At 35.0% G+C, this 72,089-nt stretch overlaps 4 protein-coding genes across 16 annotated transcripts; 3 read left to right on the top strand and 1 right to left on the bottom strand.

The window, feature by feature from the left end:
* Nucleotides 1-42,993: 42,993 nt before the first annotated feature.
* LOC139893761 (uncharacterized) lies at nt 42,994-47,558 on the top strand. Its single transcript, XM_071876948.1, has 6 exons — nt 42,994-44,466; nt 45,301-45,662; nt 45,884-46,019; nt 46,095-46,231; nt 46,326-46,449; nt 46,854-47,558. The coding sequence occupies exons 1-6, from the start codon at nt 43,290-43,292 to the stop codon at nt 47,471-47,473; spliced, it is 2,556 nt and encodes an 851-aa protein (XP_071733049.1). The 5' UTR covers nt 42,994-43,289; the 3' UTR covers nt 47,474-47,558.
* Nucleotides 47,559-48,441: 883 nt separating this feature from the next.
* On the top strand, nt 48,442-61,840 carry LOC139893760 (probable serine/threonine-protein kinase PIX13). 12 transcript variants are annotated; one of them, XM_071876941.1, is made up of 9 exons: nt 48,442-48,763; nt 48,899-48,951; nt 49,063-49,158; nt 49,507-49,568; nt 59,673-59,974; nt 60,319-60,448; nt 60,588-60,718; nt 60,928-61,048; nt 61,222-61,840. In XM_071876941.1, exons 6-9 carry the CDS (start codon nt 60,391-60,393, stop codon nt 61,533-61,535), a joined length of 624 nt encoding a protein of 207 aa, XP_071733042.1. In that variant the 5' UTR covers nt 48,442-48,763; nt 48,899-48,951; nt 49,063-49,158; nt 49,507-49,568; nt 59,673-59,974; nt 60,319-60,390; the 3' UTR covers nt 61,536-61,840. The 12 variants fall into 12 exon arrangements, with proteins under 12 accessions (XP_071733042.1, XP_071733043.1, XP_071733037.1 ...); XM_071876942.1 differs by having other exon boundaries at nt 49,060-49,158; nt 59,680-59,974; XM_071876936.1 differs by having other exon boundaries at nt 49,060-49,158.
* Nucleotides 56,733-58,947, top strand: LOC139890138 (uncharacterized). Its single transcript, XM_071873035.1, has 2 exons — nt 56,733-58,704; nt 58,811-58,947. The coding sequence occupies exons 1-2, from the start codon at nt 56,733-56,735 to the stop codon at nt 58,861-58,863; spliced, it is 2,025 nt and encodes a 674-aa protein (XP_071729136.1). The 3' UTR covers nt 58,864-58,947.
* Nucleotides 61,841-62,329: 489 nt separating the features above from the next.
* LOC139893759 (protein NLP5-like) lies at nt 62,330-66,823 on the bottom strand. 2 transcript variants are annotated; one of them, XM_071876934.1, is made up of 5 exons: nt 66,537-66,823; nt 64,884-65,731; nt 64,379-64,426; nt 63,537-64,299; nt 62,330-63,429 (listed from the first exon to the last, which is right to left on the bottom strand). In XM_071876934.1, the coding sequence occupies exons 2-5, from the start codon at nt 65,691-65,693 to the stop codon at nt 62,645-62,647; spliced, it is 2,406 nt and encodes an 801-aa protein (XP_071733035.1). In that variant the 5' UTR covers nt 65,694-65,731; nt 66,537-66,823; the 3' UTR covers nt 62,330-62,644. The 2 variants fall into 2 exon arrangements, with proteins under 2 accessions (XP_071733035.1, XP_071733036.1); XM_071876935.1 differs by having other exon boundaries at nt 66,608-66,823.
* Between the last annotated feature and the right edge of the window lie 5,266 nt (nt 66,824-72,089).

The raw sequence follows: 72,089 nt of genomic DNA, 5'->3' as shown, positions 1-72,089 counted from the left end.
GTCCCGAACTATTTTTCTGAGGTTTTTATTCATATATAAGCATATTAGAACAAGTTTCATGTGAATCGGAGGTCGGTAGCTAGTCAAACATTTCGCGTGAAATGTGACAAAGTGAGCAGAATCTGGCCAGGCGATTCTGCGCGCCGCGCGGGGATGTGGCGCGCCGCGCCACTACCTGGGCAGAGAATTCTGGTCAGTTTTTCCAAGTGTGCACGAACCAAAACCTTTTCCAACCCAATTCTTGACCCGCAAACACTTATAATGCCTATCATATATCGTCGAAAAGGTATTTTGACGAGGAATACAACTAACCATATATCATCAAACAAAAACATCATTTACAATAACCGAAAACTCGTCAATTGATCAAGAAAGGTTTATTTTCAAAGTTTCAAGTTCGTAAAACGTATTTTATGATTCGGGAACTTTTAACATACAAATGATATGCCGTTTTGAAGGTAATAACGCATACATTGCAACTAGACGCATATTCCAAGTTTCAATAAACATTTACTACGTCAAAATCACTAGCCACGTTATCGTTTCAAAATCAATTTCGACACAAATGAGACTTATGATTCACTAATCAAACGCTAGCATACATCACACCATTTCGAAGCTATTTACGCATACAATTTAACTAGTTAACTAGCATACATTCAAACAAGTGTCTCAACTAGCATTCAACCGCATCAAGTTCCTACCAAAACGATAATCGATTCACCAAAAACACATTTCATGTTATTGAGCTAGTTTTTCATCATCCAACATATCAAAACGAAGCTAAGGAAGTAACTAACACTTTTAACACATACACTTTATCTTATAACATCATTTGAGCAACCAAAACTCAAGATTAAGCTAGACCCATTTGGGTGTTCATGTCATATTTTCAAAACACGAAGAACGAGCATACAAATTACATACACGACATCCCTACGAGCCATAGACACTAACTAACACAATTTCAAGTCAAAAACACGAATTTATAGAAATCTAGAGTTTTAGAAATGTTACCCAAAATGGATGAAATTGGTACCAAATCGAAGAGGATGATGAGAGGATCACGAATATGTAATTTGTTTTGAAGTTTGCTTCCCGATCCGAATTTAGATGATGAATTATGTTTGTGTTCTTGAGAGAAAAAAAAGAAAGAAAGAGAGAGAGAGGGAGATGATGGAAATGGTGGAAAAATGGGTTGACTAGTTGACCTAGTCAACTAGTTTGCCCATTTGGCAACTCCGGTCCCTCGAGTTTCAAAGCGGGTGCGGGATTTAACCGATCGAATATTTTAAAAACGCTCGAGTAGACGAGTGATGTTATAATTAAATAACGAGAAGATTATAAACGTTAGTCAACGGAAATTGGGAATTTAAATAGCGAAATATATTATTTAAAAAAAAAAGACGGTGTTAAAAATAAATTTAACGGAAAAACGCGGGATGTTACAACCGTGTCCGATTAAGCGTATGTGGATATTTATAGATACATAAAATTATAACCTTTATATAAAATTAACGAGGTATCGTTAATTAAATATAAAGCCCATTAAAAGCCCATAGTCTAATTTCCACAAGTGTCGTTTTTTTGTCCAAACCCCAATTATGGTCCAAAGCCCAATTACCCCAATTTTAGTATTTAGCCTTACATCACGATTACTTCGGTATTAAATAAGCATAATAACGGCTTAGCTACTAGACATTAATGAAAATAATATAAACATAACTTACAGTGATTAATAATATAGAGTAATATTATACGGACAGAATTTCGACTTATACACTCAAACGATCTCTATCATAAATCTTATTATTATCATAATTTAAAATTAAAATTAAGATTATTGTTATATCTTATTAAGTTAACATTATGATAGAGATATAGAATATAGATATTGATAATATATTTTTAGGATAGAAAAGGGATGGATAAAGGATATATAGATAGATTTTAGATAGAAAAAGGGATGTCTCATATGAACGAAATACATCGCCTTTTATAGGCAAAATATGAAATTGAATTTTCACTTATGACCCCTGAACTATACTAAATTAACAACTTTTTATTATTTAATATTATTCTTATTATGAATTATTTAAATATTATATTTTATTCTTGTGCATAGTTGACTCATAATTTTTACACCGTTGCGTCGAGCGCTGAAAGTTGGTTCATGCCTCGGTTCCGGATTTTCGAACGCCTTTTCGTACAATTTTATATCGTGTACTTTGCGTTTTGTAACTTGTACTCTTGTCGTTTTTAGACGTTCCTCATCAATAATTTGAACCTTTTTAATTGTATGTTGTACTTTTGAGCTTTTTGGACCTTTTTGTCTTCAATTCGTCGTTTTCGCCTTTTGTCTTCGCACTTATTTAATATAAACGAATATTACTTGAAAATGGAACAATTGCAACTAAAATCTTGTATTTCTTGGGGAATAATGCTATAAAATATGAGTTCATTTTTGGCATTATCAGTATTCTTTTGATTACACAACAACTTTCATCATCAATCATTATTGTATATATATATAAAAAAAATTAAACGTCCCTTTGGTGTTTGCTTTTGGTTTTCCATGAAAGTCCCACTTTGCTCCACTTGCAACCCAATTGATATTATATTGTAAAGTAGTACACAAGTTGATAATACCTTTAAACTATCTTAATCATCGAGCATGATCTATTTCCCTAATTATCGTCATTATCTTCGAAACAAAACAGGAACTAGGAAGACGAGTAGCTGCAGTAGCTGCAGTAGTTCGATGGCCTGTGTGCATGTTCTCCTGCCTGTACACGTTTTAAGGCTTGCATTCACCTCATTGTTCCGGTTTGGGTGAGGGTAACCTATACCATTTCCTCGTTCTTCTTCGTGGTTTAATAGCATATAAACATGATAGTAAGTAGTATAGTGGGTGTAGCAGTGACATTTGTAGTTGCAGGTTGTTGGTTGTAAACGTGTGTAGCAGCAACAGTTTTGCTGTGGGATGACAAAGAAAAATTTAAAATGGGTCGATGGTTGGAGAGTGTGGTCATAGGAGATGGTCGGTGATGTGAGAGAGGTTCGGAGATGGTGGAAGTTGTGGTGGTTCACGGTGGTATAAGGTTGAGGGTGGTGATTTATGATTGTTTAAAAAATGGAAATTCAGTCGTAACAGTAGTAACAATAGAGTAGAAACACAATTTAGCAACATCAGAAGTGAGTTGCAGGTGGAGATGGAGTGGTGACTGTTTGGGCTGTGGTGGTTGACAGAATAGAAACAGAAAATAATAGGTTGTTCGATTGAGCTGTGGTGGTCATTATTAAGTTCAAAACGGTGGTGATCAAAGTGATAAAGGAAAGTTATGGGTGTGTAGTCGAATAAGAAAGGTAGCACAAGTGTTAACCAAATTCTCAGTAGTATGTTTGTATGATTTTAAGAAACTAAAATATATAACATCATATGTATCATTCATGTATGTGTAAATGTCAAGACATGTGGGTCCAAAATCAAAACAAGTCTCATCTATATTGCATTATATTACGTCCGTGATTTACAATTTGTATGTGCATGTGTGAATGATTTGAGTGGGGAACATAGAAGAACAATCACATAACTTTGAGTCATATTAATATAATAATGAATATTAGTACATCAATCGAAAACATGATAAAACTGTAAACACATTAGCCACCTCAGTTTTGTTATATGTGCCGACACTTTCCTTTGGATATTATTTCACACTCCGTTGCTTATCAGTGGCACTTCTGAAAAATCCCATATTTTTAAATTAAATGTCTTTATTTATTTTGGTCACTATAGTATAAAATTTTATCATTAACTTATTAAATAAGAATTACATCAATTGTCCCTCTCAATTCTGATTAAAATATAAACAGTTCTAAAATTTAACAAACAGCTCCTAAACACATTTTTAATAAGTCTATAATTTATAGAACTCGTTTTCGGATCACCGTTTATTTTAAAATCACATAAGTTCAAATTTAACTTGTTTATATGACCATCAGATGATGAACGAGTGCTACAATCGTTTACTAAATGAGTTCGAAATCAATATATATAATCAGTACACTTTATATATATATATATATATATATATATATATATATATATATATATATATATATATATATATATATATATATATATATATATATATAGATTTATTTTAATAATAAATTTTATTATATCTTATATTATTATATTTTACCAAAAATAAATTCTAATAACTAAATAATAAAATATTTCGAATTATATTTCGAATTAATATATATTTATATTTTTTAAATATATATGTATCTATTTACAAATAGTTGTTCTTGAATCGTCGAGAACAGTCGAAGGTCAATTGAATATATGAAACAGTTCAAGAATTTTGAGACTCAACATTACAGACTTTGTTTATCGTGTCGAAATCATATAAAGATTAAGTTTAAATTTGGTCGAAAATTTCCGGGTCATCACACTATTTTTCCCAACAATCTCCCCCTATCTGATGATGTCAAAACAACCTGTACTCCTAAACAAACATCTTTGCATACTCCCTTTCAATTAGCTTGCATTTGCTCTTCATATGAGAGATTTTCTTCAACATGCTCAGCTTGCTATGCAAGTGCTTTAACAACTGCATCTTGAAAGGAGTTGTTTGTTGTGTTTCACATCTGGACAGTAAACTAATCAACATTTCGATACCAGCTCCTTCAAACTGATCACACCTAATTAACATCTTTTGATTTCCAGTGGTCTTAATCATTAAACCATCCAAATATTCAACATACATATTATCCACAAATTCCATATGCTCAGGAACAGCATACCTTTCAACATTACCCTTAACTCTTCTTTCTTTCATCTCCAGATTAAAAGCTCCACAAAACACCTTATAATCTTTAGAGCTTATGAACCCCTCTTCAAACACTAAGTGAACCAACATAAATACCCTTTTTAAAACTTCATTCAAAATAACCTGATCCCCTGCACATTCCTTAATACAAAAAGCTATGCTTCTCCATTCACAAAAACCCAAACGAACTATTTGATTTATTTTTACCCTCAATCTTCTGTCTGTCAAATGAGTCATTGTTAGCAAGAGAATTACACCTTCAAACTCAGACTTTTCAACCTCAGCTTTCACAATGTCACCAGTATATCTTCTGAATCTGAACCTCTTGTTCATCTGAGCCCTAAGATCACCATCTGTTCTCTGTGTAGCAGCAACCAAAACACCACCAGAACTACCCTGTTTATCACCCTGTTTATCACCAGCACCCTTATCAGTAATATCCTCCCCCTCAATGTGAGTCTTCTTGGATTGCTCCCCCTCAATACCTGCAATACCTGAATCATCATCTGATCTTTTTCTTTTCTCCCCCTTTTTGACATCATCCAAAGGAAGAGTAGATAGGAACTTCCAAATTTCAATCTGTTCAGCCTTGAGGGAAGAAATATCAGATGCAAATCCAGTAAAATATTCTTTTATTTCATCAACATCAGCCATTCTTTTCTCCAGTTCTGACAACCTTTGATTAATCTCTGTTACAGACCCTGAACCACTTGAACCAGTCAACCCCTGCATATCCCCAACCAACCTCATCACCTCCATCAACTCATCTTTAGAAACAAAATTATTATTAAAGTTAAGATTATTAAATTTAGACTGCACAACAGAAAGCTTGTCATCAAACTCCTTAGTCAACCTGGTCAAAGCCTGATGCAGGCCAACCATGGTGACTTGTGCCTCAGTCTGAGAAGTAGTATCAATGGATGTAGATAGGGTTGGTATGTCCTCACAGCCATCCTGTTGTAAAGAAAGCTGATCTTTGGACATAGAAGGATTTGAGGCATGTATCTCACCTTGTGACATGAGTGTGACATTGGCAGCCTGTGCAAGAATGTGTAAGGATGGAACATTTTGGGTGGGTAGTGACAGACTTAAGTCTGGGGTAAAAGTAGGCTTGGTCATTTCAGCTGATTTTTGGATTTGGTTATTGGAGTCCAGGATTGGGACTTCTTCATGTAAGTCAACTGAGTGGGTTTCTTCAGTGACTGTAATGTGGGTATTCAAGTTCACTATCCTATCAGGTTTAGGTTGGGTCAAAGCACTGCTCTCACCAACCTCTAGCAGAGGTGATGGAGTAGTACTAGAAGCACCTTTCCTAGTGAATTTTATAGGGGAATCCACAGGTGCTGTATCATCTAAGGTTTCAAATATGGTGGTATTCTCTGTATGAACTAGTGAGTTCATAAGGTGGTTTGAGTAGGAAATTTGCTCAGTAGCAGTGGGTGAAGATGGGTTAGATTGAGGTGGGATTTCCTCATTCATGTCCTCAGTATGTGTAACATCATGGGGTGGAGAATGTGTGGGGGTAGAATCTGATTGCTCAGATTCTAAAGAGTGATGTTGACCATTTTTGTGACCCTCTCCAGACTCTGATTGCTCAGAACTCGATGAAGATGCCCCTTCAGACTCTGATTGCTCAGAATCTGCAGGTTGGTTTGCACAGCCAAGATTGACCCAATGCATCATAGCAGGAGTAAGAGCAACTTCTTGATCATCCACAATGTGCCTGTGAAACATTCTGACACTACATTCTGGCATATATGTATACTCATACACACCAAATACTCTAATCCCATCATACAAAACAGGAGTCATAGCTTGTTCAAACATAAGACTTAAAACTCTGGTAAATGGAACATTATGATCCCTTTGAGGTTTTTCAGTGAGCACCAAGAGTTCATTGAAATATAAACGTGCAAAATCTATATTCCTCCCTGTGACCATAGCATGAAACAGATATGTCCCAAAATCATTGACTTCAGTCAAACTTCCACACTTGAAACTCAGACTCCTAGTGATATTTGACAACAAAAACATCCATCTTGGAGAAAACATACTGATTTTAACAGTTGAATCAGTTAAGGGTTGACCAACTAAAGCAAAACTAGTTCTTGCAGTAGTTTTTGACACAGTTCTAACAAAATTATCTTGAAAAGGAAGATTTAAAGCAACCCTTAAATGATTTTCAGTAAGTGTTAAGGAATTGTTACCATCTCTGTAAGTACCAGTAATAGTCCTAGCTTCTCTGTTCCCAATGCAAGTGTACCAAAACTCTGCTAACATCTCCGAAAACATGATTGTAGTCTTGAAGAAAGCATCCTTCAAAGGATGATTCTTCATAAACAGTATCAGATCCTCATACCCTTCATTAGCAAAACCCTCAGGTACAGTACCACAAGCAACCCTATTATTAATCGAAACCTGTACATCCTTGCCTCCTCTGATTTCTTTAGCCCTAATCATGTTATCGGTAGGTTCAAGAACAAAAGGAATGAACTTCGTGTTTGCCACTAGATACAATTTTGAATCGAGAGAATTTTCAAGAAGATGATGATCGATTGAGAGAGTTTAGCAAGATACACAATTTTGAAGAGTAAAAATAGGAGAGATAAAAACAAATAAATACACCTGACACAAAGATTTTCAAAAAAGTTACCATTAACCCCCTTCATTAATAACAAATTTGACTCTTTTATATTAGGAAATAGAATAAAGAAAATAAAATTAACCTAAAAACAAAATTAAAAAAAAACTTTATTTGACTAAAGAAGGAAACAATTTTATACACAAAAATACACTCGAGTAAACTTTTCCAGACTCTGAATAATATTGCGTCATCCAGACTCTAAGAAAATAATTCAGACTCAAGGAATATCATCATTGGACAACATTTCAATAGATGGATTTAACATTCTAGTTGTCCAAGAAAATAGAAGTGCCTTTCCTCAGTAAGTGCCTTAGTGAAAATATCTGCCAGTTGATCCTTAGTACCAATATGCTTTAAAAATACTTTGCCCTTTTCAACACAATCCCTTATAAAGTGGTGCATGATTTCAATATGCTTGGTTCTCGAGTGAAACACTGGATTCTCGGTAATAGCAATTGCACTCTCATTATCACACATAATTGGAGTGTTGGTCAATGTTAACCCAAAATTCAAAAGTTGATGTTGCATCCAAAGTAACTGAGCACAATAACTTCCAGCAGCAACATACTCAGCTTCTGCTGTAGAAGTAGCCATAAAATTCTGCTTTTTACTAGACCAGCTAACCAACTTTCCACCTAGCAATTGACATCCACCAGAAGTGCTTTTCCTGTCTAACTTGCACCCTGTATAGTCTGCATCTGTGTAACTAATTAGATCAAACCCTGAGTCTTTAGAATACCAAAGACCCAGGTTAGAGGTACCTTTTAAGTACCTAAAAATTCTTTTCACAGCTTTATAATGAGACTCCCTAGGATCAGATTGGTAACGTGCACAAAGACATGTAGCAAACATTTGCAGTTAAGTATAGCAAAGATCCAATCATACCTCTATAGGTTGATTGACAAGTGGGTTTCTCAGACTCATTTTTATCAAGCTTTTCAGAAACACTCATTGGAGTTCTTAAAGAGGAACAGTTTTTAAAACCATATTTAGTTAACATGTCAGAAATGTAGTTACTCTGGTTAATAAAAATGCCCTCAAAACTCTGTTTTATTTGCAACCCAAGAAAATAGTTTAAAGTACATAAATTACTCATTTTATACTCTTCAGACATAATGTCAGAAAACCATTTTCTCAAGTGTGGATTTGTAGACCCAAAGATAATGTCATCAACATAAATTTGAACAAGTAACACAACACCTTTGTCATTTTTGATAAACAAAGTCTTGTCAATGACTCCTCTGGAAAAATTCTTTTCTAGAAGAAATGTTGACAAGGTATCATACCAGGCCCTGGGAGCTTGCTTCAGACCATACAATGCTTTCTTCAGTTTGTAGACATGCTTAGAAAATTGCTTATTTATAAAACCAGGAGGTTGTTTCACATAAACCTCTTCTTGCAATTTACCATTCAGGAAAGCACTCTTCACATCCATTTGAAACACCTTGAAATCTTTGTGAGCAGCATATGCCAGAAACAGTCTAATAGCTTCAATTCTAGCAACAGGAGCAAAAGTCTCATCATAGTCTATTCCTTCTTCTTGTCTGTACCCTTGAGTAACCAACCTTGCTTTATTTCTGATCACAATACCATCTTTATCAACCTTGTTTCTGAAAACCCATTTTATGCCAATTGCAGTTTTATCAGCAGGCTTTGGAACCAATTTCCGTACATCATTCCTTTCAAATTCTGTCAATTCTTCAGTCATAGCCTCAACCCAATCATTGTCAGCCAGTGCTTCATCTACTTCTTTAGGCTCAATTAGTGAGAGAAAATTAGAAAAGAATCAGTAATTTGCTATAGCAAAGTTAGACACAGGTGTCTGAGAAGAAGAACTAGGCTTAGGCAAACCTGTAGGATCCACAACATAGTCCTCAAGATGCTTTGGAGGAACTATATTTCTAGATGATTTTCTAGTAGGAACAATGAGATCCAAAGTGGTATTTGATGACTGATCACTTTCTTGATTGACAACAGATTCATCTTGCTGTGTAGGTTCTTCTGTATGAGTATTATCTGTAATTTCATTTCTCAATCCAGACAAGTTTGGTTCATCTGACTCAGACTCATTTCCAGAAATCAAATTTGACAATTCACCAAGTGCATATAGCTCAGTACTGAATGACTGATCCATTTCTAAAGAATTCCCATCAAAGGAAACATTAATGGATTCTTCAATCTTCATTCTCCTCTGATTATATGCTCTATAAGCTTTGAATACAGAAGAATATCCCATAAATATACCTTCATCAGACTTTGGCCTCATCTTATCAAACTAATATCTTTGATTTAAAATATAGCACTTACACCCAAATATATAGAAGTAATGAATAGTAGGCACCTTTCTATGATAAAACTCATAAGGAGTTTTGCCATGTTTCTTCACAATCAAGGACCTATTTTGAGTGTAACATGCTGTATTGACAGCTTCAGCCCAGAACCTTAGGGCAACATTTGATTGGCATAGCATGGTTCTGGCTGCTTCAATAAGTGTTCTATTTCTTCTTTCAGCAACTCCATTTTATTGTGGAGTACTAACAACGGAGAAATTTTGACCAATTCCAGACTCTATACAAAAATCAATTAATGTGATATTTTTAAACTCAGTACTATGATCACTTCTCAACTGTTTGACAAGAACACCCTTTTGCACCTGCTCTCTCTTGATCAAATTGATGATTTCTTCTGGAGCATCACTCTTTGCAGCTAAGAAAATAACCCATGTAAATCTAGAATACTCATCAACAATCACCAGAGTATATCTTTTTCCACCCAGACTACTTGTGTTCATTGGACCAAATAGATCCATGTGAAGCATGTGAAGTGGATCACTGATGGTAGCCAGGGTTTTTGAGGGAAACTTTGTTTTGGTCTGTTTACCCATAATACAAGTAGAACAAGGTTTATCTTTCTTAAAAGGTTGTTGTAGAAGACCTCTTACAAGCTTCTTTTTGGAAAGCTCATTAATATTTTTAAAATTAAAATGAGAAAGCCTTTTGTGCCAAAGCCAATTGAGCTCTGGGATAGTCTGAGAGTACAGACATGTCTCAATTCCAGCATCAACAGATTCTAGATCCAACATATACACATTTTGAAATCTCCAAGCCACAAGTGTTGGCCTTCCTTTAGGATCATAAATAATACCAGCTTTCTTCCTAATTCTGATTTCATAGTCTTCATCAGCAATTTGGCTCACACTCAGCAGATTATGTTTCAACCCTTCAACTAAAGCAACTTTCTTAAATGTAACACTTTCAACTTTAACAGTACTATAACCAATAGTCTTTACAATAGAATTATCCCCATATCTTACAGAAGGACCCTTTTCATCAACAAACCCTACTAGATGCTCTTTGCATCCAGTCATGTGTCTTGAGCATGTCATACCCCGTCCAAAATCTTCCTGAATGAATACAATAACATCTGGCACCATCGCAATGAACTGATGTCTATATGCCATGAACGACTCCATGTAATGTCTCTAGAATGAGTAAATGCACAGCGAAAGATTTCTTTCATACCTGAGAATAAACATGCTTTAAAGTGTCAACCAAAAGGTTGGTGAGTTCATAAGTTTATCATAAACAATAAAATTCATCATTTTGATAGACCACAAGATTTAAAATGCTGCATGGTACAAATGGGCCCTAATCCTATACCCACCTGTAATGTACATGCGATATCTTTTAAATACAGTATACCTTTCTCGTGTATGAAATCATCTTTCATAAATCTTAGTAACCATACACATATCTCGTACACAAAAATAACATACATATAACCTGTGTATAAAATCATTCTCTCGATACATAACATTCACATCAATTGGTGACAATTATCATGTCCACATAATTCAATAGTGGCAATTATCATGTCCACATAATTCAATGGTGACAATTATCATGTCCACATAATTCAATGGTGGCAATTATCATGTCCACATAATTCAATGGTGGCAATTATCATGTCCACATAATTCAATAATAATCCGCAGAACTTCTGTCTGCATAATAATTCATTCAAGGAATGTTTTGCTTGTGTCTATCTCGTCAAACATTTATAAAAGCATTTCATGTATTCGCAGTTCAAAATATATTTCAAAAGCATTTAATAAAGCAGTTATAAAAAGCATTTCATGTATTCTCAGTCCCAAAAATGTAAAGAGTAAAATGGAGCAAATGAACTCACAGTACGATATTTTGTAGTAAAAATATGCATACGACAGAACTGAACAATGCAGGGTTGACCTCGGATTCACGAACCTATATCAGTAATATATATTAAAATATATAATCACATAATTCCATTTATTAATTATGTGTTATTTATTTAAGTATTTTAATTATATCTTAATCATACTCAATTCTATTTAAGATATATATTATATCTTCAATTATGTGTTACATATATTTATTTTATAAAATAATTAATATTTATACATATAGTTATATTAATATATGTATACAAGTAGTTAGTATTATATCAAAAATCAATAATTTGTTATAGGTAATATTTATAAAATTAATGTCATTATTTTTCATTCTATAATCTTATGTAATGCTAATATAATTATATTATGTATCAAATATATATTTTTATGTATCTAATATTTATTTGATAAAATAATGTTAATAATAGTAATAATAATAATAATAATAATAATAATAATAATAATAATAATAATAATAATAATAATAATAATAATAATAATAATAATAATAATAATAAGTAGTAAGTAAACTACCTCAAAGAAGTAGCCTTTAAAAAAATGCTCAAGTTCGGGTTTGAACCCACGACGTCCCGCTAACCCAATAACAATCTAAACCATTCCTCTATCTGACTCTTTCTGTCTTAATACTGAATAAAAATCCATATATCCCATATCGAAACTTACTCATCCTACTCACATATCACCATATTATCATCATCAATTCTTATCCTAACCATCATCGAAGGATCATCATCATTGTTCCTCGTTTTCCCCATCATCATCATAGAACTATTTTAACAATATCATTATCAATTACCATTTTAACAATAATTAATAATGATAACTAATAACACTACCCAAATTATTTGCTTTGACCCAATCATACAAATCTAATTGAAGCCCAATACTAGCCCAATAAGAGAAGTAGATTAAAAGGCTTGTTAGCCATTTGCTGATCAGGAACCGAATACTAATGATCGCAACCTTACCACTTGTTCGATGGTGGGGTATTTTCCTTTAATCACTCATCATCATCAATCGGATTTCATCCTTTACGCTTGCTAAATCACAACAGAAACAACACAGGAAGGGTGCAGCAATCATTAAATTACGTTTCATTTTCTGTTTTGAATTATCATCATCACTCATACTAACATCATCGTTATTCTACTATCCCATTATTTTCATCTTCGCCACCTCAATGGAATCATCATCATCATTATCTTATTATTATAATCATCATCATTATTATCATTTATATTCAATTTGCGACAGTAAGGGCCCATCAACTAAATTACGGTTCCTTGCATTTGTTTTCAAAATTCGAACAGGCATAGGATCCCCATTGTTTAATTCATCATCATTCCATGTATTATTATTTTATGTAACAACATTATTATCATATCACTTTATAAACCGACCCTAGTACCCTTTCATACTTTATTAACCCACTAACCTACTAACTATAATCTAATTGAATATCACTTTAATTGTTTCTATCTTATTCTAATCCCGTTACCCAGCTTATTATTATGATCCTAGCCGTATCATCCTAGTCGGTATACATCATCCTTATCATAATATGTGTACTTACTCATCTACGTTTAATTATTAGCCTAACAGCAAGAATAGGAGTTGGGTCACGGACCACTAAGCAAATAAGAAAAAGAATCCCGTTTGATTTAACAGCATGCTACGTAACTAGTTGGCTATCTGGCCCTACTTGCATCACTCCATCACCGAAGGAGAAATAAAAGAAAAGTACCACTCGAGTAGGCAGAAATAGCAACACGGCATTTTTTCCTTCAAATCTTTTATTTAAACTATAATTATAATATAACAAAAGGGTGAAGTGGGGTTTGTTTGCTTAGTATTTGTCGGCCAAAGAGTTCGTTTAATGCTCAACTTAAATAAAATAACGTGATAGTGGAAGGGTTAGTGTGTGTCACCATTAGGAATCGCGTATAATAGCAGCCATCAATTTGTCTCAATTATTTCAAACGTATTCCATAACTTATTTCTTCTTTATTTCATCATCATCCTAACTTGTTCACAGCTTCGCAAACAGGAAGAATATGAGCTGTAGGTTTGTTTAATTAATTGCTATGGGTGGTGGAGCTTTGGTGATGGATGGGTTGATCATAACCGAAAAGCAGAAGAGGATAGAATATATCGATGATTATGGTGTTTGATAGTAGTTTCGGTTGAAATAGAAAACAAATTAATCGTAGCAGTAGGAGCTTCTAAATGAGTTTGGTTTTCATGTTGGTGGGTTTTGTTTTTCGAACATTAAAGCAAGTGTAGCAGCAATGGTTCTTAAAGAATTGTTGTAGGTGGAACTAGAACAACTATAAGGTGGTTTGGTTATTTCTAGGCCAGAAAAAATAGGAAACAACATTAAGTGGATTTAGTGATTAAAGTTGGCGACGGTTTTCAAGAGAAGAGAGGAGGATGGTGTCATGGTGGTGATTGGTTTCATATAACTCATGTAAGTGTATATGTACTTTTATAACTAGATAGAGAGCAAGAGAATAAGAATCACACTAAGTGATTTGTGGTGTCGACAGAGTTATTCGAGCCAGGAAGAAGAAAACAAAAAAATATATAAATCAGAAAGTGAAGTGTAACAGATTCGTACACTTATTTGATATTAATTTCCCAAAGTTTTGTTTTGATTCATTTTTTTCTTCCTCTTTAATTGCATTCAAGGTTTTTATATAATGTAATTGGGATTGAAACAGCCACCTGATTCGATTAAGTTTTGTTTGTAGCAGATTTGAGGTCCACATAAAATATTCTGTCAGATAAAGGTTTGAAAAATATAATCGACCTTAACTGATTTTGTTTGTTAATAGATTGATACTGTCAGATTTTAAGACACTTTTATTTTCATAAACTTTGGGTTTCCATTCCTTCTCAATTTTTTTAGGAAAACAAAATGTTCTTTTAACTGAAGGTTTTTCTTGACTTTTGATATTTTTATTGAGTTTTGAAATTTCCTTTTTGAGTTTATGAATAGTCTTAGCTTGATTTGACTTTGACCTTCTCTTAGTTGACCTTTTTGGATCTGAATAAATACAAGTGTCAGAGAATGATTCAGAGTTGTCATTGCAACTTGACTCTTGAGTCTCAGACTCTAGGTCAGAACACACACTTTTATTTTGAGAGACTAAACTGTTAGAGTATGAAGGTTTCAAAAGTTCAGACTCTAATGGATTTTTACTTTTAAGTATTATAGTCTCAGAAGGCTCAACAAGATCTAATGACCTTACAAAAGCATTGGTTAAAATCTTTTTGTCACCATCAAATTTTACAAATGTGTTTGGTAGAATGTCAGGTTTGAATACACTTGGATCAACTTCCACATTATTATTTAATATGTAGTTTTCACCTAGTATAGCTTTGACATCATTTGGAATTTGTTTGGCAATAGCATCAGAATTCTTTTTGAAAGATACACACCAAGATTTACAAATTGATTCATAGTGCTTTGACCTTTTAATTGATCTTTCTAATTCAATATTTAATCTTTTAGTTTCTTCTGTATATGCCATTTTATATGTGTCAAGTTAAACCTCACATTTTTTTAAGACTTTAATTTCAGCATCTTTGTCTTTGATAACATTTTTAAGATCAAAAATTTGTGTTCTTAACCTATCAATATCATCTAAACACCATTGAAAGTCAAGCAGCAAGTACTGAAACATTCTCACTTTTTCATTATCAAGATAGTTCACAAAGTTTTGTACCTTATAGGCAGAAACTTTATTACAAGTAGTGTCCTTATCCATCTTCTCAATAGCTTTCAGATCTTCCTCAAACTTGCTAGAACCAGCATCCTTTTCAATTATAGCCATAAGACACTTGTCCTCCTCCTCATCAGATGATGAGTCTTCATCTTCCCATGCTTCTGTGTACAAAGCTTTCTCTTGTTCTTTGTTCTTAGACTTTTCTGTTTCATTTTTCAACTTCATGTACTTCAGCTTGTACTTTCTTGCTTTGTCAACAGACTTGTTGAAGTTTGAACCTCCTTTACCCTTAGACCAGCAGTCAGCAGCTATGTGACCTAATTTTCCACACTTAAAACATTTAGCTTTCTTTGGATCAAAAGTACCCTTGCCTTTACCCTTCTTGAAACCAAACTTTTTCTGCTCAATTATTTAAGTAAAAGAGCCATCTGGACTTCCAGATCTTTAATCTCCTCATCAACATCAGATTCACTATCATCATCAGAAGTTTCATCACTCTCAGATTCAACCTTGCTAGAGTAACTAGAGAATAACTGCTTATTCTTCTTTGTGGTAGCCACCAATGCAGCTTCTGGATCTTTAGCAGTTTTCTTAGCATTGATCTTGTTCTTCAGTTGTATTTCCTCAAAGTTTGATAGTATACCAAATAACTCACTTAGTTCATAATCATCTATCTTCTCACTAATTATCATAGATGTAATCACAGATTCAAAGTTTGAAGGTAGCAGTTCAATGAACTTTTAACACAACACTTGTTGTGTTTTCTCTACACCAACACTTTCAAGATCATTTATCAGAACCTAAAATCTTGAATGAAGATCACTTAAAGATTCTTTAGGCTCAGCAGCAAAATTTTCATAGCATCTAATCAGATTCTTCTTCTTCTAAGTCTTAACAACAGTTCCCACATGGCTTTAGCAGTCTTGGCATGACTGATCTTTCTGAGAATTGGAACAGTAACAACATTTCCAATAATACTCCCCTATTTATACAGGTAAAAACTGTAGTGACCCGAACTTTTCCATGTTTATATATATTAATTGAGATTGATATTTACATGATTAAATGTTTCCAACATGTTAAGCAATCAAACTTGTTAAGACTTGATTAATTGAAATATGTTTCATATAGACAATTGACCACCCAAGTTGACCGGTGATTCACGAACGTTAAAACTTGTAAAAACTATATGATGACATATATATGGATATATATATAGTTAACATGATACTATGATAAGTAAACATATCATTAAGTATATTAACAATGAACTACATATGTAAAAACAAGACTACTAACTTAATGATTTTTAAACGAGACATATATGTAACGATTATCGTTGTAAAGACATTTAATGTATATATATCATATTAAGAGATATTCATACATGATAATATCATGATAATATAATAATTTAAAATCTCATTTGATATTATAAACATTGGGTTAACAACATTTAACAAGATCGTTAACCTAAAGGTTTCAAAACAACACTTACATGTAACGACTAACGATGACTTAACGACTCAGTTAAAATGTATATACATGTAGTGTTTTAATATGTATTTATACACTTTTGAAAGACTTCAATACACTTATCAAAATACTTCTACTTAACAAAAATGCTTACAATTACATCCTCGTTCAGTTTCATCAACAATTCTACTCGTATGCACCCGTATTCGTACTCGTACAATACACAGCTTTTAGATGTATGTACTATTGGTATATACACTCCAATGATCAGCTCTTAGCAGCCCATGTGAGTCACCTAACACATGTGGGAACCATCATTTGGCAACTAGCATGAAATATCTCATAAAATTACAAAAATATGAGTAATCATTCATGACTTATTTACATGAAAACAAAATTACATATCCTTTATATCTAATCCACACACCAACGACCAAAAATACCTACAAACACTTTCATTCTTCAATTTTCTTCATCTAATTGATCTCTCTCAAGTTCTATCTTCAAGTTCTAAGTGTTCTTCATAAATTCTACAAGTTCTAGTTCCATAAAATCAAGAATACTTTCAAGTTTGCTAGCTCACTTCCAATCTTGTAAGGTGATCATCCAACCTCAAGAAATCTTTATTTCTTACAGTAGGTTATCATTCTAATACAAGGTAATAATCATATTCAAACTTTGGTTCAATTTCTATAACTATAACAATCTTATTTCAAGTGATGATCTTACTTGAACTTGTTTTCGTGTCATGATTCTGCTTCAAGAACTTCGAGCCATCCAAGGATCCATTGAAGCTAGATCCATTTTTCTCTTTTCCAGTAGGTTTATTCAAGGAACTTAAGGTAGTAATGATGTTCATAATATCATTCGATTCATACATATAAAGCTATCTTATTCGAAGGTTTAAACTTGTAATCACTAGAACATAGTTTAGTTAATTCTAAACTTGTTCGCAAATAAAAGTTAATCCTTCTAACTTGAGTTTTAAAATCAACTAAACACATGCTCTATATCTATATGATATGCTAACTTAATGATTTAAAACCTGGAAACACGAAAAACACCGTAAAACCGGATTTACGCCGTCGTAGTAACACCGCGGGCTATTTTGGGTTAGTTAATTAAAAACTATTATAAACTTTGATTTAAAAGTTGTTATTCTGGGAAAATGATTTTTATTATGAACATGAAACTATATCCAAAAATTATGGTTAAACTTAAAGTGGAAGTATGTTTTCTAAAATGATCATCTAGACGTCGTTCTTTCGACTGAAATGGCTACCTTTACAAAAATGACTTGTAACTTATTTTTCCGACTATAAACCTATACATTTTCTGTTTATATTCATAAAATAGAGTTCAATATGAAACCATAGCAAGTTGATTCACTCAAAACGGATTTAAAATGAAGAAGTTATGGGTAAAACAAGATTGAATAATTTTTCTCATTTTAGCTACGTGAAAATTGGTAACAAATCTATTCCAACCATAACTTAATCAACTTGTATTGTATATTATGTAATCTTGAGATACCATAGACACGTATACAATGTTTCGACCAATCATGTCGACACATCTATATATATTTCGGAACAACCATAGACACTCTATATGTGAATGTTGGAGTTAGCTATACATGGTTGAGGTTGATTCCAAAATATATATAGTTTGAGTTGTGATCAATACTGAGATACGTATACACTGGGTCGTGGATTGATTCAAGATAATATTTATCGATTTATTTCTGTACATCTAACTGTGGACAACTAGTTGTAGGTTACTAACGAGGACAGCTGACTTAATAAACTTAAAACATCAAAATATATTAAAAGTGTTGTAAATATATTTTGAACATACTTTGATATATATATATATATATATATATATATATATATATATATATATATATATATATATATATATATATATATATATATATATATATATATTGTTATAGGTTCGTGAATCAACCAGTGGCCAAGTCTTACTTCCCGACGAAGTAAAAATCTATGAAAGTGAGTTATAGTCCCACTTTTAAAATCTAATATTTTTGGGATGAGAATACATGCAGGTTTTATAAATGATTTACAAAATAGACACAAGTACGTGAAACTACATTCTATGGTTGAATTATCGAAATCGAATATGCCCCTTTTTATTAAGTCTGGTAATCTAAGAATTATGGAACAGACACCCTAATTGACGCGAATCCTAAAGATAGATCTATTGGGCCTAACAAACCCCATCCAAAGTACCGGATGCTTTAGTACTTCGAAATTTATATCATATCCGAAGGGTGTCCCGGAATGATGGGGATATTCTTATATATGCATCTTGTTAATGTCGGTTACCAGGTGTTCACCATATGAATGATTTTTATCTCTATGTATGAGATGTGTATTGAAATATAAAATCTTGTGGTCTATTGTTACGATTTGATATATATAGGTTAAACCTATAATTCACCAACAATTTTGTTGACGTTTAAAGCATGTTTATTCTCAGGTGAATACTAAGAGCTTCCGCTGTTGCATACTAAAATAAGGACAAGATTTGGAGTCCATGTTTGTATGATATTGTGTAAAAACTGCATTCAAGAAACTGATTTCGATGTAACATATTTGTATTGTAAACCATTATGTAATGGTCGTGTGTAAACAGGATATTTTAGATTATCATTATTTGATAATCTACGTAAAGCTTTTTAAACCTTTATTTATGAAATAAAGGTTATGGTTTGTTTTAAAAATGAATGCAGTCTTTGAAAAATGTCTCATATAGAGGTCAAAACCTCGCAACGAAATCAATTAATATGGAACGTTTTTAATCAATAAGAACGGGACATTTCAGTTGGTATCCGAGCGTTGGTCTTAGAGAACCAGAATTTTGCATTAGTGTGTCTTATTGAGTTTGTTAGGATGCATTAGTGAGTCTGGACTTCGACCGTGTTTACTTGAAAAATGATTGTTTAACAAATTTTGTTGGAAACTATATATTTTTAACATGTGAATATTATGTGATATATTAATCTCTTAATGCGTTTGATATTATGTGATAGATGTCTACCTCTAGAACAAGTCCCATTGACTCACCTAATAATAATGAAGAGTCAAATGTAAATTGGAATGATTCGTGGACTGATTCACAAGTTCCCGAAGAGGAACCGGAAGAAGAGTCGGAACCGGAAGAAGAATCGGAACCGGAAGAAGAATCGGAACCGGATGAAGAAATAGAACCGGTGGGAGAAATAATAAAACGGTTAAGTAAAAGAAAATCCTCAACCAACCGACCAAGGTTAATTATGGTCAATGGTGTTTCCGCCAAGGAAGCAAAATATTGGGAGGATTACCAATTCTCCGATGAATCGGATTCCGACGAGAATTCCGATGATGTTATAGCCCAACTGAATTTAAAAAGGCAAAAGAAAATAATAAAGGAAAGGGCATAAAAAATGGAGAAATCTAATTCCAACCCTGATGAACTTTATATGTATCGTCAACCCCCGAAGTCCTTAAGTTGTAACAATGACCTGGGAACCTCTAAACCACCAGGTTTTTCTAAACCAATGTGGAAAACGACGGCTCGTATTAGGGGAACATCATATATCCCTAGAAACTTGGCAAAACGAACCAAAACCGAAGAAGAAGAAACAAGCGAGTCGGAATAAGATAGTTGTATTCGTGTGGTGTAATATATGTAATATAGTGTGCTTATGCTTTATGATATATGTAAAAATTGCTTGTATTAATAAGTATTTTTTTTATGAATCTAACTCTTGTCTATTTTACAGTATAAAAACACAAAATGGATAGACAACCCAATATTTTAAGAGACCTACCCGGAGACATGATTGATGAAATCTTGTCTAGAGTCGGTCAGAATTCTTCGGCACAACTATTTAAGGCGAGATCAGTTTGTAAGACATTCGAAGAATGTTCCAAGAAGGCCTTGGTTTATAAGAGACTTTCGTTTGAAAGATGGGGGATATCACATTGGGAAACCCATAAGTTACGATGTGTTTACTTTGACGCATATATTGCGGGGAACCCAAATGCTATTTTACGCAACGGGTTAAGAAATTATTTTGACTCAATGTATCCAAATATAGGACTTCATGATTTAGAAAAAGTGGCTAACATGCAACATAAAGAAGCATGCTATGCTTACGGGTTAGTAATGTTCGCTTCTCACCAAAGTGAGAAAAAGAATATCGGGCTACAACTATTAAACAAAACGTTCCCACAAGTGACGGAGTCAGTAATTGAGGTAAGAAATGAGGTTTTTAGGTTATTACGAGACTGTTGGTCATTACGTAACCCTCGTCCCTTTGACGACGTTACAACACGCTGTCTTATCAACGGCCATAACAGTTATGTTCCACAAGACCAAGGATGGGAAGTAGTCCTAGTAAAACCAGAATGCATGACTTGTTTCTGGACGTATGAATTACGTGACTTTATTGCCTTTGCTGAACGACTTGTGTACTAGCTAGAATTATCTTCATAACTATCTTGTATCAAAGTTATTGTGTGCTATATTTCATGCTTTATGTAAAATAAGCGGTATTGTAAGTTTGTAAAATATTGTATAAAAGTTTGAATGCGAAATATTATTATAATCAGTTTTTCATATAGAATTGTAGTAGTTGAATTGTATATTAGCTACTAAGTATGAACTTAACGGGTAGGTACTACCCGAATTTAAACTTATAAAACGCTAATATGAAGAAAAAGCTTTTATAAATGAGTTCATATTATGCTACGAAATACTATTAACTACTCTTAATATTCTGTATGATTAACTTGTTCCATTTGACTATTTTGAAGGAAATGACACCGACTACTCGACACACCGTGAATATGAATGAAGAGGAATTCCGTACTTTTCTAGCTTCAAATATAGCCGCAGTACAGGCTGCGCTACATACCAACAATAACCTTGGATCTAGCAGTACAGGAAATCGTGTAGAATGCACCTACAAAGAATTCACTGCCTGCAAACCTTTGGAATTTGATGGAACCGAAGGACCGATCAGATTGAAACGGCGAACCGAGAAGGTCGAATAGGTGTTTACCATAAGTAAGTGTACTGAAGAGGACAAAGTGAAGTATGCTACGCATACCTTCACAGGTTCTGCATTAACATGGTGGAATACCTATCTAGAGCAAGTGGGACAAGATGATGCGTACGCACTATCGTGGTCAGCATTCAAGCACTTGATGAACGAGAAGTACCGTCCCAGAACCGAGGTCAATAAGCTCAAGACAGAACTTAGAGGGTTACGAACCCAAGGATTTGATATTACCACGTACGAAAGACGATTCACAGAATTGTGCATATTGTGTCCGGGAGCGTTCGAAGATGAGGAAGAGAAGATCGACGCGTTTGTGAAAGGATTACCGGAAAGAATCCAAGAAGATATAAGTTCACATGAGCCCGCCTCCATACAATAGGCATGTAGAATGACTAACAAACTAGTGAACCAGATTGAGGAAAGAATTAAAGAACATACGGCTGAAGAGGCCAATGTGAAGCAAGTCAAAAGAAAGTGGGAGGAAAACGGTGATAAGAATCACCAATACAACAACAACAGCAATTACAATAATAATCGCAACAATTATCCCATCAATCGCAACTACAACAAATGGCCCAACAACAACAACAATAACAACAACAACAACAACAACAACAACAACAACAACAACAACAACAACAACAACAACAACAACAACAACAACAACTACAACAATCATCCCAACAACAATAACAACCGCAACAACAACAACAATCAGAATCAGCTATGCCAAAGGTGTGAAAAGTATCACTCGGGGTTCTGCACCAAATTTTGCAACAAGTGTAAAAGAAATGGTCATAGCGCGGCGAAGTGTGAGGTCTACGGACCAGGGGTTAACAGAACGAAAGGAACAAATGGTGTACAGAGAAAAGGGCAACATGAAGCTACATCTTATTAGTAATTTGAAGGCATAAAAACTAATAAGAAAAGGTTGCTATGCTGTTCTAGCACACATCGAGAAAGTACAAACCGAAGAAAAGAGCATCAATGATGTTCCCGTCGCAAAAGAATTTCCCGATGTATTTCCGAAAGAATTACCGGGACTACCTCCACATCGATCTGTTGAATTTCAAATAGATCTTGTACCAGGAGCTGCACCAATAGCTCGTGCTCCTTATAGACTCGCACCCAGCGAGATGAAAGAACTGCAAAGCCAACTGCAAGAACTATTAGAACGTGGTTTCATTCGACCAAGCACATCACCATGGGGAGCTCCTGTTTTGTTTGTCAAGAAGAAGGATGGTACATTTAGGTTGTGTATTGACTACAGAAAGTTGAACAAACTTACCATCAAAAACCGTTATCCACTGCCGAGAATTGATGACTTATTTGATCAACTACAAGGCTCGTCGATTTATTCGAAGATCGATTTACATTCTGGATATCATCAAATGCGAGTAAAGGAGGATGATATTCCAAAAACTGCTTTTAGGACGCGTTATGGTCATTACGAGTTTATGGTTATGCCGTTTGGATTGACTAACGCACCAGCTGTGTTCATGGACCTTATGAACCGAGTGTGTGGGCCATATCTTGACAAGTTTGTCATTGTTTTCATCGATGACATACTTATTTACTCAAAGAATGATCAAGAGCACGAAGAACATTTGAGAAAAGTGCTAGAAGTATTGAGAAAAGAAAAACTGTACGCTAAGTTTTCAAAGTGTGCATTTTGGTTGGAAGAAGTTCAATTCCTCGGTCACATAGTGAACAAAGAAGGTATTAAGGTGGATCCGGCAAAGATAGAAACTGTTGAAAAGTGGGAAACCCCGAAAACTCCGAAACACATACGCCAGTTTTTAGGACTAGCTGGTTACTACAGAAGGTTCATCCAAGACTTTTCCAGAATAGCAAAACCCTTGACTACATTAACGCATAAAGGGAAGAAATTTGAATGGAATGATGAACAAGAGAAAGCGTTTCAGTTATTGAAGAAAAAGCTAACTACGACACCTATATTGTCATTGCCTGAAGGGAATGATGATTTTGTGATTTATTGTGACGCATCAAAGCAAGGTCTCGGTTGTGTATTAATGCAACGAACGAAGGTGATTGCTTATGCGTCTAGACAATTGAAGATTCACGAACAAAATTATACGACGCATGATTTGGAATTAGGCGCGGTTGTTTTTGCATTAAAGACTTGGAGGCACTACTTATATGGGGTCAAAAGTATTATATATACCGACCACAAAAGTCTTCAACACATATTTAATCAGAAACAACTGAATATGAGGCAGCGTAGGTGGATTGAATTATTGAATGATTACGACTTTGAGATTCGTTACCACCCGGGGAAGGCCAATGTGGTAGTCGATGCCTTGAGCAGGAAGGACAGAGAACCCATTCGAGTAAAATCTATGAATATAATGATTCATAATAACCTTACTACTCAAATAAAGGAGGCGCAACAAGGAGTTTTAAAAGTGGGAAATTTAAAGGATGAAATACCCAAAGGATCGGAGAAGCATCTTAATATTCGGGAAGACGGAACCCGGTATAGGGCTGAAAGGATTTGGGTACCAAAATTTAGAGATATGAGAGAAATGGTACTTAGAGAAGCTCATAAAACCAGATACTCAATACATCCTGGAACGGGGAAGATGTACAAGGATCTCAAGAAACATTTTTGGTGGCCGGGTATGAAAGCCGATGTTGCTAAATATGTAGGAGAATGTTTGACGTGTTCTAAGGTCAAAGCTGAGCATCAGAAACCATCAGGTCTACTTCAACAACCCGAAATCCCGGAATGGAAATGGGAAAACATTACCATGGATTTCATCACTAAATTTCAAGGACTGCTAGTGGTTTTGATACTATTTAGGTAATAGTTGATCGTCTCACCAAATCAGCACACTTCCTGCCAATAAGAGAAGATGACAAGATGGAGAAGTTAGCACGACTGTATTTGAAGGAAGTCGTCTCCAGACATGGAATACCAATCTCTATTATCTCTAATAGGGATGGCAGATTTATTTCAAGATTCTGGCAGACATTACAGCAAGCATTGGGAACTCGTCTAGACATGAGTACTGCCTATCATCCACAAACTGATGGGCAGAGCGAAAGGATGATACAAACGCTTGAAGACATGCTACGAGCATGTGTTATTGATTTCGGAAACAGTTGGGATCGACATCTACCATTAGCAGAATTTTCCTACAACAACAGCTACCATTCAAGCATTGAGATGGCGCCGTTTGAAGCACTTTATGGTAGAAAGTGCAGGTCTCTGATTTGTTGGAGTGAAGTGGGGGATAGACAGATTACGGGTCCGGAGATTATACAAGAAACTACCGAGAAGATCATCCAAATTCAACAACGGTTGAAAACCGCCCAAAGTCGACAAAAGAGCTACGCTGACATTAAAAGAAAAGATATAGAATTTGAAATTGGAGAGATGGTCATGCTTAAAGTTGCACCTTGGAAAGGCGTTGTTCGATTTGGTAAACGATGGAAATTAAATCCAAGGTATATTGGACCATTCAAGATTATTGATCGTGTCGGACCAGTAGCTTACCGACTTGAGTTACCTCAACAACTCGCGGCTGTACATAACACTTTCCACGTCTCGAATTTGAAGAAATGTTTTGCTAAAGAAGATCTCACTATTCCGTTAGATGAAATCCAAATCAACGAAAAACTTCAATTCATAAAAGAACCCGTCGAAATAATGGATCGTGAGGTTAAAAGACTTAAGCAAAACAAGATACCAATTGTTAAGGTTCGATGGAATGCTCGTAGAGGACCTGAGTTCACCTGGAAGCGTGAAGATCAGATAAAGAAGAAATACCCGCATCTATTTCCAGAAGATTCGTCAACACCTTCAACAGCTTAAAATTTCGGGACGAAATTTATTTAACGGGTAGGTACTGTAGTGACCCGAACTTTTCCATGTTTATATATATTAATTGAGATTGATATTTACATGATTAAATGTTTCCAACATGTTAAGCAATCAAACTTGTTAAGACTTGATTAATTGAAATATGTTTCATATAGACAATTGACCACCCAAGTTGACCGGTGATTCACGAACGTTAAAACTTGTAAAAACTATATGATGACATATATATGGATATATATATAGTTAACATGATACTATGATAAGTAAACATATCATTAAGTATATTAACAATGAACTACATATGTAAAAACAAGACTACTAACTTAATAATTTTTAAACGAGACATATATGTAACGATTATCGTTGTAAAGACATTTAATGTATATATATCATATTAAGAGATATTCATACATGATAATATCATGATAATATAATAATTTAAAATCTCATTTGATATTATAAACATTGGGTTAACAACATTTAACAAGATCGTTAACCTAAAGGTTTCAAAACAACACTTACATGTAACGACTAACGATGACTTAACGACTCAGTTAAAATGTATATACATGTAGTTTTTTAATATGTATTTATACACTTTTGAAAGACTTCAATACACTTATCAAAATACTTCTACTTAACAAAAATTCTTACAATTACATCCTCGTTCAGTTTCATCAACAATTCTACTCGTATGCACCCGTATTCGTACTCGTACAATACACAGCTTTTAGATGTATGTACTATTGGTATATACACTCCAATGATTAGCTCTTAGCAGCCCATGTGAGTCACCTAACACATGTGGGAACCATTATTTGGCAACTAGCATGAAATATCTCATAAAATTACAAAAATATGAGTAATCATTCATGACTTATTTACATGAAAACAAAATTACATATCCTTATATATCTAATCCATACACCAACGACCAAAAACACCTACAAACACTTTCATTCTTCAATTTTCTTCATCTAATTGATCTCTATCAAGTTCTATCTTCAAGTTCTAAGTGTTCTTCATAAATTCTACAAGTTCTAGTTACATAAAATCAAGAATACTTTCAAGTTTGCTAACTCACTTTCAATCTTATAAGGTGATCATCCAACCTCAAGAAATCTTTGTTTCTTAAATTAGGTTATCATTCTAATACAAAGTAATAATCATATTCAAACTTTGGTTCAATTTCTATAACTATAACAATCTTATTTCAAGTGATGATCTTACTTGAACTTGTTTTCGTGTCATGATTCTGCTTCAAGAACTTCGAGCCATCCAAGGATCCGTTGAAGCTAGATCCATTTTTCTCTTTTCCAGTAGGTTTATCCAAGGAACTTAAGGTAGTAATGATGTTCATAACATCATTCGATTCATACATATAAAGCTATCTTATTCGAAGGTTTAAACTTGTAATCACTAGAACATAGTTTAGTTAATTCTAAACTTGTTCGCAAATAAAAGTTAATCCTTCTAACTTGACTTTTAAAATCAACTAAACACATGTTCTATATCTATATGATATGCTAACTTAATGATTTAAAACCTGGAAACACAAAAAACACCGTAAAACCGGATTTACGCCGTCGTAGTAACACCGCGGGCTATTTTGGGTTAGTTAATTAAAAACTATGATAAACTTTGATTTAAAAGTTGTTATTCTGGGAAAATGATTTTTATTATGAACATGAAACTATATCCAAAAATTATGGTTAAACTTAAAGTGGAAGTATGTTTTCTAAAATGGTCATCTAGACGTCGTTCTTTCGACTGAAATGACTACCTTTACAAAAATGACTTGTAACTTATTTTTCCAACTATAAACCTATACTTTTTCTGTTTATATTCATAAAATAGAGTTCAATATGAAACCATAGCAAGTTGATTCACTCAAAACGGATTTAAAATGAAGAAGTTATGGGTAAAACAAGATTGGATAATTTTTCTCATTTTAGCTACGTGAAAATTGGTAACAAATCTATTCCAACCATAACTTAATCAACTTGTATTGTATATTATGTAATCTTGAGATACCATAGACACGTATACAATGTTTCGACCTATCATGTCGACACATCTATATATATTTCGGAACAACCATAGACACTCTATATGTGAATGTTGGAGTTAGCTATACAGGGTTGAGGTTGATTCCAAAATATATATAGTTTGAGTTGTGATCAATACTGAGATACGTAAACACTGGGTCGTGGATTGATTCAAGATAATATTTATCGATTTATTTCTGTACATCTAACTGTGGACAACTAGTTGTAGGTTACTAACGAGGGCAGCTGACTTAATAAACTTAAAACATCAAAATATATTAAAAGTGTTGTAAATATATTTTGAACATACTTTGATATATATGTATATATTTTTATAGGTTCGTGAATCAACCAGTGGCCAAGTCTTACTTCTCGACGAAGTAAAAATCTGTGAAAGTGAGTTATAGTCCCACTTTTAAAATCTAATATTTTTGGGATGAGAATACATGCAGGTTTTATAAATGATTTACAAAATAGACACAAGTACGTGAAACTACATTCTATGGTTGAATTATCGAAATTGAATATGCCCTTTTTATTAAGTCTGGTAATCTAAGAATTAGGGAACAGACACCCTAATTGACGCGAATCCTAAAGATAGATCTATTGGACCTAACAAACCCCATCCAAAGTACCAGATGCTTTAGTACTTCGAAATTTATATCATATCCGAAGGGTGTCCCGAAATGATGGGGATATTCTTATATATGCATCTTGTTAATGTCGGTTACCAGGTGTTCACCATATGAATGATTTTTATCTCTATGTATGGGATGTGTATTGAAATATGAAATCTTGTGGTCTATTGTTACGATTTGATATATATAGGTTAAACCTATAACTCACCAACATTTTTGTTGACGTTTAAAGCATGTTTATTCTCAGGTGAATACTAAGAGCTTCCGCTGTTGCATACTAAAATAAGGACAAGATTTGGAGTCCATGTTTGTATGATATTGTGTAAAAACTGCATTCAAGAAACTGATTTCGATGTAACATATTTGTATTGTAAACCATTATGTAATGGTCGTGTGTAAACAGGATATTTTAGATTATCATTATTTGATAATCTACGTAAAGCTTTTTAAACCTTTATTTATGAAATAAAGGTTATGGTTTGTTTTAAAAATGAATGCAGTCTTTGAAAAATGTCTCATATAGAGGTCAAAACCTCGCAACGAAATCAATTAATATGGAACGTTTTTAATCAATAAGAACGGGACATTTCAAAAACCAAATCTGGAGATTTGGTTTCCATAACTACTTACCAATAAAGATGGAAAAGATAAAGTAAAAACAAACCAAATTAGCTATTAACTAGGAAGTCAACTCTGGAGATAAAATCAAATCTTCAAAACAAAACTTCTTAAATAACAAGCATATCACCAGAATATTCCTTGACTTTGGCTTCAAGAAATCATCATACGTTTACTTCAATAATTCCAGAGTCTGCAACTTCAGACTCTAAATCTCCAGACTCTAAAATCTACAAAATACTTTTGACTCATTAGATTATCATTTCTATTTTTCCCACAGATACCATATTAATTTTTATGTTGTATTATCAGTCATGTTAGAAATAGGGTATAAATTGACTGTCGGATTCATTCTTGAATCGTGTAATCACCATCTCTATAAAGTATTTCGACCTTACGATTGCCTCGGTTGCACGAAATCTTTACAGGGATAAGACAAGAAAGCAATCAGTGTTTTTGGCAACGAAATCACTGATCAAATTGTTAGAGAGTATGTGTGTTTTCTGTTTGTTAGAATGAAAGCAAATTCCTCTATATATAAGAGGTGAAAAAGTGCGACGAAATGATGTAACCCTTCAATGTAAATTTGCAACCTTTCAACGAAAAGATGCAACTCTTCGTTTACATCTTTTAGGAATAACATCACTCTTCATGAAGAGATGTAACCATTCATGGTTACCTTCCCATGAAAAGATGTAATTTCCAATACCTTATTGAATTAACTCGGACGTGTGTGCACTCCACACTCTTCAAACTCGTCATTGAGCTTAATTCAATAAGCCTTTACTTTCTAGTAAATTCCAATTAACTAAAATGATTGTTGATAACACTAAAATCACCAACAAATCCCCCCCATTTTAGTGTAATCCTTGATTTACTAAAATAACTAAACAAACAGAACAAACTAATGCATAAATGGAAATGTTCATGAAGAATTGAATTTCCACTTAGTATAATATTTACGAGAATTCGAAAATCAGGGTGTTCACGAAGAATTGATGTAACATCCCGTTTTCCCGTACGTATCGAAAGGTAATTACTTAATCATTTGTACGTTTATAACTCGTTAGCTTATGCGTAAATGTATGAATATATGTGTGTGTATATATATGTATGTATGTATATATATATATATATATATATATATATATATATATATATATATGTGTATATATATATATATGTATATATATATATATATATATATATATACATATATGTATACTTGATAATGGGTGCATGTATAAGTTTATACATGAGTTTTGATAGCGTTAAGTCTTGTGAGACTATTGTTGAGGGTTAGGCGAATATATGAAGCGGGAATGGAGTGTACAATTAAATAAAATCGAAAATTGTTTAAGTTGGTCGAGCTGTTCAGATGCAGCCTTAAGCCGCGCCGCGAAAAAAGGGTCCGCGCCGCGGCATATAAAGCAATTCCAGATCAGGAAGTGGGTTAAAAGGGGTCGTTTTTCCTTCGATACGCCGCGCCGCGACAAAAGGGCCGCGCCGCGGCATCTCTGCTGTTCTGACTCCGATTTCTACTCAATTTAAAAGGGTTTTAGGGGTAATTTGGTCTTTTTGCGTATAAATCAGATTGGAGCATTAAATCACAGCCACTTGTTCATTTAATGCAATTTCTTTTCTCTTTTCTTTCCATTTTCTCTCCCAAAACACAAAACCCATTTAGATTAAATTTAAGATTTGGAGTTGGAGAATTGTGAATCAAACCTTGGAGCAAGATTTAAAGTTGTTCCTTGTGTCTCTAGCTACACGTTGATAGTTTCGGTAAGTTCTAACTTTATGTTTTAAGTTTTAATTGGTTAATGGCTAAGGTTTTGGTTACTAGAGACTTGTATGACCCATTTGAGGGTAAAATGGGTGAATTTGGGTTATGTTGTTGTAATGAAACCCTAATGGCCACAAACTAGGGTTTTGGTCTTGTGTTTTGAGGTTGTAAGTGTCAAATGGTATTGCTAGTCACAAATACACTTTTGGATTTATGAAAGAAGTGTTAATGGGTAAGTTTGACTTGATTGTGAGGCTAAGTAATTAAAATGGGTCAAAATGTATTAGTTGACCTAGTTTGGGTGAAATGGGTATGAATTACCCTAAGTTTGTGTTAGTTGAGGTTAGAAGACTTTAATTCACTAGCTTTAGTGGTTAAAGTCAGTTCTTGGCCATTTAAGGGCGGTTTTGGTGTGGTTGAGTCATTTAATGCGAATTAAGTCATTAAATGTTCAAGTATTGTGTAATGTGGTTAATTCCACTAGTGTGTAATTGAATGTATACTTATGTAAATAGGTACTTTGCTTTGAAGTCTTCGGAAGCATTAAATCACCACCGAGGTGTTAAGGTGAGTGGAATAAGTATACTTGTACGTATATGATGTGCTTATTTGTACGCAAGGATATGTGTTGTCCTAGTTAGTGCTATATGTGTTGTACACTAATGATTTACGAACGTCTATGTGTTGTCTAATTTAGCAACATATGTGTTGTACGCTAACGGTTTATTAAATGGATATGTGTTGTCCAAGTTGGTGATATATGTGTTGTACACTAATGATCTTATGAGCGGATATGTGTTGTCTAAGGGTTGGTGATATATGTGTTGTGCACTAACGGTTGTTATGAACACCGATGGGAAGTTTGAGTACCATTCCTTTTGCTATTGGTTAACCATGGTTGTGTGAATTTGGTGTTAGCATATTTAATATTGAACTATATGCTATTGGTGTTGCTAGCTTCTTATAAATTGTGGATAGTAGTTTATGCATGAGGTTTGCATGGTCGTCGTATTGCTAGATTTGTATGCGGTGTTGTGTAAGTGTTTGCAAATGAGTAGGTTATATATGAACATGTATAATTATTACACTCACTAAGCATTAGCTTACCCCTCTCGTTGTTTATCTTTTTAGTCGCAGGTGCGGATAAGGGCAAAGGGGTTATCGGGCATTAGATGGCCCTTGATAATGTTTTGTTGAAGCTTAGAGGTTGGCCTAACGTTTTGGGTAGTTTAGTCCCAAACCATGCTTAAGTGTCGTTTGGATTATAAACTATCGTTTGTAGTGGGTCAAACTTGTATTGAACTTAATTAATGGCCTTAGTGCCTTTTGTAAACATTTAAATTGTTGTACGTTTAAATGAACTTTGTGGAATGGTTTGCACGTTTAATTGGCGCGTAAATGTGTATTATTTTAAAAAAAAAAAATTTCGTATGGAATACGGGTTGGGTTGTTTCAATTGGTATCAGAGCATGGTCTAAGGGATTTAGGCGACTTGTGATAGGTGCCTAGACTTAGACTTGAATTGTGTATGCGCTTTATGCGGGACTTGTAGGAGACGGGTCGGACCGGGGATTGGTTGGTGCCTAAGTTTAGGTGAACTAACTATGCGCTAATTGTTTTGTGTTGTGTTTTTGCAATCATCAAGCGAGATAGACGTTGTACTAGCGAGTTAATCCGACGTGCTCGCGTAACAATGATTAGCTACCATTGTTACGGGTTCAAATCGTGTCAAACAAGCGATGTACGACGATTGTTGAGCAAGATGGGGTGGTATGGAGTGTATGTATATATATATATATATATATATATATATATATATATATATATATATATATATGTGTGTGTGTCATGTCTTTCGTTTCGTTGTTTGATCTTTTCCATTTTATAGAATGAAGATGAGAAACGGACACGACACCGATAATGGAGGTACGAGTGAGGACGCCGAGTTGACGGCCAAGATTGAGGCCATCCTTAAAGCTCAAAAGGCGGAGTCTCTCGTAGATATCAAGAAGATGTTCCTAGATTCAATTGACGAACAATTAGTCAATGTAGTAAGGGAACAAGTTAAGGCCGTCCTACATGAAGATAATGTGGGAAGACGCGACTTTTTCTTTAAAAATTTCAAAGATGCTCAACCACCTACTTTTGAGGGCGAAAGAGACCCGTTGAAGAGTGCCCGGTGGATCTCCGATATGGAGGGGGCTTTCTGTACTTGTGAATGTCCTCTTGATAAGAAGACAATGTATGGTTGTAGTATGTTAAGGGGCGATGCTAAGTTATGGTGGGACGCGAAAATCCAAGTATATGGCGAAGAACAATGTATGGAGTTCACATGGGATGAATTCAAGGCGGAGTTTTTCGATGAGTACCGAACTTCGGCCGATCTTACTAGGCTTAAGGACGAGTTACGTTCCTTGAGGCAAGGGTCGATGGATTTGAACACTCAAATCCGTGTTTTTGTCCAAGACCCAATTTTGCCCGGAGTATGTCGGGAATGATAAAATGTTGAAAGAAGATTTCTATCGAATCTTGAATGATAACTATCAAGAGAAAATTAGTGTGAACATGGTGAAGAGCTTTGATGAATTGTTCAATATGGCAAAGGGTTTTGAAGCGCTTGTGTTGAGAAAGAGTAGTTTTACTTTTGGTAAGAGGAAGTTCGAGAATTCGAATCAATCGAGTTTTTCCAACAAAAAGAACAAGAAGGGCTCCAAATGTGTTAATAGTGTGAAGAAAGGTGGCTCCGGTGGTCATGTACCCACTTGCTATACTTGTGGGCAAAAAGGTCACATCTCTCGTGATTGCCCCAACTCACCTTCCACACCCAAATTTACTTGTTTCAATTGTGGTAAAGAAGGGCACAAGAGGCCCGAGTGTCCCGAGTTGCGCAATGATAATGTTAAGCGGTTAGAAAAGACAGCGGGTACGGCTAGGGGTCGAAATTATTTGATGACCAATGATGAAGCCAAGTAATCGAACGAAGTTGTCTCAGGTACTTTCATGGTTAACTTTAATCCGGCACGAATCCTATTTGATAGTGGTGCCAATTTACCGTTTGTTTCTCCAAGATTCGTGCCTAAGTTAAATAAACCGCTAGTTAAGTTAAGTCGTTCGGTAGAAGTCGAAATAGCGGACGGCAAAACGGTGCTAGTGGTTGACGTGTGTAAAAATTGTGATGTTGTGTTTGGTGCCGAAAACTTTAAAATTGATCTCATCCCTATGACTTTGGGCGATTTTGATATCGTTGTTGGTATGGATTGGCTCGATCGAAATAGAGCCGATATCGCATGCCATGAAAAATCTATTCGAGTGAAGACCCTAAGTGGGGAAGAGTTAATTATTCACGGTGATAAGCGTAGGAGACTTGTGCCGATATGCACTTTTGCACGGGCACGTCGTTCTCTTGTTAGTGGTGGCATGGCTTTTCTTGCCCATGTTGTTGATACTCGTGATGAGTCACCACCCATTCGTGAAATTCCGGTGGTTAGTGAGTTCGAAGATGTTTTTCCGGATGAGTTACCGGGGGTTCCGGAGGAAAGACAAGTAGAATTTCGCATTGAGTTGGTTCCGGGAGCTACTCCCATTGCTAAAACTCCTTATCGTTTAGCATCAACGGAAATGCAAGAGTTGTTAAATCAAACCCAAGAGTTTCTTGAAAAGGGTTTCATTCGACCGAGTTCCTCGCCATGGGGTGCTCCGGTTTTGTTTGTGAAAAAGAAAGATGGAAGTATGCGGATGTGCATTGATTATAGGGAGTTGAATAAAGTGACGATCAAGAATCGTTATCCATTGCCTCGGATTGACGATCTGTTTGACCAACTCCAAGGTGCGACGTATTTTCCTAAGATTGACTTACGGTCCGGCTATCATCAAGTGCGGGTCCGTGAGGAACACATAGAGAAAACGACTTTTCAAACGCGTTATGGGCATTTTGAGTTTGTAGTTATGCCTTTTGGTCTTACGAATGCACCGGCGGCATTCATGGATCTTATGAACCGAGTGTGCCAACCTATATTGGACAAGTCGGTAATTGTGTTCATTGACGGCATACTTGTTTATTCTAAGAGTATGAAGGAACATGAACACCATTTGCTTGAAGTGTTGAAGACGTTGCGAAAGGAGAAATTGTATGCTAAGTTCTCCAAATGTGAATTTTGGCTAAGGGAAGTTCAATTCCTTGGCCATATTGTGAATCAAGAAGGTATTCAAGTAGATCCGGGGAAGATAGAAACGGTGAAGAGTTGGGGACGACCGACTACGCCTACGGAAATCTGAAGTTTTCTTGGACTGGCCGGTTATTATCGTCGGTTTATCCAAGACTTTTCTAAGATTTCTTCTCCTTTGACGAAGCTGACAAGGAAGAACGTAAGGTTCAATTGGGAAAATGAGCAAGAAATTGCTTTTCAATTGTTAAAAGAAAAGTTGTGTCAAGCTCCGGTGTTAGTATTGCTGGAAGGGGTAGAAGACATGACGGTTTATTGTGATGCTTCTTTAAATGGGCTCGGGTGTGTTTTGATGCAAAGAGGTAAAGTCATCGCTTACGCCTCTCGATAATTAAAGGAACACGAAAAGAGATATCCGACTCATGATCTTGAATTGGCTACGGTTGGTACATGCGTTGAAAATTTGGCGCCACTACTTATATGGTGTCAAGTGTACAATTTATTCGGATCATAAGAGTTTGAAACACCTCTTTACTCAACGAGATTTGAATTATCGTCAACGTAGGTGGATGGATGTGGTAAAGGATTATGATTGTGAAATACTTTATCATCCGGGCAAGGCGAATGTGGTTGCAGATGCATTAAGTCGAAAGAGTCATCACCCGGCATTACGATTGGGATTGTTACGTATGATTATTACTAATGATTTTCTTGTAAAGCTTGGTGAGATTCAAATAGAGGCTTACATTCACAACAAACACGAAGAACGAATTGTAGGGCAATCAGAGTTCATCACTATGGGCTTGCGTGGTTTGTTGTCTTTTCAAGAAAGAGTGTGGGTGCCTAAGATGGGTGGTTACCGGCGAGTGCTACTTGATGAGGCACATAAGTCAAAGTATTCCATTCATCCGGGCGCGACGAAAATGTATCTTGATTTAAGGAAAGATTATTGGTGGCCGGGCATGAAACGTGATGTTGTGAAGTATGTTGAGCAATGCGTCACGTGTTTGCAAGTTAAGGCCGAGCACCAAAAGCCGTATGGTAAGTTACAACCGTTAGAAATCCCAAAATGGAAATGGGAGCACATTACCATGGATTTCATCACAAAGTTACCTAAAACGGCGAGAACCCAGTTTGATTCGATTTGGGTTATAGTTGATCGACTGACGAAAAGTGCTTTGTTTCTTCCCATTAAGGAAGCGATATCGTTGGAGACGTTGGCTAAGTTGTTTATCAAGGGAGTCATCTCTCGACACGGGGTTCCTATATATATTATTTCGGATCGAGATACCCGTTTTACATCTCGGTTTTGGGAAAAGTTTCACGAAGATATGGGTACACAATTGAAGTTGAGCACTGCATACCATCCTCAAACAGACGGTCAAACCGAACGTAGGAATCAAACTTTGGAAGATATGTTATGAGCGTGCATTATTGATTTCGGTGGTAGTTGGGATGAGCATTTACCTTTGGTGGAATTCTCGTACAATAATAGTTATCATACTAGTATCGGAATGCCGCCATATGAGATGCTTTATGGGCGTAGGTGTCGAACCCCGATTTGTTGGGGTGAAGTGGGAAAAAATGAAATCGGGAGTACCGATTTGGTTTTAGAGACGAATAGCAAGATTGATACGATTCGAGAACATTTGAAAAAGGCTCAAGATAGGCAAAAGTCGTATGCCGACAAGCGTAGATGAACGATCGAATTTCAAGAAGGTGACATGGTGATGCTCAAGGTTTCGCCATGGAAGGGTATTATTCGATTTCGAAAATGAGAAAAGTTAGCTCCTCAGTTTATTGGACCATTTAAGGTTTTAGCTCGTGTTGGTGAAGTCGCGTATTGTTTAGAATTACCCGAAGAGCTTGCGGGGATCCATAATACATTTCATGTTTCCCATCTCCGTAAGTGTCTTGCGGATGATTCATCTTGGGTGCCATTAGACGAGATCGAGCTAAACAATAAGTTAGAATATATTGAAGAGCCGATTGCCATACTTGATGAGAAGGTCAAAAGGTTGAGACATAAAGAGATTAGGACTTTTAAGGTTCAATGGCGTCGTAGTAAGGGTTCCGAGTTTACTTGGGAGCCCGAAGAGTTTGTGTTGGTTTATCTTCCTTCTTGTCATGCGGCTTGGATCGCGAGGACGCGCTCCGATTCAAGTGGAGGAGAGTTGTAACATCCCGTTTTCCCGTACGTATCGAAAGGTACTTACTTAATCATTTGTACGTTTATAACTCGTTAGCTTATGCGTAAATGTATGAATATATATATATATATATATATATATATATATATATATATATATATATATATATACATATATGTATACTTGATAATGGGTGCATGTATAAGTTTATACATGAGTTTTGATAGCGTTAAGTCTTGTGAGACTATTGTTGAGGGTTAGGCGAATATATGAAGCGGGAATGGAGTGTACAATTAAATAAAATCGAAAATTGTTTAAGTTGGTCGAGCTGTTCAGATGCAGCCTTAAGCCGCGCAGCGACAAAGGGGTCCGCGCCGCGGCATATAAAGCAATTCCAGATCAGGAAGTGGGTTAAAAGGGGTCGTTTTTCCTTCGATACGCCGCGCAGCGACAAAAGGGCCGCGCCGCGGCATCTCTGCTGTTCTGACTCCGATTTCTACTCAATTTAAAAGGGTTTTAGGGGTAATTTGGTCTTTTTGCATATAAATCAGATTGGAGCATTAAATCACAGCCACTTGTTCATTTAATGCAATTTCTTTTCTCTTTTCTTTCCATTTTCTCTCCCAAAACACAAAACCCATTTAGATTAAATTTAAGATTTGGAGTTGGAGAATTGTGAATCAAACCTTGGAGCAAGATTTAAAGTCATTCCTTGTGTCTCTAGCTACACGTTGATAGTTTCGGTAAGTTCTAACTTTATGTTTTAAGTTTTAATTGGTTAATGGCTAAGGTTTTGGTTACTAGAGACTTGTATGACCCATTTGAGGGTAAAATGGGTGAATTTGGGTTATGTTGTTGTAATGAAACCCTAATGGCCACAAACTAGGGTTTTGGTCTTGTGTTTTGAGGTTGTAAGTGTCAAATGGTATTGATAGTCACTAATACAGTTTTGGATTTATGAAAGAAGTGTTAATGGGTAAGTTTGACTTGATTGTGAGGCTAAGTAATTAAAATGGGTCAAAATGTACTAGTTGACCTAGTTTGGGTGAAATGGGTATGAATCACCCTAAGTTTGTGTTAGTTGAGGTTAGAAGACTTTAATTCACTAGCTTTAGTGGTTAAAGTCGGGTCTTGGCCATTTAAGGGCGGTTTTGGTGTGGTTGAGTCATTTAATGCGAATTGAGTCATTAAATGCTCAAGTATTGTGTAATGTGGTTAATTCCACTAGTGTGTAATTGAATGTGTACTTATGTAAATAGGTACTTTGCTTTGAAGTCTTCGGAAGCATTAAATCACCACCGAGGTGTTAAGGTGAGTGGAATAAGTATACTTGTACGTATATGATGTGCTTATTTGTACGCAAGGATATGTGTTGTCCTAGTTAGTGCTATATGTGTTGTACACTATCGATTTACGAACGTCTATGTGTTGTCTAATTTAGCAACATATGTGTTGTACGCTAACGGTTTATTAAATGGATATGTGTTGTCCAAGTTGGTGATATATGTGTTGTACACTAATGATCTTATGAGCGGATATGTGTTGTCCAAGGGTTGGTGATATATGTGTTGTGCACTAACGGTTGTTATGAACACCGATGGGAAGTTTGAGTACCATTCCTTTTGCTATTGGTTAACCATGGTTGTGTGAATTTGGCGTTACATATTTAATATTGAACTATATGCTATTGGTGTTGCTAGCTTCTTATAAATTGTGGATAGTACTTTATGCATGAGGTTTGCATGGTTGTCGTATTGCTAGATTTGTATTTGGTGTTGTGTAAGTGTTTGCAAATGAGTAGGTTATATATGAACATGTATAATTATTACACTCACTAAGCATTAGCTTACCCCTCTCGTTGTTTATCTTTTTAGTCGCAGGTGCGGATAAGGGCAAAGGGGTTATCGGGCATTAGGTGGCCCTTGATAATGTTTTGTTGAAGCTTGGAGGTTGGCCTAACGTTTTGGGTAGTTTAGTCCCAAACCATGCTTAAGTGTCGTTTGGATTATAAACTATCATTTGTAGTGGGTCAAACTTGTATTGAACTTAATTAATGGTCTTCGTGCCTTTTGTAAACATTTAAATTGTTGTACGTTTAAATGAACTTTGTGGAATGGTTTGCACGTTTAATTGGCGCGTAAATGTGTATTATTTAAAAAAAAAAAAAATTCGTATGGAATACGGGTTGGGTTGTTTCAATTGAACCCTTCCATTCATATGAAAACTATAAAATAATATACACATCAGTTTCTTACATATCCCTAAGAAAATCTTGACACTATTATAAGCCATGTGTCCCAATCCTTCAGTGAACATACTGACAGCTAAGTCCAAAGCTCCATTGAAGCGGCAAAACTTCATGTTCGCATAGGTAGCTCTTTTACATCTTGCACCCGCATTTGCAATTTTTCAAAAGAACTATTAAGAAGTTAAACTTCATCCTAACTCCACTTACGGGTCTAAACACATACTTAGGGATCAGTATATTTATGTGTTTCAATCTTCAGAAAATAAGCTTACCTCATTGAATTCAGCTCCTAGCGTTGTACTAGAAGGGAATTGGGCATCTCACTTTGGAAGATTTAATGGACTTCAATCCCACATCATTATGCAACTTTCGCGCGCTTTCGACTAATGCTTTTGTCAAGTGATTTAGTCAAACTTTGTTGTGACCCAACAAAATCTACATATATCACTCCATTCGTGATCAACTCACGAAACAAAGTATGTCTAAGGCATAAGTATCTAGATTTTCCCTTGTACATTTGACTATATGCCTTAGCTAACTGATATCTCATAATTAAAGATCTAAATGGACATTACTATCTCTTTCGACTTCAATCAATTCTTCCTTTGTAAGCCTTATATCCAAGGACTTACTAAATTCTTATATGACCATAAGAAGCCCGTACGTACTTAAAATTTATTGATTGATCAGTCAATGTGTATGTCCACTTTTCACGAACTCACCAATGTAAACCTATAATTTGTACACCCTTGATAATGAGTCCCCATTATTCTTATGCACACAATTATTACTATTACATTGGATAGTTAGATTATAATTATAAACATACCTTAGTCAATCCACTTCTAGAACCAAGAAGTAATGACAATTAGTTTATAATGTCAATAATCTCAACATCCATCCTTTGATCTAATACACCTCATCTATACCAAGTGTAAAATCAACAACTTGTACATGTATAATCTTAATGATCAATAGTAAACTCAATATAATTTCAATATGTTTTAAGGATTCACATTGTGAATTAACCATAATCCATGGTTTGCTTTTACAAGTACTAAAGTACTTAAGCACCATCACAATGAATTCCACTAGACCATGCTTAATCTTTGTAACACCATGCCATATTGATCACTTGATATAATCACATACATCATATCACCAATTTTCAAAGCATACCAGTATTCGATAACAATTAAGCAACATATAATCCTTTTTTCATATCAAACTATAATCGTTTCACTAACTTGTACCATTTTGATAAATCATCAAATGGTTAATGGACATCCTTCACCAATAAATAAAGATTTCATGATCATTTTATTTGATAACACAATAGTCACTTCACAGCCTTATAAGATTATTTTGTGACTATTCTAACGAATTATTACCACTCGTTAAATAGCCCAACAATTGTTACCAATCAATTCATTGTCTTATCAACACTCACAAATATTAACAATCCACGGGAAGTGTCCATGTCAATCATCCAAAAGAATGTAATTACAACCTTCTTTTATTGACACCACACATCCATGTATATTATAATAACAATAATAATAATTATGATCATATAATACTCGTTAATTCATTCCTAAAAAAGCAGTTTCTTATAACCTAACTGTTACTTATATTAGGAATTTAAGAATGTCACCACTGCCAACTCGAATGATCATGTATATATCCAACACTTCACAATGAGGGAATTAATTATATAGGCAGTTACCGATTAAGGCACATCAACAATTAAATGATTTTATATGAAATTCCCCATAAAGTCATCCCTTCAAATGTATATCCATTTTACTGTTCCTTTTGCCGAATTTTTTAGAAACAAAATTCAAAGGTAGCGGTTACTATACATGCATTCATGCGGTGTAAATTAGTTAATACAACCGTTGACATGCACCATGTTTCTATTACAAGTCTACCAAATAGTGTCATGCAAGACATTAGACATGGTGTAATTCTGCCTCCAGTAACAAGAAAATTTTAATAGTTCAATAAATTAAGGGGGATGATTCTCACACACACTTTTTTGATCCTCACACATCAATTGAGTATTATTAGAAGAGTAAAATGTTAAAATAGGTGTGTGAGAATCAAAAAAGTGTGTGCGAGAATCATCCCCATAACTTAAAGGGGAACTTACAAGTACAACTACAACTGTACAAGTCAAAATTGACTTGTTGATCCGTTTGACGATAAGGACATGAGAAAATCACTTGATGCTTATGCTTTCCAAAATGCATCATGACCAGATTGCAATGGAGAGACAACGGTTACATATATTTTCATAGAGATATGTAGTTCTCTAATTCAACACAATCATCCGTATAACGAATACGAAGTATTTGTTAAGCAAATAATTGCAATTCCAATACACATAAATAACCGGCCGTGATATTTGATTGTAACTTTTACACAATTGACTTTTGTCAATTTGCCTCATGAAAGACCTTCCAGAGACATGTCAATATTTTGTCACATGAAATCATGAATGGTACTCATGATGAATGGTACTCAAACGCGCAACAATAAGTTAATTACCGTTATGATAATCACAATTGTTTGATTGTCTATGTAAAAGAAATTAAACAGTATTATTATAATCAATAGTTAATGATAATCAATTATAATAATCACCAATTTCTTTAATACGTTTGGGTTGCCATGTGCTTCATTTTTTATAAAACAATATATTCAATGAACGAGAAGTGCATGATCATAACAGTAACATGTTTTATGAAGATGAATTAAATAAAAACTTACATACACGAGTCATATGTGACTCGTTAATTCCATTGATAGTAGAAGTTCGTATATCGTTCAACAGAAGTTCCATGATAATTTCCACCAATGTCTTTTCAAAACTCATTCAAGGTTTATCACACAGAATTCCATATCAAATCCCAAAAGTCTTCAACGATTCATCTTTATCATTATCATGATCATGAAATACTTTATAGATTTGTTAGAAATAGGGTATAAATTGACTGCCGGATTCGTTCTTGAATCATGTAATCACTGTCTCTATAAAGTATTTCGACCTTACGATTGCCTCGGTTGCACGAAATCTTTACACGGATAAGACAAGAACGCAATCAGTGTTTTTGGCAACGAAATCACTGATCAAATTGTTAGAGAGTATGTGTGTTTTCTGTTTGTTAGAATGAAAGCAAAGTCCTCTGTATATAAGAGGTGAAAAAGTGCGACGAAATGATGTAACCCTTCAATGTAAATTTGCAACCTTTCAACGAAAAGATGCAACTCTTCGTTCACATCTTTTAGGAATAACATCACTATTCATGAAGAGATGCAACCATTCATGGTTACCTTCCCATGAAAAGATGTAATTTCCAATACCTTATTGAATTAACTCGGACGAGTGTACACTCCACACTCTTCAAACTCGTCATTGAACTTAATTCAATAAGCTTTTGCTTTCTAGTAAATCCCAATTAACTAAAATGATTGTTGATAACACTAAAATGACAGTCAAACAGAGTAGAACAGAAGGGATTATGACCATTCATTTTGTTCAACTTCACCACATAATACTTAATAACTTCATTGACTTCCAGTTCCACCGATTAAAGTGGGCCCAGGTGTGCTTTCACATATTCAATTTTGACTTGGTATGCTCTTGACAGCCTTCTATGTTCAGTTAACCTTACTCTCAATATACTAAAACCACAATTAGACATAAGTAATAAGTATAATAAGTAATAAGTATAATAATTTGAGGGAATTTAAGACTCACTTTTGTCAGACAGTATACTGTATTGCTAAGAATCATGTACTTTTCCACTTTTCTTATATTTCTATTGATTCTTTTGGACATTATTGTTTATTATTTACAGAAACTTGAGGATAACAATGATAAGCAGAAGAACTCACCCATATCATCATCATCATCATCATCATCGTCGTCATCATCATCATCTTTAGATAGACAGTGTCGACGTTTTTCACTTTCTGAAATTAAACTAGCTACTCGTAACTTTGACGATGCACTCGTAATTGGAAAAGGTGGATTCGGGATGGTATACAAAGGTACGATCAACTGCGGATCACGGATTGAAGTTGCCATTAAGAAGTTAAATGTTGATTCTAATCAAGGGGCAGCCGAGTTCCGGGCCGAAATCGAGATGCTTTCCAAGTTTCGGCATAGCCATATCGTCTCTTTATTAGGTTATTGTGAAGAAGAAATGATCCTTGTTTATGAATATATACAAAATGGAAGTTTAGAGGATCATTTGCATAAAAGAAACGTTAATGGAAGAAATTATTCAATATTGACATGGGTGCAGAGGGTTAATATTTGCATAGGTGCGGCGCGTGGTTTGGACTACCTTCACACGGGTACAGGTGTCGAATACGGAGTCATACATCGGGACATAAAGAGCTCAAACGTCTTGTTGGATGGGAATTTATCGGCTAAAATTTCCGACTTTGGTTTGTCGAGATTTTGTCCAGCTTATCAGTTAGGATCTACAACAAATGTATATACAGATCAGATCAAAGGCACGTTTGGGTATATGGATGCCGAATATTTCACGACTCGTAGACTGACAAGAAAGTCTGACGTGTATGCGTTTGGTGTGGTGTTATTCGAAGCGTTATGTGGTAGGCCCGCTTTGGATTTTACGTTGGATGAACAGCAACATAGTTTAGCTGGGTGGGCCAAACAATGTATTAAAGAAGGTAAAACTGATCGAATTATTGATCCGTGTTTGAGGGAGCAAGTCGAAGGTAACTGTTTGAAGGAATTTGGGCAAATTGCATATGAATGTGTACGTAAATCTTCGAATGATCGGCCCACGATGACTAATGTGCTGGCTAGGCTTGAGTTCGTCTTAGTGTGGACTTTGCGGAGTCAACAGAGTGCCCAGAGTGGTAGTTATCGGAAACAAATCGGAAGAACCATGTTTATTGAGAAGCCATGGTCACTGGTCTTGACCAAATTTCCAAGTTAGTTTGATTAATTTTAGTTTTCACTGTTGTAAAAAAACCCGATTACTCTCGATTAATCCTAGATTACTCCTTTTCAAGAACAAACTGATCCGATTTTCCAAAATCCGTTTAATTAATTGCTCAACGTTGGTTAATGGATCAAAATCGGATTTGTTGGTCAAAGTCAAGATTGGTCAACATTTTAATATGAGTTTAAATTATAATTTTAGAGTTTTTGAACAAATGAACAATTATGTTTATTATGTTATTGTTTATATTTATGGTTGTCTTCTATATTTACACACAGTTTTGAAATTTATTATTCAAGTGTATAAAAAGTCCGATTGAGATGGCTCTATTGAGTCGACAACAATTGTCGATTTATTGGCGACTTGAGTGACTCTTAGAGCCTAAATTAAATTCCAGGCAGGATTTAAAACCCATGGAAATTTGATTCTACCATCTTCATGGCGTCTATTAGTATTTTTTTTTTTTTTTTTTTAACTTTTTCCTACTTAAGGCCGGAGGTCCTCTCGGAAGCAATCTCTTTATCCGTCGAATAAAGAGAGTGATGACTTTCTCTACTCTTGAGAGTGTTTCACTCTAGGTGGAGAAATGACTTATCTTTACTCGGATAAGGGAATGATTGTCTACATCTTACCTCTCCATACACCACTCATGTGGTATTGGGCTTTGTTGTTGTTGTTGTATAAAAAGTCCGATTGAATTAATCCCCGAGTTGGCAATTACTCCCAACCGAGTACTTCCCGAGTAGCGAGTTTTGCAACCTCGGTTGTCGTTGTATGCATCTTTCTATAATGTTTCTGTAACCGTTAGTTAATGTTCAATCAGGGCGTATGAGTGTTGATACAATGAAACCTTGGCAAAGATTTGGCAAGAAAAATAAAGGGTTCACGATGACCGCAAACAGCGGTTGTAATGGTGGCGTTGCAGCTGCTTCTCGACAGGTGGTGCCACTGCCACCCAAGGGACCAGCGAAAATACCAATCTTGAAGATGTTTACATATTCTGAGCTACGGACCGCCACTGAGAATTTCAGACAAGAACGGTTTCTTGGAGAGGGCGGTTATGGGAAGGTTTTTATAGGGTGGCTGGACACTGTTACGTTCTCCCCACAGAAAGCTGGTGAGGGACTCGCTGTGGCGATTAAAAAGTCCAGTCCTAACAGGACTCAAGGTCTCAACGAGTGGCAGGTTTGTTAGTTAAAAGTTGTTTTATTTCTTTAAATAAATTGCTGTTACACTAAACTGTAACGTTTTATATTTTATATTTTATACTTGAGGTGCGTTTGTTTGCCTCTTAATTGAATGGTTCACTGAATGCTACAAATTATGCTGAACCGTTCAAAAATCTGTGTTGAATTATCATTACAATATACAATTAAATATGTTTTGTGTGTTTTCTTAAAAAACAGGCGGAAGTGAAATTTTTGGGAACATTTAGCCATCCGAATGTGGTTAAACTCTTTGGGTATTGCTGGGAAAATAAGGAGTTTCTGCTTGTTTATGAGTATTTGCACAAAGGAAGTTTAGATATGCATCTTTTCAGGGGTAAGTATTTTAATTCAAACTAACCGAAAAACGTGTTTTTTTTACAAGTTTATTAATTGTAAATTTGATTTACAGAAGGTGTAACACCACTTTCTTGTGACACAAGGATTAAAATAGCCATGGGAGCAGCTCAAGGTCTTGCTTTCTTGCACACTACAGAAAATAATGTCATTTGCAGGGATGTAAAATCATCGAATATTTGTTTAGATAAGGCAAGTAAAAAAACTAATCAAATCTATTATGTTGTTTTGGGCTGAATACTTAAGTTGAATTCTTACCGTAACAGTTTATATAACGACGTTTCAGGATTTTAATCCGAAGCTCACAGATTTTGGGCTGGCTAAGTTAGGTCCAGTTGATGGTGGGTCTCATGTCTCAACAGGCATCGCAGGCACATATGGCTATATGGCTCCCGAGTATGTGGCTACCGGTTAGTTCTCTTGTATTTTTGCTTCTTATTCGGTACTACCACTTCTAAAAACAGATATCTCGTTTTCCCAGACGTTCTGAAATGCGAAACTGAAATGCAAAACCTGAACATGAATATAAAACGCAAAAGTGAAAACTATGACGCGAAATTGATAACTAAGACGCGAAGCTGAAATGTGAAACACAAAAATTTGAGAAAAAAGATTTGACTAATTTTGGTTTGAAAAAACGGATCTCGACCCAACCCAAACCATTTAGACCTGACCCGTTTGAAATGTTAAAAAATCTGACCCGTATGACCCATGACTCATTTTGACCCAAACCCATTTCGACCCGTTACCCAAAATGACCCATTTCCCAGAACATATATTTTTCTTTTTACATGATAAGTTTTTATAAATACAGGTCGGCTATATGTCAAGAGCGACGTTTACGCTTTTGGAGTGGTAATGCTAGAGATTATAACAGGGTTACAAGCATCGGATTATATTCAAAACGGCCTGAAGCAAAACATGGTGGAGTGGGCTATGCCTTTTTTAACTAACACAAAGAAACTACAAATAATCATTGACCCAAGATTGGGCCAAGCTTATCCTACAAAAGGAGCTATAAAATTTGCCGAGCTCATTCTACGTTGTCTTGAATCAGAACCGAAGAACCGGCCTCATATGAAGGAAGTTGTGTTGGTTTTGCAAGATATAAACTCAATCGAACTGAAACCGAACAAGTCAAAGACAACAGTGAAGGATAATATGATAAGTGTTCGTAATCAAACAAGCTCTAATAATTGTTATCATCAAAGCCACTGTTGGTCTCCACATCGGTCAAAGCAAGGTAGAGGAGTTTGGTCAACCGGCACTCGGTTATTAGGTTTGCAAAAGTGCGTCGGTTTAAAGCAAGAAAATGATACCTGGGCTGAAACAATGGCCAATAAAAGTGAAATGAAAATGAGATATAGAGACAAGAATGGTGGTTCTGTTTTTGTTTCTGGTTGGTCTATGTATCCTTGTATGGAGAAGATGTAATAGAACAAAGTAACAAGTAGTGCTATTTTTTCTTGTATTTAGAGCCCACTAAAGATATGAAAACTTTAGGTTATGATTTTGTGAACTTCATGCATATTATTCATATATGATTATGATTATCTATAATAATATATTTTCTTTCTTTTTCGTTTTTTTAATATTGAAAATATATTACAGTTATTGATTGCTACCGAACCACCATTAACTGAGTCCATCACTAGCTGGATCTTCCTTAACGAGTGTCTCGCTATCTTGATCTTCCTCGGCGGACGTGGTATTCGAGGTAACCTGCATAATCTTTTGAGAGTTGACGAATTACATTCATATTTTGTGTTTTTGTATCTTCACAACTCCTCCTTAGGTCAACGGTCTATAACAATTATGAAAGTAGCCAAAGATTAGATACTAGAGATCTTGAAACTTAAGCACTTAGATTCACATAATTATCATAAATCATAACTCAAAGTCTTCTTGAAAATCATGCATTTTGGCCTTCACTTCTAAACCCTTTCTTTAACATAATTTGATCACTGCATTTTTCAAAACTCTCTGTTCTCACAACAATTATATTTTTGGTACGTGAAGTTGGCGGTATGTTTTGCGGTGACGTTCAGTGTTCTTTCGACCGTCTCTCCTGTTTGTTTATCCGATGGTCGGCCATTCTCCCATTCCCCGTCGTTGTTTGTTCGTGGTTTAGTGTAGCCGGTATTATTGTATCCTATGTTATAGCTTTTGCCTTATTTTATTTCATAGTTAAACGTGTTTTTTTCATCATCTTGGTGAGATCGTTTGTTAGGTTTGTTTAATTTGACTAGAGGTTGTTTTGGATTCTTTTGTACGGATTCTGCATTACAATTGTTTTAATGTTTGTATTAATTAATTTTTATTTTTCTTCAATAAATAAATTAATTTTTTTTAAAGGAAAAAAATTGAGCAAGTCAAAGGTACATAGTGAAAACCTTCATAGTACACAGCAACTCACATGACATGTTCAGTAACCTCTGCCTTATGTGTACCTTAAATATCGAATATCTTGACCGAGGGATTATCTTATATCTTGAACCCCAATAAACTGTTTTGTCTGAAGAAAAACCCGATTAAGTTCCGGCCAAGAATTCGATATTCCGGCCAAAAGTCAAACTCCGGCTAAAGAAAGTAACCCAAAAAAGTCTTCTTTTTTCCGACACGAAAAACATTGCACGGAAGATAAGCATGAGTTCACCCAGTACATCTATATTTCAAAGGTTTTTAAGTACTAGTGATGGTCAGCAATTCAGCATCTTCATAAAGGTAATTATCATTATTGTTCTTATTAGTTATTTTTTTAAATTCATAAAACTGATATAAAACCTTTTTAGATGGCTTTGAAGGTGAGAACAGTTAACTGATGTCATTAATATTTGTGTTTTGTATGTCAACTTGCAGAAATTGAAGCCATGGCTACTTCAAAGAAGTTTATAACAAAGAGGTGCAGTCAGGTAACGTTGAAGATGATGCGATTGAAAGTTTTAGTAGTTTGAAACCCTAGATTCTAGATATAAATCCCCACCTAATTTTTTTTTTATATTTTTTTTATCCATCTACAGCAGAAAAACCTTTGATAGAATCGACTCTGAATGGGGCGGCTTATTCACACATCACAGATAATTTCACTGCTACTCTTGAAGACCCACCGAACTGATTAGGTATATTATGAAACTGATATTTTGGGATCAATTAATGTTAAAGTTAAAAGTGTTCTTGCATGATGTGTAGCAATCTTGAAATAATTGTTTGGTTGTGTTGACCCTTCACAATGCTCTGTTTTAGAATTGACCATAGATTGTCTTCTCAGTTGCCTTTCTAATATGTAACTATTAATTATAAACTATGTTGCTTTTCCCCCATCAAATCACATTGACCCTTTAAAAGGGTGATAATCGGTTACGAGGGGTGAAATAGATATTAGCACAACATGAAGTGGCTAATTTACAAATTTTCACTGTTTCCCTCTTTCTAATGAAATCAATTGGTTATGGTGATGATTTGAATAGATCAGTGCATTTGAACGAGTAGGAGCAAGAGTACTTGGCGGGCCTTTGGAACCGAGAACTCGGTGAGTTAATCCGAGATATACGACACTGTTCACACATCACAAATATTTTCACAGCTCATCTTGAAGATCCACTGTATTATGTCTCAGCTATAGAACCTGAAACTTGGGATTCGTTAATGTTTAAGTTAAAAGTGTTTCCTTATAATGTGCAACAATCTTGAAATAATTGTTCGGTTGTGTACGTTTCACAGTGGTCTGTTTCACTTGAATATTGATGGTCTTCTCAGTTAATTGTTATCTATAAACTAATTATGTTGCTTTTTTCCCATCAAATGAATTTTATCCTTTATAAAGGTGCTAATAGGTTGCGAGCGTTAAATTGGAAATTAGCACAACACGAAGGGTTAATTTGCAAATTCACTGTTTCCTCCTTTCTAATGAAATCAGGTTCACACTTTTCATTCAAAATTACTTTTCGTTCTCTAGGTTACATTTTCTCCCGATCAATTTTCTAGGGTTTGATTTTACTAGTTATTGGTTGCAATTTTTACTAATCTTTCATCGAATTGAATTACTATGGTAAGTTTTGATCAGAGTGATCCTAATGCAATGGTGTTATGGATAATATTACCACATTGTACTATATATCATTTCGAGATGAGCATGCAATCTTTGTTACTTTACTGATTTAGTCAGACTTGCAATTTTTGGAGTTTACTCATGGTTAATAGGTTAAACATTGAGGTGAACGGGAGTTTTTATGCAAGAAAATGAGCATTATCTTTTCTGTGAAAACATGTGCACGATGAGGAGTCATTTTGACCCGGTTTCAGTTTATCTCGCGAGTTTCCGCTCAACTTTGAGGATATCATTCTTTCTTATCAGAGAAGATCTAACTTGGTATGATTCATCTCATGCGTTCCACGGGTCTTCTTTCGTCGCTACTGCCCATTATACTTCTCTTTAACTACCACTTTACAGAGAATGAGGGTGTCTTAAACTTTTTTTCTCTACGCACCGCTCCCTGTTGGAGGATGAGCTACATGATATTCTCGTTCGATACACACAACGACAAGTAGTTTTCGAGAAGGTCAATAGTTGAATTTGATGCATACATTACCTTATGGTATGAGGTGAAGATATGTCGAAAACTTCGGCACGCCACTAATGCATCGAGCTACTTAAATGTTGACTTTCTCGAGAACTAGGTACCGCTGCGTGTTTTGAACGAGAATATCAGTTATCACGTCTTCTAAGAGCTAGTAGTCTGTGCGTGGTGAAAGAGAAGCTCAAGACGCCCTCACTTTTTCCAAAGTGATGGTTAGAGAAAAGCATAGTGGGCAGTGGTTGCAGAAGAAGATAGGCGGGAACACATGAAATGAGTTCATACAAAGTTAGCTCTTCTTTGATACAAAAGAGTGAAATCCTCAAAGATGGACGGCAACTCTTAACATAAATTGAAACTGGGTTAAAAATACTCCTCACAGGGCACAGATTTACACACACTGCAAGATAATGCTCACTTTTTTTTTTATAAGAACTTCATGTTCACCTCAACGTCAAAACCTTGAACTACAGGTAAAGCTCGAAGAATTGGCGCGTCTAATAAAGTTCGAGAATGGTTTGGCAACAAAAATTGCATCCTCATCCCAAAATGATAGATAGTGCAACAGGGTATTGTTCATCCTTAACACCATCCTGGGATTGCTCATCTCCCCTCGCCAATATCTACGGAGAAGATGCGGGTGAATTGAGTTCTAAAGTCTAATCCCGATATTGTGTAGATGATATGCGAAGAATCCCGAAGCCTTTGTACCCGTATTCTGGTATAATCGGAAAACTTTCGGGGTCATAAATCAAATCACCTCATCTATCACCATAACAGATTCCTGGAGCCTTTGTACCCGTATTCTGTTACAACATAATCTAGGAACAAAGATGACTTCATGCTTCCGTCAATAATCAACTATACAATTCCGGGACTTGACTTTGGATATCACCGCACTCGCGTCTGTTCGTAGACTCCGGCCTGCTGTAAAAAAAAAGGGACTCCTCACCGGGCGCACGCTCTGACACACGACAAGATAATGCCCACTTTTCCTCAAACAAACTTCTTATTCACCTCAATGCTAAACGCATGATCCATGGGTAAAGCTTTGAGAATTGCACGTCTAATTAAGTCAACGAATTGTTTGGTAGCAAAGATTGCATCCCATCCGAAAATGATATATAGTGAAGCGTGGTATTGTTCATCCATTACACCATTGCCCTGGGAACGCTCATCTCCCTGCGATTGGGATCACCCGAGGGAGACTAAACCACCCGTTGCGATCATCTCCCGTTTCGACTATGCCGATGCAGCGATAATAACCCCGCCCCCATCGCTGCCCGAGAGGAAACCTTGAAACTGATCCAAGGGCACGGCCAAGTAAAACCCCCTCCCCTTTACCCCCCAAACGATATGGGAAAGGTGCCATGAGTGGATACTTCATGGCAGTGATGAAATTGTGTTTTTAATATGTAGCCAACGGGGGTCGAACTCCTGACCTCCCCTAAAGGCAGGCCACCAACCGCTGACCACATCACAACTTCGGAGTCCCTTTTACCCCCCCAAACGATATGGGAAAGGTGTCATGGGTGGATACTTTATGGCAGTGATGAAATTGTGTTTTTAATATGTAACCAACGGGGGTCGAACTCCTGACCTCCCCTAAAGGCAGGCCACCAACCGATGACCACATCACAACTTCGGAGTCCCTTTAACCATGTTTCAATATTTAACGAGTTCTCGCCCAACTTTGAGGATATCACCATTTCGTATTAGAGAAAATCTAACTTAGTATTCATTCAACTTACACGTTCGTGCCCATCTTCTTTCGCCATCATCGGTCATTATACTTTGCTCTAACTATCACTTTGAGGAGAGTGAGGCGGCTTGAGTGTCTTCTTCACTACACACATACTAGCTACTAGAGGATGAGAGTACATGATATTCTCGTTGGATACACACAACACCTGTTTCTCAAAAAGCAACAAATGACTTTGATGCATTGGTTGCCTCCCCTCCGTTTTTGACACGTCATCACCTAATTCCATATGTAAAGGTATGCTATAAGTTGATTGATCTTGTAAACTTAAATCATACCTTACCATATAGAAAGAGGTGAAGCGGTGTCGAAAACATCTGTGAGGCAACCAATGCATCAAATTCAACTGTTGACTTTCTCAAGAACCATGTCCCACTGCGTGTATCGAACGAAAATATTATGTATCTCAATCCTCCAACTGTGATTTTGTATGTAGTGAAGGAGAAACTGAAGACGCTCTCACTCGCCTCACATTGATGGTTAGAAAAAAGTGTAATTGCCAGTGGTGGCGGTGGGGATAGGAACACGTGAGATAAATTTGTACCGAGTTACATCTTCTTTAATAGAGAACATTGATATTCTTAAAGATGGTCGGGAACTCATGAGATAAATTGAACACAGGTTATAGGGACTCTTCATCGAGAGTAGGCTCTCACGCACGGCAAGATAATGTTCACTTTTCTTGGAAACGAATTTCCCGTAAATCTCAATGTTGAACCCATAAACCATAAAGTTCGGAAAATTGCGCGTCTAATTAAGTTAGCAAATAGTTTGGTAACAAAGATTGCATCCTAATCTCGAAATGATATATAGTTTGTGATATTGTTCATCCGTCTGGGATCGCTCATCTTTTCGGGTTAGAGTCTACGGACATGCTACATGTGTAGTGAGTTCCAAAGCCAACTTGCGTAAAGCCAAACCAATGTCCATGTGTAAAACATGTGGAACCACTAACAAACAACCCTTACAATAGTGACACGAACAAACTATGAGCATCACATGTCTTTAAAAGAATACATCATAACGTATATTATTGCCTATCTGATAATTTGTTATATGCACAGCTTGACAAAGTTCTCGGGGACAGTTTGGAAGGGATAAGGAGAATGAAAGCAGTCTTGTTAGTTAATCGTTTATTAAATTCAGAGGTACTGTTGAGCAAGTGAAAACCTGTTGAGCAACTCGTCTTAGATATATTCCTAAAGGTTAATTAGTCATTTTTTATTTCCATTCCGATTTAAGATTTCTAGTTAGTAATTCAATAGTTACATTTTGTTAGGCTCGTTTGTTGGAGCTCTTTGCCGAACCTGCTCCACGCAGACAATTCAGCATGAGTTGCTCTGATTCTTCCCGAAGTATTTCTTCTTCCTATCTCCACACACCAGTACCAAATTTCTGATGAAGAGATGTCGTTACCTTCCAATCTTGTCTAGGTGGAGCAGATTCGGCAAAGGGCTCCAACAAATGAGCCTAATAAAATGTAACTATTGAATTAGTAACTAGTAATCTTAAATTGGAACGGAACTAAAAAGCGACTAATTGACCTTTCGGAATATATCTAAGATGAGTTGCTCGGCATTTTTCACTTCCTCAATGGTACATATCAATTCAATAAACGATTGTATGACAAATTATTGAATTGATAGGCATCGTTGAGCATGTGAAAACTCCTGAGCAACTCTACCTAGATGTTTTCTTAAAGGTTATTTAGTTATTTTTAAGTTCCATTTCGATTTAGGTTTACCACTTAGTAATTCAGTAGTTACATTTTCTTAGGCTCGTTTGTTGGAGCCCTTTGCCGAATCTTGTCCGCCTAGATAATTCACCCTGACATGCTCGCTCATATTCTTTCCGGAGTATTTCTTTTTCTATCTTCACACACCAGTACCGAGCTTTCTGATAAAGAGATGTTACCATCAATCTTTTCTCCTCATAAGAGATTGTTATCTTTAAACTTCAAAGCTTCCTTCTCATACATCATAATAGGTTTCACGTGCTCATAGGATAGCGGTATCAACTTCAAAGTTTTATCTTCATCATTAGCCTCAACTCCGATAGCCTCAAGTTCCGAAACGATATATTAATAATGCTTAGACGATCAGAAATTCATTACCTTCATCCTTACGCAATTATGAACATTGTTCTATAAGATACAACCTATTCGAGATGCCCTTGCCAAGGTACCTCCAACTTATCCCAAAGCTTCTTAGTCGTTGATAACCCATGCACATATGCAAGAACGTTATTTGAAAGACACAAACAAATCACACTTGCCGCTCTTAGATCCATATATTCCACTTTTCTTCATCGAACTTACTGGTTCCATTAGAATCGCTGCCAGAAACTAGGGTGGGTTTATCATTCAAACCATTGTGTGTCCCGGGCTGAATTAACACATTCGTGACTTGAACTTGCCACAATACAAAACTAATTCTTCCGTCAAAATTCTCTACATCAAACCTCAATAGATTGAACTTCTACATCATATATTTGTATCTAAGAAAAATAACTAGTGTATAGTGTGTTGTAGTCGTTGTCCTTCCTACATGCTCGCTCCCGCAAGCCCCCAAAGGCGCGTGTCGTTGGCTAAGCCCTCTCTTAGGATGAGTCGTGTGGGTCGCCTTGAAAGAGATACCCTATACAATCGTCGATAGATTTCGTTTTTGATATGGAATCTCAAACAAAGCTAACACAGAGCATACTCCGAATTTCTATAATCTTGACTCCTGCCAAACTGATAGCTTTGATTCCAGTAGTTGTTGGGAAAACAGTGCCTCACTTAGTTCCCACACTAGTTCAATGAAAAAACAATTTAAAAAAAAAAAAAAAAAATTTACAACACAAGAATATACGTGGAAACTCCAAAACCGTGAAAAACCACGGGACTCCGAAGACAGAAATTACTATATGAAAAATTGTTACACTAATACAATCACATAGACTACTCTATTTCCTCTCAACTTTCTCCTACATTTTTCCACACTTTCTCCTAGCACAATGACTCATATTTATCGTTATATTTCAACTTGGTCCCCAAGTGCACGTTGGTCCCTAGGTTCACCTTGGTCACCAAGTATTGCACAACTAGGAGACTTACACCATTTAGGAAATTTAAATAATTCCAAACACCTTTAAGAACGCCCGTTTGGCCCCTAAAATAGATTAGAGTGGCAGTAGGTTAATTAAAGGTATGTGGAACGATGGCTGGGCCTGACAATTTGGTTAAGGGGTCAAAATAGGTATTTTGTTGGGTTGAACTGATCCAAAACACTTTTACAACATATCAAAGATGTCAATGGTCCATCTCCTTGAGATGCAAGGTGCAAAAGCGATTAGGTTGTTCCCTTTTTCTTAAGCAGTGGCGAGGCACATTATAGAAGTATAATGGTGTGATTACCGTCTGTTTCACCAGCTTCCTTTGTACGACCATCAAGTTTGGCTCAGATATAGCAATAGCCTAGTTATGAAAGGCTTGCAATATGGATAGCAGGTAAATGTTGTCGTAGATAAGATCATGTACGTTTCATTTTCAAGAAAATGAACAATCACATAAATAAAGTAGAGATGCGTACATGAGTAAGTGCAGGGTTTAAATAAGTAGCCTTTTCATACATTTTGCACGTGTCTGCAAGCAATGCATCTTTGGACTTAAAATTAGCATCTCTCTAAACCCAAAGAAGGAATACGAACACATAAACGACACACCTTGTTCACGTTAGAAGAACAACTACCTTTACATATGCAATAAAGTACAACTACTTATGCACAAGGTACAACAGAGCAAAGGACTATATATGATATACAGTAATACTTAAAGGATGATGTTACGAACACCTATTTGGGATGACAAATGTTATCCCTGTAAGTAAAGATGTGACAAAGCAAAGCGAATCAAAGCAGGGCAGTCGACATAAATAAATAGGATGAGGTTAGAACACAAATTTGGGTTGACATTTTAATTAAATCATCAACTATTGACGCACATGAAATACTTATGCACAAGGTAGAACTGAGAAAAGCAGGATAATTGTCATAACAAGGGCCGTGATATGACAGAAACTTGGGATGCCAAATGCTCACTCAGCATAAAATACAACTATCGCACAAAACATAACAGGTACTAAATGTAAAACACTTACCTTGCTCATACTACTTAAAACATAGTATTTCAGTGTACAATTTCAGAAATTAGTGTGTTATGTCTTTATTATAAGTACTAAATATAAAATATATAAAATGTGATGTATGAAGGTTAGCTAGGTCACTGTTCATGTTCGAATTTCTTCTTTTCTACCTTATTTCTTCAATCAACCGTTCAATCAATTAAATCCTTTAACTGGTAGAGTAATCGTGTATCATGGTGTCCAAGAAGAAGAAAAAGTACCAAGATATAACGGCGACTGCTACTAGGGTTTTGCGAAACCGATCGGTTAGTCTTGGAACAGCGGACGCGGCTTCTAAAAATGGAGAAGTATCTTCATCTGATTCTGATGGGGATCGTTCATCTCAGATTATGGATGATGTCGTCCGTTCCAATCTGATGGTAGATGAAGTTGATCAGCCAAATAAGAACGAGGGAGATGTGTCAATTGAGCAACCTGGGAAGGATAATCGTGATTCAGAGGGGATGGTTCTGAAAACCTATAGTTCTAGAAAGAGGAAGTGTAAAGTGAACCAGCTGATTGATGTTGGGGATGGTCCTTCTAAAGAAAATAAGAGTGCTCAATTTGTTCCTTATGCTGGTGATTCTTCTATTCCTGCTAATGAAAAAATACTCCCTGAAGTAATTAAAAAACGCAAGGGTAACAGGAAGAAAGGTGGGTATGGTAAGAATTCTGCTGTAACTGATCATTCTATTGATGATATTGTAGTTAGTAATGATGATATTATTGCTAAATCTATTGGTGAAACAATTGCTGTTGCTAAACCGACTGTTTCTGCTAGTCCTGTTGTATTCTTTAAGAGTTCAAAAGATGGTAGTTATAATGAGGTTGATGTAAACCTAGTGGCTGCTGCTGAGAATGCTGTTAAGTTATTTAAGAATGATGGTTTTAGAGAGTCAATTGTTGTTCCTGATGATTTCTCCCAATTTACATTGGGTGGCAATGTAACATTAATGAATACGCAGGATAATAATAGTGGTGATAAAGATAATGTTGTTTCTGGGATTAAATCTACAACAATGGAAGGGGTTGAGACTAGTGAGGGGCAAGGCAATACAAATACTAAAACCCCAAGAGCATGGGTAAATCCAAACATCACTTTTGCTGACTTCTTAAAACAAAACAAAGATGAAGAAGAATTAAAAATGGAGTTCATTCCACCTGTTTTAATGTCTAATGGTCAAAAGAGAGTAGTTTTCTCCGCTGAGGAGGTTAAGAAGGGCGGTAGTGCATTTTCTCTTCAATTATATGGGTATTTTATTGGAACTTCTATGGATTATAGTGTTGTTAATGCCCATCTAAGGAGAATGTGGTGGAGGTATGACCTTAAAGAAATCGTCAAAACAGCTGCAGGATTTTATTTATGCAAATTTAAAAATGAAAAGGGTATGAAGGAGGTTCTTGAGAGTGGTCCATGGTTAGTTAATAATGTTCCTTTTTTTGTGAATCAGTGGGAACCTGGGGTTTGGCTTGAAAAAATTGAATCTGAAAAAGTTCCAATTTGGATTTGTATTCACAATATACCCATTGAACTATGGAGTGGCAGAAGTATAGGTAAACTTGTTAGTGGTATTGGTAGGCCTATGTTGATGGACAAAGTTACTTCAGAGAGATGTTTGAGTAAAAGTGGAAGACTAGGTTTTGCTAGAGTTTTGACTGAAGTCAATGCAGCTGATGACCTTCCTAGCTTTGTCGAATTTTCCTATCCTGTGATTGGTTCTTTTCCAGCCAAAGTGAGTAAACTTGAGGTGACCTATCAATGGAAACCGCCTTTATGCACTCATTGCAAAGTATTTGGGCACTCTTTTAATACTTGTAAAATTAGGCCTAAAACAGAAGATGAAGTATCTGCACAAGTGTTAAAAGACGCGTTGAAAATCAACAATGATGGTGAAACAGTTGATTTAAATAACCAGTGTGTTGAGGACGGCTTTAAAGTTGTTGGTAAGAAAGGAAGGGTATTTCATAAGTTGAATTTTGATAATAATAAAAGTCAATGGCAGTCAACAGAAGCAAAAGGTATCAAGCAAAATGCAGTTAAGAATAATTATGGTATTAAAGACAATATTGTTGTGGAGGAAACAGATTGGAATGTGGAGTCCCAGAAAAGTCGAAATCATAATGTTTTAAGGAAAAGAGATAAAGGGAAGGGCATTGATGGTGAAGGTAATAATAAGACATATTCCAAAGATAGAATTGAAACAATCCTTTTTATGTATTAGTAGATGATGAGGGTAATACTGATGGTAATACTGATGTTCAAGTATTTTAGGACTCCATGGATTGCTGCTGGTTTTGGTGCCTTTGATAAAGATGGAATGGTGATTGGTGATTGATGTTAAGTTTGATAATACTGCTTCGAAATTAGGGTATTATACATCTTGTTAGTTTCTTACTTTATATCTAGTATAGGTCCTCGAGTTTCGCTCAAATTAGTGTTACTCGTGTTGTAATCCTCTTTGTATCATTTCCTTATCAATAAAATTATCTTGCTTTTCAAAAAAAAAAAAAAAAATTCAGAAATTAGTACGCTTGACCAAAATGTCAAAGTTTAAGCTTTGGGAGTTAACCCGGTGGCCTCAGTGTGTTCTTCGGCAGATGACATAAGTTTTGAGGGTAAATTCACAATATGACATTGTTGAATGAATGAATGTTTTATTTTGGCTAAAACTAGTGCTAGTTAACTAGTATTCTACTGAATAAAAACTAGGGAGGTATTTTCTGCTTTCTTTTATTATGCATGAATGAATATGAATAATAGTATTGAATATGAAGAAAAGAGAGTGAATACGTTGAATTCAAGTGTAGACTTATAACTTAGGCACATTTAGCATCACTCAAATTCTACAAAATTTGTGTACAATTAAAAATATAAATCAAATTAATTTAGTTGGTAAACATTACATATATAGTTAGGAGGTCACTGCTTGAACATTTGGGTCAACTCCGGTCCATTCATATTAGCAAAATCCTTGACTCAGTATGTTGTTTGAAGGTTCCATGTATATTAGTCTTGATTAATGTATGTGGGCCCGAAGCTGACTATGTTTATTTATATTTTCAATCCTTGACTTTAGTATGTTCATGAAAGGCTATTAATATTAAGACCAAACTGAATATGTTTATTTATTTAGATTACAGGTTTACAGCCGGCCAAATTCGTACGAAATTCCCGAAAGAAGAATCCTCTATGTCAGCGGTAGAAGGGAACGATGAAGGTCCTGAATATAATTTAAAGATATTTAAATTTGATGAATTACGACGAGCCACAAGGAATTTTAGGCCGTCAGCAATACTTGGTGTTTCTGATGGAGAGTCAGTCTATAAAGGGTGGGTGCATAGCTCATCTTATGCACCATCAATACCTGGTGTCGGGATACGGGTTGCAATCAAGATTTCAAATACCGATAATGATCAATGTCTCAAAGGCTGGCAGGTCTGTTATCATTTAATAACATCCTATTTTATTTAGACCAGCATGTTAGGGGTCACTGACGGGGTCCAGACTATGCGGAGTACCCACCACCCGTTCATATCCTTTAACACCTGCCAGGGGAAACCTATTCAACTCGAATCCGGGGCCATGGAAGTAAAACCCCTGGGTGAGAATCGAACCCGGGTCACGTTCTTTGATTCCTTGGATCCGGGACACGTATTCCAAAACCGAATACCACTCAGCTAACTGCTTGGTGGTAATCACTTCCTATATTGCTTGGTGGTATTATAATTTTTTTTATGATTTATTTGTAAGACAGTTAATTACTTGTTTTTATGTCACAGGCAGAAGTGAACCGTGGAAAATTCAGGCATCCGAATCTTGTTAAACTGTTGGGATATTGTTCATAAGAGAAAATGTTTTGCCTTGTATATGAAAACATACCAAAGCAAAACTTAGTAAACCTTTTTCGTCGTAAGTAGTCATCTGCGACGCAATTGTTAGACCCAAAGATATAAAGCTTATAAGATAATTCTTCGGATTAAATTCTTAAAGAAGCTTAACTCTGAATATAATTGTACTTTTCATTGATTACCTCATTCAATTTTTTCAGGTCATCCACTTAAATGGGATACAACGATGAAAATTGCCATTGGAGCAGCACAGGGCCTTGCTTTCTTGCACAATGCAGAGAGCAGACCCATAAATAGGACTTTCAGTGCTTCAAGTGTTCTATTGAATGAGGTATTTCAGACCTTACCTAATTGTTTATTATTAAGGATATTGTACTGAAAAAGACGGTCCCGTAGGTCTTTATGGAAGCAGTCTTCCGACCTCGGGTAGCGGTATGACTGTCGACATCATACAAAAAAAATGCTTCATCAAAATGCTTTCAACTAATAATCAAGTTGGCGTATTGTAAATCTTGTTTACTTTTATTCTTCTCATGTTAGGATTTTGAAGCAAAGCTCTATTTTGGATCAGCATCATTAGTCCGAGCCCATGGTGTGTTGCCTGTGGTAATGAGTTATGCGGTCACCAGTCGTTACACCCCTCCAGAGTATATGACAAGAAGTCAGTTTTTTTTTTTTTTTTTTTTTTTTTTTTTTTTTTTTTTTTTTTTTTTTTACATATGGTATTTATTTAAAGTTTGGTTCAGTATCATTATTATAACTTTATAGTATAGTAGTAATAAATATATAAAATTTTTAATTCAATCACACCCTGAAAATGATATTCAATTGCAGGTCATTGGTACGTTGAGAGTGATATCTATGCCTTTGGAGTAATGATGCTGGATATGATATCAGGTTCATACTTTCTTAATGGTTATCCGTGCACCTCACCGCATAGTTTAGTAGTGTGGCTCAGACCCATCTTAACCAATAAGACCGAACTACAAAGAATCATGGATCCGTGGTTGGAACATGGCAACCCTCCAAAAGGAGTACACAAAGTGGTTGAGCTAATCTTGACTTGTCTTGAAGACGACCCTCATAAACGCCCTTCGATGAAACAAGTTTTGGCTAGCTTAGAACGGATAAAAGCCATTGAGATGTAGCCTGTTGAGTCCAATGACCCCAAATATACCATGCAAATGTCGTGGTTTAAAATCCTATAATGTCGGCTCCTTTGCGTTATATGGTTAAGGGTGTTTAAGTAACGACAACCTAGGGTCTTAAGGCTGTCTTTTTAAAGTGATTGTGTATACATGTCCATAAAATAAACAGTCCATTAGTGCATTTGATAAAACAGAATGAATAATTGCTCGTTCAAAATCTGAATGATTCATAGGTTCAAATTAAACTTGGTTCCGAACGATAATTACATGTTTGATACTTGTAAGGAAACTATATGAAATGATGTAAAACCAATGTATTAACCTTATGAATAAATAAATTATTAATGAATATAATTGTTTGATAAGTATTTTGAATATAATTAACAAGGAAGTGGAGGCATTGAATCATTAAGAGAGTATATCAACTCTTAATGATTCAGTACATATTGCTAAATGGTTCATTATCATTTGTCATTCAGATGGCACAAACAAACAGATGCACTCAATGCTGAACGATTCATCATTTAGTGCTAAATCGCAATCAAGTGCAAACACATGATGATTGATGATATCTGGCTTATTAAAACGCTAAAACGCTCGTGCATCTTTTAATCTTTTAATGTCAAGCTACTGTTAACAAAAGATGTTGGAAATGATTATTGACATGCCAAAAATTCAAACCTATATGTGAAATAATTTCTTAACGCAATACAAACACATCAAGTCATCAATAACTTACACTCGTGATAAAACACACGATGGTAACTTATACTTACATGCATTGTAATTTGTATCTTTACCGTCTTCTAACAAACATACTAAATATATTTCATTAATTGATACAATGCTCCTACTTATTATAGCTGTAACTAAAAATTAACAGCAATCAGATTCCATCATAAACCTGCATTTCTCCCAAAGTTGCAAAACTCTACTATTGTTTTAACACTGCCAACTTCATATGGTACAACCCAATAATGCATAGAATACAACCCAAAAAGCCATACAGTACAACCCGAAAATGGATGGTGTACAACCCATCAACGCACCAACTCTATAAACGCAAAGTACAGCCCATACCCATGAAATGTTGTGAACCATGGGGCACCCTACAAGGGTGCATTGCTACCTAAACTACTACCAACACGAAGTTGCGGTTCACGAAGAACAAGCCTAATGGTCCCACCTTTTAGCAATCGGTACACATCAATACACTCGTCTACATCCGCATCACAAGTTGGCAACACCCATTCGGAATCATCATCCAAATATCTCAAACTATACCCACTAGTATCATTCAAATTAAACCTCTTTGCAGTTTCTTGCAATAATTCATTGTACCCCCAATCTTTTTGCATCCTAAAACGTATCTTTTCTTCGCCAAATGTCACTTTTACCCTCCAAAGATGCCCTTCTGGTTTAACACGAGGTTTCGGGGGTTGATTTTGTAATAACGGTGTCTCGTTGAGTGCTTTATGACTATCGGATCGCATAAAGATCTTTAGTTCTTGATGTTGTTCAAGATCCACATTTTGATTTTGATCATTTTTTATACCTTCGTCAGCAATGGGTATATGGTGGGTCCCATTGGAGAAAGAATGGCCAGAACTCGAACTCGGACTGCACGAAGTTGGCCCATCGTTTGCCTTTAAGTCAAAAGTTTCGATCTTTGTGACAGGAAACGGGACATGAGTCGGTTTTGATGGGTCTGGTGAAGCAAGTTTGGGAAAGTTTGAATAAAACGACTCGATTTGAAATGAACCCGAACCGCCATGAACCGAGTCCATAACTAGCTGGATTTTCCTTAACGAGTGGCCCACTTTCTTGATCTTCCGAGACGGCCAACGTTGTATCCCGTGTTGTCTACATATCCTTTTCAGAGTTGTCGGACAAACTGCAGTCCCGATAACACGATTAAAGAGTATTAAATTGACGTACAACCGGACATCACACACACACACACACACACACACACACAAACAAAAACAAAAACAAACTTACCACCCAAATTCTTGGCAGCATCTTTTAGGCTGCCAGCAAAATGTTTTCTTAACATTTCTAAAGTTATAGTTTTCTCCAACTTAGCACCAGCACGTCGTTTCTCCATCCCTGAACCCGAACCCGAACCCGAACCCGAACCATGACCATTTGTTTCTTGAACATTTAGGAAAGGTTCTGTATCAGAAATAACTAACTCTTCGTTAACTCCCTCTTCCTGCAACTCCATTTCTGTAACAATCCTCAAGCTTCCACAAACCTTTTCAATAATAATCAATATAGAATTGATTACACGGTTTTGATCATCGACATTATCACAGTCAACAGGCAAAAAGAACTCCAACACAAAGTCAACCCGATCACCATACTTAGTTCTTAAGCGTATCGCCACAGCAGCATGCAAATCAAAGATTTTAGCATGATGTGCAAGCGGGTACTCGGTTTTCGTGTACGATGTCACGTCAGATGAATAACAAGGATCGATTGTTTCAAACGCTTTGCCTACAACACCTTGACCTATAAATAAGTGATGTTGAGAACAAGCTTCTTGAAAATCGTTGAATCTTGGGTCAGATACGTATGAAGCAGAATCAACGGTTGAGATGCAGCGGATTAAGTTTTCGTTTGAATGGCGGCAACCACCTTTTCCGCCTTGTTGGATGCACGGCATCCATGTTTGAGCTAATGGTAAATTGTGCATCATGCATGCAGATTTTAAAGCTTCAAGAATCTCTGATAATGCAGGATGATAGAAGCCGTTGTGTACCTGATTATAATCGGATAAATGTTATTAATTTCTTGAAACTTTTGTTACATTGTATATTCTTGAAATTAGTTTTGTTTACCTTGATAATTTGCGTGTTTGAATCTTCAGAACTCCGTAGGTCAACGGCCTATTTATAATCATGAAAGTGATCCGATGTTAGAAACTGGAGACAAAAATTATCACACTGTACTTTTTGTTAACTTTACTTTTTTACCCCTCACATTCACATAATCACGGTCTATGCACACATCAAAACTCCCAAAAATACAAATACCCTTTCATAAAACACCATTACGATTTTAATCTATTTATGAAGAACTTGAAAATTTTGAAAAATAAAAAATCAAGGTAGCAAAAATCTCTACTCGGGGAGCTCTCGGTCGGGACTTTTTAGGGAGTACTCGGCAACTCGGGATGTACTCGGATGTTGACCAAGTTTGACTTTGACCGATTTTGACCAATTATCCGAGTAATTCCAAGTACTGGCCGAGTTTCCAAGTAATCAAGAGTTTTGGCTGAGTTTGACCAAGTTTGACCGAGTACTCGCCAAGTAATTTCGTGTTCTGCAACACTGTAAAACATACCTCAAGAGCCTTACAGACACTTTGTATCTCGAGAGAATAATTACTCTTTCGAGTAGTCATCACAACCTCAACGACACCAATGCAATTCTTAACATCTTGATCGAAAACCGGAACCGCAACACTCCCCCGAACACCGTGTTTTTGAGCATGCGAAACTCTCGGATACTCTTCAATCTTAAAAAGCCGAACATCCGGGGTCCACTCTGGAACTTTTCCCATATATACCCTTCCCGGTAATCCAACACTCTCTTTAGCATCACCTTCAGCTGAAAAATGATAACGTTCGGATATGTTTCTATAATTAGAAAGTCTTGGACAATTCAATTCGAGTGAAAAAAGCCGTTGACTTGTAGTCAAAACTTTCTTCCCTTTTATAACTTCTGGTAACCATACTTGAATAAGAACATTTTTGTCAACCGTATAATGTTTTATGTTGTCAATTGCGTATACCAATCTTTCCATTACGGAATACGAAGGGCCTGAACTTGCCATAGGTGCAATCCACCAACTTTTGCTTGAGTCCGAAAGATTTTCGGATTGGTTTGGTAAATTTACGAGGTTTTTGACATGGGGTTTCGACGAATTTGGTCCGGGAGATAATATGATATCATTTGAAACTGGGTCGGATTGCAAATTTGGCCATTGAAATGAAGAATCGAAAAGGGGATTCGAAGAAGGAATGTTATTGTTTGAGCTTTCGGATCCATCAGTCGCTTGTAACCAACATCCATCTGACAAGAGTTCATCCATGTAATCGAAATCCATAAGTGAATCTGATGGATTTTCAAAATTAAATGCATTTTCGTCCATGGCTAATCTTTAGCAAAATCCACACAAAAAATATTTATCTGTCAAAATAAGTACAAAAATATTAATGAATAAAGAAAACTCAATAAAGTTCCAAGGAAAAAATCACATTTTTTTGTGAACAAATGCATTTTGACTTGCATAATAGGTCAAACATGATGAATCATCATCATCATCCTCATCAGCAGCAGATGCAAATAGATCAACCAATGAAGAAACCCCACTTACATATATTCAATATAAAATATAAAAACCCTTAAAACATCAAAGAGTTGTGGGGAAAAAAAAAAAAAAAAACTCTTTTAAATATTATAATTGGTCAAACACATCAAATAATCATCAACAGATACAATAGATTAATTAGTAAGGATTACTCTATCTAATGCCTATAACATTCCAAAATGACATGCTAAAAACAGTAGGAAATCAAAATATTCTACAAAAAATTTGCTACTTTTGACATGTATAATTGTTCAAAAAAGTAAAAAGACTCATTAACAGATGAAAAAAAAAAATCATTAAATCTGAAATCCCAGTTAAGAACATCAACTTAACAATATCTTGACTTCTATACTTGTTCAAACTTATGAATATAAATTAATCAATTGCAGAACCCCGTATAAAAAAACCCAATGAAATTCCAAAAGACAAGTGAAAACACACAATCAAAACATATAAATTCTTACATATTATTAACTGGATTATTTGGAAATCAAATAAAGGTGCTACATTTTTATCTGGGTAGCAATTAATTTCCTTAATTGCCAAAAAACAAACATGTAACACAGAATTAGTATAAAAAATAAGTGGTTGGTAAACATAGAACAAAATACCTAATAAATGTACCTAGTCAAAAAAGAAAGTGTTCTTTGCCCTCAAAATAACAGACAGACTCTGATCATCTTTAAAATATCTACCTTGTAATCATCTTTGAGTTCCTTAAACTCCTATGTTCTTGAAACCTTTGTTTTTAGTTCCAAGCTTGTTGCTTTGTTGTTTGTTCAAGATTCTTGTAACAAGCTGAGAAGCCCCACCATAAGCCCCCCTAGAGATTCCCACAGGTGATCAAGATCCTTTAAGAAAGGAAAGATTCAATTTTTAAGAACTGTAATGATTCAAAGAGATTACAAGTCGAGAAGTACAGATGGCTGATGTAAGATGAATAAATAATGGGGCTTTGTTAATTTATTTTTAATAGTGGGTTTGTTTGTGATGTATGCACTATTAGACACGGTTGCAAAACATCCCGTCTCGAACCGTTGCGACGCATGTTGTAACGGTTTGATTACTAACCCGTCCCGTCTCGAAGAAAACCGTCTAATATGATAGTTAACGGTTAAAATTCGGGTCAAGGTTGAAAAAAATCAGGTCAAAGTCTGTCAAAATTCGGAAAAGCCATAAAGTCGGTAAAATTGGTCACATTTGTCATATTTTGGGTGTGTTTGGGTGAAACTAGCTTGTAGCTGGAGCTGAAGCTTGTAGCTAGAGCTGGAAGTTGAAGCTTATTTTTTAAACTAGAAGCTGGAGCTTATGTTTTATACGTGTTTGGTAATGTAGCTGGAGCTTACTTATGCAAAATGACATAAAATGAGAAAAAATAATTGATAAATAATAATTTAGGGGCTAATAATGTGATTTTACCTCCATAAGCTTCCTAACTTATTTTCAAAAGCTACTTCAACTAGCTTATTTTTTCAGAGCTTATTTTTTTCATAAGCTCTGGAATTTTGGTATACCAAACAAGGCTAGAAGCTGAAGCTTATGAAAAAAATAAGCTTAAGCTCTCATAAGCTCCTAAAAGTTGTGTCGCAAAACATACCCTTTAGTTTGCATTTTCTGTATTAAACTAATCGTGATAGTGATTTTGGGTACAAATTAATCAATTAAAGTTTTTGTCTTTAAAATATGTACACATATACATTTATATACATATATATTTAAGAGTCAACTTTGGTCACCGTCCGTCTCGACCCCGTCTCGACCTTTTTAGGACTCGACTGTCTCGACCCCATCTCACGTCTTTTGCAACCTTGCTATTAGAACACTGGTAGTGGTGAAAAGGTCACTTTAGTTTGTTACTTGACGATTCTTGAATTATATATCATTGATTTCTCGAATTTTTTTGTTTCATTGCCAATTATATTAGAATGCTATTTTAGTGATAGTTTATCTTCGAAAAAGTTATAAATTCGACAAATATATGGGTTCGAGTAGTATAATTTAGTGATGTCCTTTACATTAAAAGAAATACTATAGATTTGAAAAATATATGGGATCATACATTTAAATCTAGTGGTGTCATATACAATTTTACTGGGTATTTTCTACTAAAAATTTTCAAACTAGCGGTGTCCCGTGACTCCACGGGTCTCTACTTAAATTCGTCACTGGTTACTGGTGACTTGCTGAATCAGAAAAAATTGGGAGTGGTAACCTAGGTCACTTGGGGTGTGTCAGTTTTTATTTTTATTATTATTGTAATGATTTTAAAAATTAACATAAATTAATATAATTATAAACATTAACATAAATAGAAATAACTTCATTAAAAATTAAAATCACATATTACATATAACAACCCGTCCTAATCCATTTGGACGAATACATTACATTTGGTTACATCGCGAGGTACTTGACCTCTATATGATACATTTTACAAACATTGCATTCGTTTTTAAAAAGACAAACTTTCATTACATCGAAAGTTGACGGCATGAATACCATTTCATAATATATCCAACTATAATTGACTTAATAATAATCTTGATGAACTCGACGACTCGAATGCAACGTCTTTTGAAATATGCCATGAATGACTCCAAGTAATATCTCTAAAATGAGCAAATGCACAGCGGAAGATTTCTTTCATACCTGAGAATAAACATGCTTTCAAGTGTCAACCAAAAGGTTGGTGAGTTCATTAGTTTATCATAAACATTCATTTCCATCATTTTAATAGACTACAAGATTCTCATTTTTCATAAATACCATTACACTCGCAAGTGTATAAAATCCATTCGTATGATGAACACCTGGTAACCGACATTAACATAATGCATATAAAATATCCCCCGCATACTCGCAAGTATGCCATAATATTGGCAATCGCAATCACTATTTAAATCGAAGTACTAAAGCATTCCGAATTCCAGAATGGGTTTTGTTAGGCCCATAGATCTATCTTTAGGATTCGCGTCAATTAGGGGCCATTTCCCTAATTCTTAGGTTACCAGACTTGAAGGGGCGATATTCGGTATAATAATCCAACCATACAATGTAGTTTCAAGTACTTGTGTCTATTTCGTAAAACATTTATAAAACAGCGCATTTATTCTCAGTCCCAAAAATATATATTGCAAAAGCATTTAAAAAGGGAGCAAATGAAACTCACCAAAAGGCCAACCCTGCATTGTTCAATATAGTCATATGTATTTTGTAGTAAAAATACATATGACTATATTGAACAATGCAGGGTTGGCTTTGGATTCACGAACCTATACCATTTGTATATATATATTAAAACATATAATCGTAACTGAACAAATTTATTTATTATATCTTAATTTATATATTTAATTTGTGTATATATTCAAAATGATTAATATTATTATAGTTATATATAGGTATATCTGTTTAGTGTTATAGTAAAAATGCCTAAATTATTATATATGAGTATTTCTAAAATAATTTGTTAATATAGTTAATATATACTTATAATAATATTTTTAAAACTTTTATTTTTATCTTCATAATACATTTAATAATAATGATATTGTTATTACTAATGATCATAATACTTTTTGTTTTAAAATGATAACTTTAAATATATGATTAGTAATGATAATAAGTTTTAATAATAATAATAGCACTGTTAATAAATATAATAATAATAATAATAATAATAATAATAATAATAATAATAATAATAATAATAATAATAATAATAATAATAATAATAATAATGTTAAGATATTACTTATAACAATAATAATGATAATAATGATATTACAAATTTTACATGTGTTACTATACTAATAGAAATGATACTAATATCAATATTAATGAAAAACATTACTTTTATTATTTTCATAATAATACTAGTTTTAACAAAAACGACAGAATTAAGAATAATATTACTTTTAGTAATAATGGTATTAATAATAATACTAGTACAGAAAATAATAATAACTATAAAATTTTTACTACAATGATAATAGTGATAATAATAATAATGATACAATAATAATAAATACTAATAATAATAATAATAATAATAATAATAATAATGATAGTACTAGTAGTTTTATATGATAATACTAGTAATAATAATATTATAAGTTATATTAACGATAATAATAATCATATAACTAATAATGATAACTAGCATAATAACAACAATTAATAATAATTCGAGTAATAATAATAACAATAAATAATAATAATAATAATAATATTACTAATAATAATAATAATAATAATAATAATAATAATAATAATAATAATAATAATAATAATAATAATAATAATAATAATAATAATAATAATGATAATAATTATAAAAGATCACAACCTTTGAAGAAACAGCTTAAAAAAATAGCCACTGCCCGGGATCGAACCCTCGACCTCTCGCTCACCCGCTAACCCATTTAACCATTCCTCTAATCCTGTGTTTCTGATTATTTTCACAACCCATTTAAATTAAGCTCGATTATTCTGTTTCCTTTCTTCTTAAAATGATATCGGTCGACCAGAATACCATAAGCATAAAACGAATTATAGATCATGAATCAAGACTTGATATTTAATTATACAGATTTATATTTGATGAATTAGTTCATCAGACACAAAAAAAAATGTTGTTATTGCCGTTCGTGAATAAAAAAAAATAAAACTGATTTTTAATTTGAAGACGTTAGAGGCTAAGATTACAACACAAAACAGTTTAGAAATCCTTCCTAGAAACTTTCTTAATCTGAAATTTCTCTTAATTCACAACAAGGAGTTCGAATTTAACTGAAGAACATTTGTTGACTTTTTATCACCAAAACTTTGACTCGTGAATTAGAATTAGATAGATAAAATTTGACCTTGAATCTTTACAGAAGGTTTAAATAGACGATTACTAACAGAATTGCTTTATTACTTTTTCAAATTTGATTCGAATTCCAAGTTTTCACATTTTGACTCAAGAACAGAGTTTAACTTCTGTTTTCTTTAAAAAGAAATTTAATTAAATTAAATTAAATAAAAGAAAAACAGATTAAGGTGATAATTGATACTGAGGATGAAGGAACCGAATGAGTTAATCCAAACATTGTTCAATTTACTTGATTTATAATCAATTTGGTTGACAGTAGGTAATCGTACAACAGACTTAACAGTTTGAAAGCATATAGACTTAACAATTTGGGTGACAATAGACAAGGGTTAAATGAATCCATGAAAATAGTTCACAACTTTCGAGACTTAACATTACAGACTTTGCTTATCGTGTCGAAACCATATAAAGATTAAGTTTAAATTTGGTCGAAAATTTTCGGGTCGTCACAGTACCTACCCGTTAAAGAAATTTCGTCCCGAAATTTGATTGGGATGGTCATGGCTGACAATAAGTATGTTTTCATGACGAATAAGAGTTGAAAATTAGAGTTTTTATCACCATTGAATAATATGGATAAAATAATTCGATTGCTCGAAGCGTACAAGTGAAGCTATCACTAAATAGTGAATGAGAAAAGTAAAGATTCGACTTAACTTTTGGCATAGTCACGTTTGAATTTAGAAAATAAGGTGTGTCTTGACTTTTGACGTTGTCTTGGTTGAATTCCGAAATTCAAGGGATTTCAAAGAAAATCTTCATTATCCATAAGATCTGATTCTTCGGGATTTAAGGAAATTAGGATCCTCTTTGATTAAATGCGATAATCTATTTCGATTGCCCTGTCAGATATTTTACTATAAATCCACTCTCTTCGTTTTCCTTACAATTCACACCTTCTATTCTTTCTTCTTAAATTCATACTTTGAATCATTCGTCAATATACTCTATCCAGTTCTGGTTCTCGATATACTTCTAACTTTCATATCTGTCATTCTCTTTTTTCACCTGCCGCCGGAAGAATCCATTTACTTCTACTATACTCTGGGTTTTATAGTGTTTTTAATTCTCCCGTGTCTTTATGTTGCGATTAACATTGATATACACGATTTGTAATTTATGTGTTGTTATCGGCTTTATATTCTCCCTTATATTTAGGAGCTTCATGCTCTTGTTTTCTCTTCCTGACTTTAAATCAAGCGAATAATGGTCCAGAATTTGTAGATATGAAATTCGGAATGAACATAGTTAATGTTCTAAGAAGGAAATTATAATAGCACGATCTTGATTGGTTAAATTAC

Source organism: Rutidosis leptorrhynchoides, chromosome 2, assembly GCF_046630445.1.
Source record: "Rutidosis leptorrhynchoides isolate AG116_Rl617_1_P2 chromosome 2, CSIRO_AGI_Rlap_v1, whole genome shotgun sequence".
NCBI classification, from domain to species: domain Eukaryota; kingdom Viridiplantae; phylum Streptophyta; class Magnoliopsida; order Asterales; family Asteraceae; genus Rutidosis; species Rutidosis leptorrhynchoides.
Note: the sequence above shows the minus strand (reverse complement) of the source record. Positions and strands in the feature narration are given on the sequence as shown.

Coding starts and splice junctions, on each gene's coding strand:
- LOC139890138 (XM_071873035.1), top strand. CDS start 56,733: ATGGTGTCCAAGAAGAAGAAAAAGTACCAAGATATAACGGCGACTGCT. Junction 58,705..58,810: donor GAAGGGCATTGATGGTGAAG/GTAATAATAAGA, acceptor CAAGTATTTTAG/GACTCCATGGATTGCTGCTG.
- LOC139893759 (XM_071876934.1), bottom strand. CDS start 65,693: ATGGACGAAAATGCATTTAATTTTGAAAATCCATCAGATTCACTTATG. Junction 64,427..64,883: donor GTGTCTGTAAGGCTCTTGAG/GTATGTTTTACA, acceptor GATTATAAATAG/GCCGTTGACCTACGGAGTTC. Junction 63,430..63,536: donor TGCTGCCAAGAATTTGGGTG/GTAAGTTTGTTT, acceptor TCGGGACTGCAG/TTTGTCCGACAACTCTGAAA.
- LOC139893760 (XM_071876943.1), top strand. CDS start 60,391: ATGTTTTGCCTTGTATATGAAAACATACCAAAGCAAAACTTAGTAAAC. Junction 60,719..60,927: donor CAAGTGTTCTATTGAATGAG/GTATTTCAGACC, acceptor TTCTCATGTTAG/GATTTTGAAGCAAAGCTCTA. Junction 61,049..61,221: donor TCCAGAGTATATGACAAGAA/GTCAGTTTTTTT, acceptor ATTCAATTGCAG/GTCATTGGTACGTTGAGAGT.
- LOC139893761 (XM_071876948.1), top strand. CDS start 43,290: ATGTACTTTTCCACTTTTCTTATATTTCTATTGATTCTTTTGGACATT. Junction 45,663..45,883: donor AAGGTCTCAACGAGTGGCAG/GTTTGTTAGTTA, acceptor CTTAAAAAACAG/GCGGAAGTGAAATTTTTGGG. Junction 46,232..46,325: donor CGAATATTTGTTTAGATAAG/GCAAGTAAAAAA, acceptor ACGACGTTTCAG/GATTTTAATCCGAAGCTCAC.